Consider the following 72,089-nt stretch of genomic DNA (forward strand, 5'->3'; position numbering starts at 1 on the left):
AAACAGTTCTGAATCAGTATTTTACAACTGAATTTGTTCTGTGCTTCCGGGAAATTTTAAAGTTCTGACTTCTTGTAAAACCCCCATGAAACTTTTCCTTGATGGTAGCAGTTCTCCAAGAACATTAGTAAGCTGACAGTGTATTTGAGCCATATCTGATTTTTCATTCTAATAGTTACTGAGCATCATTTAGGTTTCCCATGTCCTTTCAAATTGGTAATATATTATTTCTCTGTTGCTTGAATTTAATTTGATTTTAGTGATTTGCTTTAGTAGTTATTATATTTTACGATAGGAGTATCTCAGGTGAAAATGAATTACCAATATCTTGTAAATGAAGCTTACTAAGAAGATACAGATGATAGGATGAAATATATATATAAATGGTAAAGGTCAAAATACAATTATTGTTAAATTTGGTCTCAGTGCTGAGACCACAGCTAAGGAAAAAGGTTTTTGTGGTAAACAAATCCTTGAACTAGAAGACACAACATTTGACTTCAGACTCAATTCTGCCAGAAATTTGTTGTATGATTTTGACTAATTAAACTATCTGGGCTTAGTTTCCTCATCTATTTTGAGTGTGTGCTCTCTAAGCTATTTTTCCTGCTTTAACATTAAGATTCGGCTGGTAAGGAGGCCAGAAGCATCCAAGAGTACAAAAGATTTTGTTTGAAATGCCATTAGAAGCTAGGATGGAAAACAAGGGTGAGGGTGGACTTAAGTATGGATGTCAGGTGTCTGGTCGGACTCAAGAGGAAACATATGGCCTAGGTTAGAGGATTTGAAGTCTCATCAGTCTGGACTTAGGGAACTGACAAGAGCCATAAGGGTAGACAAATGAATAGAAAGACAGATTTAAAGCACTCGTTCCAACACTTTACTCACTCACTCCCTCATATGCTTCTTGTTCAGGTAATAACAAGCCCCAATTATATCTGGCTTAGGAAATGGAAGAAGAGAGAAGAAGCAAGAATATATTGCTGATGTAAACTGAATCTAGGTAAAAAAGAACACAGACTAATCCTTGCCTATGTACATCAAGCCATTTTTCTTTTCCATTTACGATTTTTAATGAAAATTACTTTCTTATACAGAATTCAGACATGGCTTTTATATCTAAGATGACATACTGTGAACCATTCCTTGAAATTCATAATTTTCCTGGTATTGATGATTTTATTTTCAAAAAGCAATGTCAAGTTAATCACATAAATATTTTGCCCCTCCGTGTCTCTGATGTTGGGCCTATAAACCAGAAATCTGATATTTCCACAGAAGCAGGAGGGATCATTTTACTGAGCTTTCTCTAGATCAAAAGGTATGTAAGTGATAACAGACAATTTAAATATGACTTTTATAAGTGAAAAATGAATGGGAAGGATCCAGTTCCTAGGAAAAAATTAAAGTGCCTATTTGATGTGTCCCTTTGAAGATCATGCCATCAACTCATCTTCTAAACTCTCCTCCTACTTTCTCTTAATCCCTTTTATGTTTCTTATTGTCAGGCATCTAAGCCTAAAACTCAAAATTGTCCTTCATGTTCTTCTGTCTCTGGCCTTTTGTAACCAGGTAAGTTCTAAGGCCTGTTGATTCTTCATTCGACTTATTTCTTTTCATGCATGTTTCCCAAACTACCATTGCCTTCTTAATTTTTCTCGATATGTTCTAATATGTTCTAATTCAGAGGTTACTTCTGTACAACATTTCATTGATCTTCTCATTCTGAATTTTGTAGTTTGAAAAATTCAAAACACAAGTTTTGAAAGTTCATGAAATAAACGGAATCTATAAATTGACATGGTACTTTGTTAATTTGGGGTTTCCCTTGTGGCTCAGATGGTAAAGAATCTGTCTGCAATGTGGGAGATCCAGGTTTGATCCTTGGGTCGGGAAGATCTCCTGGAGGAGGGGATGGCAACTTACTCCAGTATTCTTGCCTGGAGCATTCCATGGACAGAGGAGCCTGGTGGGCTAGAGTCCATGGGGTTCCAAAGAGTTGGACACGACTGAGAGACTAACACACTTTGGTTAATTTATCTATATTTTACAAATCCAAGACATGGAATATGTGACTACAATAAAATTTTGATCTGCATGTAACAATCAGCATAACCGCACCAAGAAAATATACTCTTTTAGCATTCTGTACAGTCCTCCACTTGTGAACCACACGTTTTGGGCCTAGACACCGTATACCACTATTCTAATCCCTTTGAGTGAAATACTAATTTCATTATGTCTAGGGAAACTATGTAATTTACTGTTCAAACTGGATCACTTTGAACAATGAAAGGGAGGATATGAATAATTATAATAATTACATCTAGTCAGTGGTGTAAACTAGGACTGTCCCTGGCAACATGGGGAGATTATTCTAGTCACGTCACTCTGAGCTATAACCTCAGTGCCTTCCATAACCAATGAATAGAATTAATTTTTTTTAACTTGGCATTCAGTAACTTGATATTAACTTTTTGTATCTCTCTGATGGGTATACTCACTGATCTCCCCAAATCTTTTGCTTTTTATCCTCAAATCTTTTCCACCCTTGCACCTTTGCTAACACTGTTTTCTCTCCTTTGAATGTTATCCTCACACCACTTCACCAATCTAATTCCTATACAAATTTTAAAGCAGAGTTTATCCCTCCTATTTCTGATAAAGCCCCCTAATTTAGTCTGTTGGGATTACTTTCCTTTCTCTAATCACTGGTTGATCACATGTAAGCTTTCTCTGATGCCAAATTTTTTAGGTTTAATTATCTGATTAACTCTTAAATGGATTTCAGATTCTCCAAAGGCGTCTTTCTTAACTTATCCTTCCTTTTGGTACATCAGGGTCTTCTCTTATTCTTTCTCTTCACTCTTGTTATCTGGACAAGAAGCTCTGGAGGTGATGTCAAAGTGAAGGAACAGAATCTAAAGGCAAGAGACTCTAAGAGATAAGATGAAATGTTTCCTCCACTAAGAAGAAATACGTGGAGCTGGAGAGATAGAGTGACAACCTGAACGGCTGCACCAATAGCTAATAAAAGGGGTGTTGGGATGTGGTGTCGTAAAAGTGGGTCATGGAGAAGAGAATAAGTAGGCTGGGAAGAGATCATGGGAAAATTTGGGAGAAATGCAGCAGTAGAATTCTGAACATTGTCTAGCCCAGGAAATTTGTTATGCAAAATGTGCCACATTCCAGAAGCACTGGTATCAGTTGAGAGCTTATTAGAAATGTATATCTTCAAGCCCTGTTTTAGACCTGCTGAGTCAGAGTCATTTTATTAATAAGATTACTAAGCGATTCCTTTGAGAAGCCCTGGCTTAAAATATCCATTTGTCTTTGCATATAGATTTTACAATCAAGCTGGGTCCTGTCACATGGGTGGACCTCTCTGAGTTAAATATTCATGGATGACCTTCAGGATATCCAGTAATAAAGGTAGGTTGATTAAATGCTGAGTTGAAAACTAGTTTTAATTCCTCACTGATTCTTGAGTGCTTCAAATGATGGTGTAGGTCTTGTACAGACTTCACAAAGGTGGAGACGGAGGAGATTTGAGCTCTATGTGTGTTAGAATAATATTTTTCAGATAACAAACTGTGATTTAATAAGAGCTGGGTGGAGAATAATGGAAATAATCTAATTATGGATGAAACAGAGTTTTCAAGTGTCTGTTCATGTCATTATGATCTGTAAGGTTTTTGACCTCAAATGTCTTCTTGCCAGTTTTAAGTGCTTCGGGACAGGAAAACAGTTGGCCATCTGGTTTTACTAAACACTTTCTCATGTACAAAGGACAAGATGTATTACTTGGAGCAGCTAGAACTGCACTGTTGGAAGAATTTGGGACACTTCTCTGTACAAACTATTTCTCAAAGATGAAGAGCTTGACCTGTATCAAAAATTAAAGAAATTCATTGTTGAGAGTACTTCTGATTCTTTCTTCATATGCGTCAGTTTTCTGTAGCTATGTATAAATAAGCATTTATTTATCTAGAGAAGGTGTTTCACAGTTCGAGTTACACGTAGCCACTTACCTTTCTTAGCTTTCCCTTCATGGAAAAGAAAACTTTGCAATCCAAATCTTTAGGTGAGTTTGGTTATGCTTTTCTGGTTGCTTTCACGATTAAATTGGAAATGACACTTAACTAGTTAAAATTTTGTTACTTAACAAGAAAAAATGAAGTCACAGGTTGAAAAAGACCAATGATAAATTTTTTGTTTTAAATGAAAAAAAAAAAAGAAAAAAGAACAGATAAAATATTAATTGTATTGCCCTATAGAAAAAAAGGCAACATGAGATCATAGAAAGTAACAAAATTCAATACGTGGTGTTAAACATGTTGTTTTCACTACAGATGTAATAAACTCGGAAAACACGAAACCTTTCAACATTATTAATTTTATGCTTAAAATAAATAAATCTTTCTCCCCTTGAATTGATCTAACTAGTTTTCAGCAGACTTTCTTTTTTCCAGTGATCCATGTACAATTTGTCATAAGATGCTTTGATCACAGTTAATAGCACAAAAATATCAGGTCAAAAGTACCAGTTTTTATCTAGGAGGACAGAATGAAACATGTCAGCTGGCGTATATATCTGTTCAACCTCAGGCAAAATTGTTTAGCAAATACTTAGTTGATTGTGTTTCTTGACTGCTGTATTTGATCTAATTGCTTGTTTAACTAATAATTTGCTCTTGAGGCAGTAACATACAGGCACTTGTCAAAATACTGCCTATTTTAAAATACTGGTTGAAATGTAATTTAACAGGAGGAGCAGGATATTTAAACTAGGGCTCAAGAGATCTGGAGGAAAACAGTGTCAATGTCTTCAATTTAGTTAGATTGGAGTCAGAATTATTTATAGAGAATTTGTGACCTCGTGGGCTCCTCACTCACGTACAGACACACCTCAGAGATATTGTGGGTTCAGTTTCAGACCATTGCAATAAAGTGAATCATTAATATTTTGGTTTCCCAGTGCATATAAAAGTTATGTTTGCATTATATTGTAGTCTATTAACTGTGCAATAGTATTATGTCTAAAAAAAGTACATACCTTAAGTGAAAATACATTATTGCTAAAAAATGGTAACTGTCATCTGACACTCCCACCCCCATCTCTGGGCAGCTAAAGATTGTTCACATAAGAGGCCCAATTCCTGATGCTTTCAATTTCTATACTTGTACTGGTTCTTTTCAACCAAAATTCTAACTAGCTTAGAATCATGGAAAACTTATTATGCTGATATTTAAACTAATTTGGTGGTAAATGCAGCAAATGTCTCTAAATTCCATGAAGAAGAATACTAACAAAAATCATTTTATGGGTTTTCAAATTTTTTTTTTTAAACCAGTAATGGTGACACATTTTGAACACTAAAAAACAATGAAATGTTATATTTAAAGTCAGAGTCAAGGCAATTAGTATGAGTAGTAAATTTTACTCTAAAACCAGCAAAACAATTGGGCTAAAAAAAATCCAGATGCTGAGTTAGTACAATAAAGTATACTGTATTGTTATATGCAGGAATCATTGACTTCTATAGAGAGAACTCTGCAGTGAACATGTAACTCATAGCTTACAATGAAGTAGCAATTGAGGGAAAAAGTGTCACTCAAGTATTTTCTACTTGTTTTTAAAAGAGAGAGCGAGCCATGATATTATAACAGATCATTAGAGTTGACTCTTTAGTTACTCAGTGAAAAACATCATGAGACATGTATATTGGTTTTTCTATTGCTTCTGTAACAAATAATCACAAATTTAGGGGCTTACAACAGCATAAAATTTATTACCTTACAATTCTGTAGGGTAGAAGTCTGACACCAGTTGCTGGGCTAAAATCCAGGTATTAGCTGGGCTATGTTCCTTTTTGGAAGCTCTAGGGAAAAATCTGCTTCCTTGCCTTTTTTAGCTTCTAGAGATTGTTCACATTCCTTGGCTCCTGGCCCCCTTTCTCCATTTTCAAAGGCAGCAATGCTGTATCACCATGACAGTTTTTCAAGACTCAGGTCTCTCTTCCTCTGACTTACTCTTCCATTTTTAAGGACTTTGCAATTACATTGGATCTACCAGGATAACCTCCTTATTTTAAGATCAGCTGATTAGCAACATTAATTTCATTTGCAGACTTAATTCCCCTTTGCCCTGTAAACCTAACATATTCACAAGTTCTAAATATTAGGACATGTCATTGGTGGGAGCATAGTTGTGCCTACCATACACAGTGGGAGTTATGAGAAAACAGGTGGAAATACTAGAGCTACATGAAGTATAATTCTTTGGAGGAAACTTGGGAATACTGTGAAGATGGCCCAGGGTCTTGCTCTATGGGTCAGAACATAGGCATCACCTTGGACTTTGTTAGAAAACAGTATCTTGGACCCCCACCACTGACATACTGATTTGGGAACTGCAGTTTAGGAAAATTCTCAAGTGAGATTCATATGCATATGAAAGTATGAGAGACAAGGTTCTGGAAGAGGGGTTCTGTTCCTTCAATCAGAGAAACTTCAGTTGTATGTGCTTTGGTTATTGGGCTACTAAGTTTTCTCTTAAAGAAGCTGGGACCCGAAAGAAAAGCTGGACAATCTCGGCTGTGCAGGCTGCGGAGGTGTCCTCTTCTCAGACATTTCTGTTCCCACCACAAGTCCATGTCTTCTCCTGGTGTTACTGACCTTCTGCAAGTACACAGTTTTCTTATGGGGGGTCGTGGCTGGGAAGGGGTGGGAGATGAAAAGTGACAGAAAACTGTAGACAGCTCATTGTTAAATTTCCAGAAGATAAAAAGAGATGTTTAAATCCAGTATAAGGATTTAGAATCCAGCTCTGTCTAGTGACACCCTGAGCAAATTCAACTTTATTATCTATCTCTTTCTAATATATTGGTTTCTGTCAGACTCTTTTTTTGGCACAATGTATCCATTTGAAAGTATCTTTTTCAGTCTCAATTTAATATGCTATTCTTATATATAACTTTAATAATGTTTACTAAGTTTTAATGTTTTCCATGTGACTCAACTATATGTATTATTGTGAATTATTTTTGTTATATCTTTATGCTTTAATAAATATGTCAGCATATATACTTAAAAAATGGAAGTTTCCTAAATCTTGAGAATAAAATTTAAGAACATAGTCTCTAGCAAAAGTTTAGAATGCAGAAACAAAAAAAAAAACTGTGAGCACTTTGGAGAATTTTAGAGAATTGTGACATCATAAGGCTTCAAAATAAGTTCATTGGAAACAAGGCATAATTTATTTTATATCCTTCTGTATTAGAGTTGCTAATATGATAAATCAGGAAAGCATGGGCACAGCATAACTTGAGGAGAGCACTTGATATGCTTGATGACAGAACTGATACATTCTGATCTGTTAAAAACATTGTACCCAAGGTGTGTTGCCTGGTGATTTACATAGAGCAGAGAGGTAGAAATAGGCGTCTGTCCTTGACTCCAAGCTACTCATTTTTATAAAAGCCACTTAAGAAGGGGAAAGAGTGATTTTTTCCCTAATAGTTGATTTAAAAGTTTAAAGGAATAATAAATAGAATATACAGAGAAGGGAATCAGAATTAAAAATTATCATTCTTAAAGGGAATGCTGTGATTGAAGTCAGAGCTTCATCAGTGCTGGAGAAAAATTTCTTTACTTTATTAATAGACAAAGATGGTGATTTGCTTGTAGAAATACCAATGAAAAAGAAGTAGGGTTCTAACTGATCATAAAGTTCCCATGTGCTTATAGTATAATGCAGTTATCTGAGGGCAGAGACTATTTGATTTTGAATCCCCAAGGCCTAGCCTAAAGCATGGCACTTAGCTACTTGGTAAACGTTTGCTGAGTGAATAATTACTGAATTACTAAAAGCTAGTATTAGGTTTGGTTGTAATAATACAAGTCTAGAGTCTGTGGTGTAAGATAATTTACACCCAAAATAGTATATCTGCTCTGGGTATCATATTTTTAGAGTTACATTGAAAAAATGCTATGCAGGAGAACAAAATGAGAACTTTGTTGAAAAAAACATTCCTAAGGGGAATGTTACAGTGGAAGGAAAGCGAGAAAGAGGGCATTTTAAATAGTCATTAATTTGAAACCTTTATTGAAACATGAGGACAGGTTTGTTATTATAATAGGTTGGTAAAAAGCAAAAGTAGGAAAATTATAAAGCTATAAATTACAATTTAATGTGGGAATTTTCTAACAAGGCTGTCCAGTGATGGAATGGGCCCCCTTAATGGTGATGCTAATGGTGATGCTTTGCCTGTCACTGGAGGCTGTATGACCATTGGTCAGAGATTCTGGGTGTGGAAGGATGCCTTAAAACAAGACTTCTGATTCTCAAACACATTATGGCACGGGGTGCAGACTTTTATTTTTAATCTACTATACTGTTCAGGAAGTATTTATTGATTTGGCACTTGTTAACGTTTATGGGGTTAGTATCTCTTTAATTTGCATCTGTAAATTTCTACTGTGCATAAGAAATAAGAAGGAATGGAACTCTTCAAGACATTTAGGAGATTCAGAAATTTCTAACCCTTGGTTTCTTAATTTCCATGCAATCCTCTTATTGATTTCTCTCCTACAGCGAGTGAGTAAAAAATTTAGAGATGCAAATGAAGCAAACTTTCCTGGGTTTCTTCTAATTCCTAGTCATTGTAGTGGATTTGTATTGCTTGAAAAACTTTTGTTCAGTCATTCAGTCATATCTTTTACTTTCAAGAATAAAAAATTAAGACACAATACCCCAAAACATGGGGAAACAAAACTTATTCTTGTAATAGAAAAGTGGATATTTAAAATTCCTAGATATAACAATCATTTCCATTAGAAGTGTTGTGTTGTTATTCAAGGGTATGCTTTACTTTTGATGTGACCTTATAGTGCAAACATTATTTCTGGACTAGAACAATTTCCTAAGGGAGAGGGAAAAAAAGACTGGCAGGTATGATGGTAGTATGCTAGAACAGCTAAGGAGATGAAGGAATAGTGAAAAAATCTCTTGGTAGAAAACAGGAAAGAATAGGCTCAAGATTTTCAAGGTACACTGCAGTTTCTAATAAACTTCATATTAAATCAGAATGTAAAGATTTTGTATCACAATCAGACAACATAAAGTTCTGGAAAAGCTCTTTGTAACAAAGTTGCTGCAAAAATGCATAGAAAAACTGAACAAAATTACTTGAACTGATGTTTGTCATAACTTTTCCCCTCCTCCTTTTTCCTGATAGATTCGAGGAAAAGCCAGTGTTCTTCTTGAACAAAGAGATTGTTCTGGGCATGACAATGTGAATAAAAGATTTTTCCATCTAATTCTTCCCATATGTTGGAAAAACTAAGTTTATTGTTTAGAGTACTTTGATGGAGCAAATAAGTTAATGAAGTAAAAACAAGTTATGAAGCCAGTAAATTCATTATAATCCCAAGTCTCACACTGTCAGATGTTGCTGTTGGTTGTTATTACATTGCCATTTCACTAGGGTAGGCCCTTCAAATTATGTTCATGTTTAACTGTAACAAGTTTTTTCCTAAAAACAAAATCTTTTTAGGATGCCATTTTTGAACATTTTTTATCAGTTAAAAAATATGGTACTTGCTACATAACAAGAATAGATATAACTTACATGTGAATTCTAAAGTATAATTATACAATGGACACCAAAGAACTCATCATTGAATTTTAAAAAATGCTACCAATGTTTTACAACTGAACCAGCTGCTTCCGTCCTCTTCGCTCTACCCTGAGACTCAACAGAGATATGTCATTCTGTCTGAAATTTTAAAAAGTGTACTATGCCTAGATGAAATAGTATTATTTTTGCTTGTTTTGAGCTATAACATCATACTGTAATTATTGTATGTAATAGGCCATCTATATTGTTGCAAATTGTAGTTTATGTATCTATATATTATTTTATTTTTCCTTGTGTGAGCACACTACAGTTTATCTAGCTTCTTTTAGATGACCATTGGATTTTTCTAATTCTATTTTATTACTGTAAACATTGCCACTGTGAGCTTTTTGGAAGACATGTGTGAGAGCTTCTCTCGTGTTTATGTAAAAATTTCTCTAAGAGTGGAAATTCTAGGTTATGGGCTATACACGTTCTGTCTTTATAAAATTATGCCCAACTGTTTCCCATGGTGGTTGTTTCAACTTACCCTAGCCCTAATACAAGTGTTGTGTTTGACCATCTCTAGTGCTTGATATTATCAGGCATCTCAACTTTTTCCATTCAAATTGTCACAAATAAAATATTTTATTATAAATGTGAACATTCATATATATTTTTTAGACAAAACGAAATAGTAATAAAGTGGCAATCAAGGAAAAATTGATGTTCATTCATTCAGCAAGTGTTGTTGAATGCCTACAGCTATGAAAAACGTGTAAGTATATAAAGAAAAAATATAAAAAAATATTTTCACTCTAAGGAGATTTTAAACTGAAGTCTTCAAACAACAGTACAAGACAGTGTTATTTTCATTTTTCAGATTTCCTTATCCTCTCCCTTCGTATTCTTTGCCTTTGTAACTTAGGACTTTGCAAGAAAGAAATTTAAGTGGTTTCTACCTTCAAACAACTTCTGAGTGTCTATTCTGTCTCATTCCTTTTATTTATTCTATCACCTTACACTTGGACCATCACCACAATCTTCTACTGAAGGATGATACAGATCTGAATATGAACAAAATGGAGAGTTGAATGAGTGAGGCTTTTCTACCTGAGTGAAAAGATACGCAGGAAAGTAAAAGAAAACAAGGTCCATGACTTTAAATGGAAGAAAGAAAGAATTTGAACATTATCCTATAGACAATGGGGAGCAGCTAAAGGAATTAAATATTTTATTCTTGATCCCTGATTTACTCAGAAGGGATAAGAGACTATATTTAGAAGAGCTGTGATGAAGCTCAATGTACAAAGGAAAAAAAGGCCATATATGCAAGTCCCTAGAAAATGTTTTTCATGAAAAAAGAGAGTAAAATAACATATGATACAAAAAGCAGTATCTAAGACAATCTCTAAACTAGCATTTTCAGTACATACAGTAAATGGTACAGACCACATAATCTTGGAAAAAATAAAATAAAACCAACATTCTTGACTTCTTACCTGGTTTAAATTATTCTGGATGTACTTAATACCTACCATAAAGCAGTAGTATTCTGTTCACAAATAGTTTATTCCTTTATTTTTAAACTTTTATATTGTTTTAATGTCAAATATGATAAGCTACTTTCCTAATTTGTATATAACAAAAATTCTTACCAAACCTGTGGCTCAGTATTCACTGATTTGGATTTTTAGTTTACATATCAGACATGTTTTTGGAAAGAATATGCACAAAGATACAGAGTTCGAATGAAATGTTGAATGAATGACAATCACGCAGTTGTCTGAATGACATTCAAAATGTCCTGTTTCTCTTAGTACTTCTTTAGAGCATAGTTATTGTGAGACTGTTTTCTTTTGAGAATCTTTTCTAGTGAGCTGTTATGTCTTTTAGGAAGAAAAATATTATTAGTTCAGATAAAGTTCTATAAGTAGATCCACCGCTTTTCAAGGCTAAAAATGAAAGGAAGACACACAAAAATTTCATGGCAGAAACCACTTTGGAAACTCTTTTATGCTGTAGATGAAATATGGCATTGTTTTTATACTTCATTGTATAAAGTTTACAAATCTAACTTTACAAGGTAGATATTAACCCTTGGAAAGTAAATAATGAAACCTAAACATACACACAATCTTAAAATTGCAATTTAGTTTACACAGTCAAGTCTGGGACATATTTGCTAATGATTGAAAGAAGCTGTTTTATGTCTTCATTAGAATAGTTTATTTTTATATTTTATTCATTCCCTTTTATTCCTACTCTTGCTCTTTTATTAGCCAATAACTAATGTGTTTGATGTGTATGTTTTACACTGTATGTCTGAAATAGTCTTTACAGCTTTCACTATTAAAGCAGACTTCTAAGACCAATCTAAGCTAAAATTTGTACCTTACTCATTTTTTCTCAAATACATTATTATTGACCTAAAAAACATAGCAAAATTTTTTCCTTATTTGGCATGTGGCTATATCCTGGCTTTTTTTTTTTGTGGAAAAATGTGGAAAGTACTAATCAGGATAAAGAATTGGAAAAATAAATCACACATAATTCCATTGCCCAGAGATGGCCAGTTAACATGTTGGTTTACTTCCTTTTAACTTTTAAAAATAGTTCTTTAAAAATAGAGTTGAGTTCATATTTTACAAGCAATTTTGTGATTTTTCTACATCACCATCATAATATAAGCATTTCATTTAAGTCTTCTAGACATAGTTGTATTGGCTATGTAATATTCCATTATAGATGTATCATAATTTGTTTAATTTTCCTCTATTGTTAGACTTTTTAGTTGTTTTCAAATTTTGTTCGATCATAGGAAAAGCAAGGGAATTCTAGAAAAACATCTACTTCTGCTTCATTGACTATGCAAAAGCCTTTGGCTGTGTGAATGTGAGTGAGTGAAAGTTGCTCAGTTGTGTCTGACTCTTTGTGACCCTATGGACTGTAGCCCACCAGGCTCCTCTGTCCATGGGATTTCCCAGGCAAGAATACTGGAGTGGGTTGCCATTCCCTTCTCCAGGGGATCTTCCCAACCCAGGGATCGAACCCAGGTCTCCCTCATTACAGGCAGATTCTTTACTGCCTGAAACAACAAACTGTGAAATACCAGACCACCTTACCTGCCTCCTGAGAAACCTGTATGCAGGTCAAGATACAACAGTTAGAACCAGACATGGAACAACAGACTTGTTCAAAATTGGGGAAGGAGTACGTCAAGACTGTATATTGTCACCCTGCTTATGTAACTTCTATGTAGAGTACATCATGTGAAATGCTGGACTGAATGAATCACAATCTGGCATCAAGACTGTTGGGAGAAATATCAACAACCTCAAATATGCAGATGATGCCACTCTAATGGCAGAAAGTGAAAAGGAACTAAATAGCCTTTTGATGAGGCTAAATGAGAAGAATGAAAAAGCCGGCTTAAAACTCAAAGTTCAAAAAACTAAGATCATGGCATCTGGTCCCCTCACTTCATGGCAAATAGATGTGGAAAAAAGGGAAACAGTGACAGACCTTATTTTCTTGGGCTCCAAAATCACTGCAGATGGTGACTGCAGCCATGAAATTAAAAGATGCTCACTCCTTGGAAGAAAAGCAATGACAAGCCTAGGAAGCACATTAAAAAGCAGAGACTTCACTTTGCTGACAAAGGTCCATGTAGTCAAAGCTATGATTTTCCACTGGTCATGTATGGATGTGACAGTTGGATCATGAAGAAGGCTGAGCACTGAAGAACTGATGTTTTTGAACTGTGGTGTTGGAAAAGACTCTTGAGAGTCCTTTGGACTGCAAGATCACACCAGGCAATCCTAAAGAATCAAGTCTAAATATTCGCTGGCAGGACTGATGCTGAAGCTGAAAACTTCAATACTTTGGCCACCTAATGTGAAGAGCCGACTTATTGGAAAAGACCCTAATGTTGGGAAAGATTGAGGGCAGGAGAAGAGAGCAAGGATGAGATGATTGGATGGTATCATCGACTCACTGGACATGAGTTTGAGCAAGCTCTGGGAGATGGTGAAGGATAGAGAAACCTGGTGTGCTGCAGTTTATGGGGTTGCAAAGAGTCAGATGTAACTTAGCGACTGAACAGCAACAGTAATTTTTGTTATAAATAATATTAGATCCTTTTGTACATAAACATTTGTCTTGTACTTTATTTCTTATGATAAACTATTAGTCATGGAACTACGTTGCCAAGTTATTTTCAGAAAGGCTCTACTAGTTGTCATTTTTATCAGCACTTATGAGCATGCTCACATTATTAAGCTCTTAAAAATATACAAGCTCTTGAGTATAATCTTTTTCCTTATTTGGTGGGTTAAAATAAGGTAGTATTACATTTTAATTGTTTTTTTTTTTTCATTTTTTGAATATTCATTATTCATTTGTAATTTTCTTTATACATTGTCCATCCATTCAGTTCAGTTCAATTCAGTTGCTCAGTTGTGTCCGACTCTTTGTGACCCTCTTCATTGGTCTTCATGAGTCAGCTCTTCATCCAGTCCATCCATTACCTTTGTTCATTTATTGGGCTTTCCAGGTGGTGCTAGAGTAAAGAACCTGCCTGGAAATGCAGGAGACTAAGAGACATGCATTCCGTCCCTTGGTCAGGAAGATCCCCTGGAGGAAGGCATGGCAATCCATTCCAGTATTCTTGCCTGAAGAATCCCATGGACAGAGGAGCCTGGTGGTCTACAGTTCTTAGGGGTGCAAAAGAGTTGGACACAACTAAAGTGACTTAGCACACACCTTTGTTCATTTATCAATGAGGGCTCAGTTTTTTTTTTTCTTATTTGTAATCATGGACTTTTTGTTGTCTTGGCAAAGTATTTTATTTATTATTTAATGTTGCAAAGTTTTAAATTTTGGGTTATTCAAAAACCTTAAACTTTTGAATTATTTTCATTGCTTTTACTTTATAAAACCTTTTCCTTTCCATAGATTAAAATATATGTTTAATGACTAAATATAATCTTGAATCCATGTGTAATTTATACTCAATGAGTATCTCAATTGTATATTTGGAGAAGGAAATGGCAACCCACTCCAGTATTCTTGCCTGGAGAATCCCATGGACAGAGGAGGCTGGTGGGCTACAGTCTATAAGGTCACAAAATGTCAGACACAACTGAGTGACTAAACAACAAATTGTATATTTCCCCAAACTCAAGTACCTCAGCCTTGTCTCCTCTTCATCTCTGATTTATGATGTCTCCTCTGTGGTATCTGAGCTTTGTTCGGCAGATTTTTTATTTTTTTGATCTGTCTGTCCTTACTCTGATGATTTAATTTAATTTCTGTAGTATTTAGCAGCCATGTTGCATATATCTGATGCCCGGAAAGCTTGCATTTGAGGAGTTTTGGCCGGTGGTTGCCTTAAGTTTTAGGACTATTCAGCCTCAGACACTTCTTCACTCCTTTTCCCTCAGCACATGGATGCACCTTAATTGTGTCTCATCCCATGACAATGGACTAATAACACTTTGGTCAAATCCTGGGAGCTAAAGGATTCAAAGAAATGAATCAGCAAAGCAGCTGGTAGTGACTACAGCACAGAGAAGCAGGTAAAAGTTACTTGCAGCTTCTGAAGCATCTTGAAGAAGTGATGGGGGAAAAAAAACAACTCTTAGAACCACATGTGGCCTGTGATCTAACTAGGAAGGAAAGGGCCAGCGGGGAAATAGCCACATAAACCTTTGGAGAATTTTTGTGAGTGTGAAACTGTTGAGAAAGTTCAAGAGAATGAATATAAACTGTCTCCACTGATTAAGCGGAGAAGGCAACAGCACCCCAGTCCAGTACTCTTGCCTGGAAAATCCCATGGACGGAGGAGCATGGTGGACTGCAGTCCATGGGGTCACTAAGAATTGGACACGACTGAGCAACTTCACTTTCACTTCTCATTTTCATGCATTGGAGAAGGACATGGCAACCCACTCCAGTGTTCTTGCCTGCAGAATCCCAGGGATGGAGCAGCCTGGTCTATGGGGTCGCACAGAGTTGGACATGACTGAAGCGACTTAGCAGCAGCAGCAGCAGCCACTGATTAAGGGGGCTTCAGATAAGCTGGGGTACTCTCAACCTTCAATAGAGTATAAACTCTCTGAGAGTAATTTAGTAAGTTCTGTGATTATCGTAGTCAATTAGATGTGAGATGAAATTACAATGATTTAAATTCCAGGTAGAATTTTAAATTTAAATTTTGTATCATTAATTTGAAAGAGACTTGCATAAATGATCCTCTCGTACACATTGTGCTAGTGAAAATGAGGTAAGGAGAAAGAGCTCAATGTCTTCTTCACTACGTGTGCAAGTAAGGAAGAGGGGACTTTTAACTGGACCAGAAAAACATCTAAAGGCGATAACTCCTTTGGAGGGAGTAGCACCAATTATTGTCGGCTGCCTAATGTACAGACTTTAAGAGGAAGACCAAGACTGTGATTTCTCCAGAAGAGGGGTCAAGGGAGCCTCATGTTGTTATTGAGTAATTCCTGCTTATATTTGGGCTGCTTCTTACTCAGAGGCCATAATCTTGAATATGAAGCCTCCTTTAGCCCTCTTTATCATCTGCTGTATTCATCCTAAAGCAGAAAAGAGGCAGTGGAAGAAATATATAGATAGATAGATAGATAGATAGATATAGATAGATAGGGAGAGAGAGAGAGAGAGAGAGTTAGTCACTCAGTCATGTCTGACTCTTTGCAACCCCCATGGACCGTAGCCCACCAGTCTCCTCTGTCTGTTGAATTCTCCAGGCAAGAATACTGGAGTGGGTAGCCATTCCCTTCTCCAAGGGGATCTTCCCAATCCAGGGATTGAGCCCAGGTCTCTTTTGAGGGAATATCCCATATATATATATATTTATTATTATATTTATAAATTACATTGCAGGTGGATTCCTTACTGTCTGAGCCACCAGGGAATATCCCATATATATATTTATTATTATATTTATAAAATAAATATACACTTATAGTTATAATAGAAAATATTATATATTTATAATAATATATATTACTTTATTTATGTGCCAATTTCCCATCTTTCATGAAACCTAGCCAGCAGGACACTGAGTGGATAAACCGAGCTGAAACTTTAAGAGTTCATTTGGTTTGATTTTTCTACCATTCCAAATTACCTAGAAAAGATTTTATCATTATCTTGATGATCAACTTAGTACCTCCTGATTTCCATAAAGCAGAATGTTAAAGAGAAACAGCAGTATAGCCCCCAATACCACAAAGATAAAACTCTCGTTTTTCCTTTAATAAGAAGCATACTTTAAAATACTGTCTTTTATAGTCATCATCTCTCCCATTACTTTAAGCCAAAGGCTTTTGCTGGCTATGTAATTTTATTTATGTACATAATTAATTATGTCTTTAGTAGATGGTTACTTCAGTTAATGGGTTAAAGTAAATGTTCTTAACTATCAATTTATTATCAGACTATGGAAGACCACAGGATATTGTTAGCAGTTAGTAGTACGCAACCATTAGCTAGAATAGGACATCTTGAACAAGAGGTTTTTAAAAATCTGTGGGTGTGTGTTCAGTTGCTAAGTGGTGTCTGACTCTTTGTGGCCCCATGTACAGAGGAGAGAGGAGTAGCCCGCCAGACTCCTTTGTCTATGCAATTTTCCAAGCAAGAATACTGGAGTGGGTTGCCATTTCCTTCTCCAGGGGATCTTCCTGACCCAGGGATTGAACCCACCTTACCTGTGTTTCCTGCATTGGCAATTAGATTCTTTACCACTGAGCCACCTGGGAAGCCCTTTTAAAAATCTAGGCTTACATAATTTTAAATCTTGAACAATCTTGTGATATTCTCTCCGCTTTCCGATGATCTCCCAGTAACAGAAGCCTTTGCAAGGCCTTACTGTGGTGTGAGTCAAATGAGGGTGGTGCTCACTAAACTGGCACAATACCAGTGCTAGGAGTACCCAACTGAAATGTAAAAGTACTAATCTCTCTTAGTACTTTTATAGAACCTTTTCCTAAAGAGCCAAAGATGCTGAATCAATGCCAATATACTTTACTTATGGTAGGCACAATGGATTTCAGTTCATCATCACTTACTCTCTATTAGCCAGATACTGTGCTTGGTGATGGAGATACAGACAGGAGCATGTAAAATGTGGGCTCGCAGTTCAGTGACTCTCAAAGGTATGTGCCTACGAATCATTCTGGAGGCTGTTAAAAATGTATATTGCTCATTCATTCCCTCAGAGATACTAATTCAAAAGATCTGGGCTGGGCCCAGGAGCCTGAATTTTGTCAGGAATAGCTTGATGAAGCTTTAAGGCAGGGCACAGACTGTGGGATCAGACTGATTATACACTGGTTCCCCAGTTACTTGTAGAAGGAAATGGCAACCCTGTCCAGTATTCTTGCCTGGAAAATCCCATTGGCAGAGAAACCTGGCAGGCAACAGTTCATGGGGTCGCAAAGAGACATGACTGAGTGACTAACACACACCCCAGATACTATCTGTGCATGAAATGAAAATTTCTAGTTCTTGAAATCACAGAGTCTAAGTTGAATTATTTGTAAATTCCTACCTTATAGAATTATTGGGAAGACTGGATGAGAAGATGTATAAAAAGTACTCAGCAAAGAGCCTCATCTGGGGTGGAAACTCAGAGTGCCTTTGTTAGTATTAAAAAGCAAATCTGGACCAACTGTACTACTTTTGTGCAATCCAATTGGAAAATGTTCAAAGTAGGAGTCTGGGGATAATTGAAGAGTCTAGGAGGAATTGACTTATGGTGAAAGGCAAGAATAATTCAGCACTTACAACTGTAAAAAGTTAAAAGGTTTAGAGTGGTTGTGGGAAAAGACATAGCTGAAGGGCGTAAAGAAGACACTACTGACCAAAATGCAGAATAAGATGATCAGAGTATTTGATGCAATTAAAGAAAGGAAATGGAAATTGCAACAGTCTTCCTAACAAATGGTAGAAAGGATTATGGTTATCCTGACATGTGAAAAGGAACACTAATTTAAAAAAATTGCTAAAATACATTTTCAACAAAAGCCAAAAAAAAAAAATGCTGTTCTTTGTTGATAAATTAAGGAAAACAAACAAAAGAAAACAACCACCCAGGAACTTTGGCTGTAAAAACCAAAGAAACAACAAATTGAGGACTTGGTAAGAAATGGAGTTCATCAGAGATCCATGTTTCGAGATTATTATTATTTTTCAAATGCCATGCAGTAGGAGTCAAAATAATGAACTGTATCTGTTTTTCCTAATATTTTAGTGGTCTTATTAATCCATAATATGATTAAACCAAAACTATTGTTTTATTTCATTTTTCCAAAAATTAGCATTTTCAGTTCAGCTCAGTTCAGTTCAGTCGCTCAGTCGTGTCTGACTCTTTGCGACCCCATGAACTGCAGCACGCCAGGCCTCCCTGTCCATCAATAACTCCTGAAGTTTACCCAAACTCATGTCCATTGTGTCAGTGATGCCATCCAACCATCTCATCCTCTGTCGTCCCCTCCTCCTCCTGCCCTCAATCTTTCCCAGCATCAGGGTCTTTTCAAATGAGCTCTTTGCATCAGGTGGCCAAAGTATTGGAGTTTCAGCTTCAACCTCAGTCCTTCCACTGAACACTCAGGACTGATCTCCTTTAGGATGGACTAGTTGGATCTCCTTACAGCCCAAGGGACTCTCAAGAGTCTTCTCCAACACCATAGTTCAAAAACATCAATTCTTTGGCACTCAGCTTTCTTTATAGTCCAACTCTCACACCCATACATGACTACTGGAAATACCATAGCCTTGACTATATGGACCTCTGTTGGCAAAGTAATGTCTCTGTTTTTTAATATGCTGTCTAGGTCAGTCATAACTTTTCTGCCAAGGAGTAATAGTCTTTTAATTTCACGGCTGCAATCACCATCTGCAGTGATTTTGGAGCCCCCCAAAATAAAGTCTGACACTGTTTCCTCATCTATTTCCCATGAAGTGATGGGACCAGATGTCATGATCTTAAGTTTTCTGAATGTTGAGATTTAAGCCAACTTTTTCACCCTCTTCTTTCACTTTCATCAAGTTGCTCTTTAGTTCTTCTTCACTTTCTGCCATAAGGGTGGTGTCATCTGCATGTCTGAGGTTATTGATATTTCTCCCGGCAATCTTGATTCCAGCTTGTGCTTCCTCCAGTCCAGCGTTTCTCATGATGTACTCTGCATATAAGTTAAATAAGCAGGGTGACAATATACAGCCTTGACATACTCCTTTCCTGATTTGGAACCAGTCTTTTGTTCCCTGTCCAGTTCTAACTGTTGCTTGTTGACCTGCATACAGGTTTCTCAAGAGGCAGGTCAGGTGGTCTGGTATTCCCATCTCTTTCAGAATTTTCCACAGTTTGTGGTGATCTACACAGCCAAAGGCTTTGGCATAATCAATAAAACAGAAATAGATGTTTTTCTGGTACTCTCTTGCTTTTTTGATGATCCAGCAGATGTAGGCAATTTGATCTCTATCGTTCAGATTATGAATTCCTTATTGCCAAATTCAGACTTAAATTGAAGAAAATGGGGAAAACCACTAGACCATTCAGGTATGACCTAAATCAAATCCCTTATGATTATACAGTGGAAGTGACAAATAGATTCAAGGGACTAGATCTGATAGGGTGCCTGAAGAACTATGGATGGAGGTTTGTGACACCGTACAGGAGACAGGGATCAAGACCATCCCCAGGAAGAAGAAATGCAAAAAAGCAAAATGGCTGTCTGAGGAGGCCTTACAAATAGCTGAGAAAAGAAGAGACACAAAAAGCAAAGGAAAAAAGGAGCGATATACCTACCTGACTGCAAAGTTCCAAAGGATAGCAAGGAGAGATAAGAAAGCCTTCCTCAGTGATCAGTGCAAAGAAATAGAGGGAAACAATAGAATGGGAAAAACTAGATATCTCTTAAAGAAAATTAGAGATACCAAGGGAATGTTTTATGCAAAGATGGGCTCAATAAAGGACAGAAATGGTACGGACCTAACGGAAGCATTTTATTGCACTATTTTTAATGGCATTTTGTTCAGAAACTTTCTATATAGTGCTTGAGTAAGGAGTTCTGAGCAATGGAAAGAACCACTATTTTTGTAAAAGCTTATAGATACGAAGTGTATGTGGCAATAAAAGTAATAGAAATCATTAAAAGTGAACTGGGAGATTGGGACTGACATATATGCACTACTATGTATCAGATAGATAACTAATGAGAACCTAACGTATATCACAGGGAACTCAGTGCTCTGTGGTGACCTAAATGGGGAAGAAATCTAAAAAAGAACGGATATATGTTTATGCGTGACTGATCCACTTTGCTGTACAGTAAGAGAGAAGAAACTAGCACAACATGATAAAGCAACTATACTTCCATAAAAATTAGTTTAAATAAAAAGAAATTTAAGACTTGTGGACAATAGAGGCAATATGAGAGAGATTCAATGGGCCGTGGCTTTAAAGAAGAAGAAGGGGCCAGAGCCAAGGAATGCAGGCAACTTCTAAAACCTGCAAAAGGCAAGAAAGCAGATTCTCTTCTATAACCTCTGATAGTCCTGCAGGCTTCTGGCATCTTGATGTTAGTCCAGAAAAGCATGTGTAGGACTTCTCACCCACAGAGCCATAGACCATAAATTTGTGTTAAGCCACTAAGATTGTGGCAATTTGTTACAGCACCACCAAAAACCAACACAGGATGTTTGATCTAAAAATCTGTGAAAATCACATTGGAAATAAACATATTTTTCTTAAAAAATCATTAAAAGTGAGTTTACTAGAAAAATAATTTGCCTTTGTGAATTGCTTGACCTCTAAACATCAGACAGTCTTTTATTGAAAGAGGAAAACTCGTATGGCCTTTACCAACCTGGAAAGCTCTAAGTTATGAGCCAGTGTAGGGAACCAATCTAAGGCTGCCAAAAGGGAATCGGAAAGTCTCCTCATCTTACTTCGCCAAATCCCACCCAATAGAAAATCCCACCTTAATAGAACACTGACCAACCAAAGATTTCTTAAGATAGCCTCCTTTTGCTCTATAAAATTTACTCTCCTTTCAAGTCCCTTCCAGCCTACCAGAACAACATAGTAGCTGACTTTTCCACTAGAGTAAGGTCCAAATAAACAGCATTTGCTTAATTCTGTATGAGGTTTTCATCCTTTTGACAATTTTAATACAGATAAATTTTTAGTTTTATTTAATCATGGCCATATACTATGATAGTGTATCACTCGAGATCACAGAACCTTGTCACATCATTGTCCTCATACGTGTAGAGACACATCACTAAACACATACACAGATTCTTTCAGCAAGTAGCTTCCCCCATGGAAGAAGAATAAAAAACCCTCCAATGATTTAGCAAAACTAACTTCAGAGAAAGTACCTTTATGTTGGGGCATTTGGTTCATTTTGGATAAATATATCATAACTTCACTCAATCCTTGGTTGTTTTCCAGCACACTGCTATTGCCGATCTCTACCCAAGGCGATGGACACCATCCATCCTCATATCTTACTGTCTGTCAGTTTTGAGGAAGGGAGGAAAGACCAGGAGATGGCATAGGAGCAAGTGTCAGCTGTGAGAATAGAAGGAAGTTAAAAATAGAGTAAAATGAAAATCAAATCATGACTTGTGACTAAGCAGATTAATACTTGCCTGATACATTATAATGCTTTGTAAATTTTTGAAAATAAATCAGTTGGTCATCACTAAGAATATACATTCTTAGTCACCAAATTAATTTCTTTTGCAGCATTAATTTAACATGAAACAGGTGGGAGGTGGGTAGGAGGGTACCTGCAGAGCCAGTCTTACCTCTAAATGAGTCAGATAGCTAATGCAGTTTGGTAGATTCCTAAAAGTCTGTTCCTCCAGAATTTTTCCCTTACCCAATGGCTATGGTGAATAAAACTTTTAACACTGGAGGTACTGACTTTTAGAGAATCCTGGTGAATGGATTATATCTATTTTGGAGCCATTTAGAAATCTCAATATGTTATCTGGAAAGTACAACACATTGTTATGTTAGTACCCATTAATCTTAAACATTGACTTGTTTACAGGTTTGAGAGTTTCAAAGAACATGATTCTGAGGGGATGAGAGTAATTATTCAAACAGGGACAAGAGTCATAAAAAAGCTATAGGTAAGAGTGGAATACAAAATTTACTCATGTTGAAATTTTGGATAGAATTGCCAAGACTATTTCTCTATGTTATTAATTACATGCTGTTGGAAGTTCTTCTTTCAATTTCCTTTCCCTTCTCTCCTCTCCCCTTCATTCCTCCTTTCCTTTCTTCTCTCTCTCATTTTACATTTATTTAAAGTAGAATCTTACATTTGAAGACTCCATTAAGGGGTAAAATTGAAATACCTATTGGCATGATTTAGCATTCATTAATCTCATAGATCAAAATAGTTTGAAGAACTTTGGCAGACCTCACTGGGGAGAATGTAAAATGGGATAGTTGCCCAGCTCACCTCTGGAGAAAAGGTTTAGCATAAACATGATGTGAGAGGATGAGCGAGTCCCACCCAGATCACAGCAGGCCTAGCTGCAGTCTTATTACATGGCCAGCCGACTTGTCTGGGACCCAGGGACCTACCCATTAAATCAGGCCAGCAGTTGTGAAGAGAAAAAGCTTACAAAGGAAAATACCTCAAGGAATGAGCATAGGGCAATAGATGCTAGGAATCAAAATAATGTCAGGGGATTTATTAACAACAGCTGATGCTTATCATGGGGCTTCCCTTGGAGCTCAAGCAGTAAAAGAATCTGCCTGCAATGCGGGAGACCCAGGTTTGAGCCTTGGGTTGGGAAGATCCCCTGGAGAAGGAAATGGCAACCCGCTTCAGTATTCTGGCTTGGGGATTTCCATGAACAGAGGAGCCTTGCAGGCTACAGTCCATAGGGTTGCAAAGAGTCAGATAAGACTGAGAGACGAATACTTTCACTTCTTTTCAAAGCTTATCACACACTTGCATGATTTCAGGTACTGTTAGGATTTAAATATTCTAACTCACCGATTCCTTTCGACAACCCTATGAAGTAAGTATGAATTTTATCCCCATGTTATGGATGAGAGTCTCATCAATATTAACAGTAGAGCAATGACCCTTCTTGTGTGTTTCTCATGGTGATTCATGTGAGTCTCTAGAGTATCTACCTAGGAGTGGAGCTGCCGGATCAGAGAGAATGCCCCTATCTTCTCCTCACTGGATAAGACCAAATTGTTCTCCAAAGATAGGGCACCACTTACCCTCCCAGTTACACATGAAATCTTCCAGCTTTTTCATATGGTCAAGTTTTCAAACTTCTGACATTTTGAGGACTGTGAGATTGTATCTTATTTAGCTTTGAATTTCCCTGATTGCTAATACTTAATCATATTTTCAAATGTTTATTGGCCATTCTGGTTTCCTTTCCTAGGAATTTGCTCTTTTGTATTCTTTTCTCATTTTTCTCATTATACTTTTATATTGATACCTTTGGCTAGTGATTTTCTGCTGATTATATGTAGTGCAAATATCCTTTCCAAGACTTCCTCTCTCACTTCCTTCGTTTTTCCTTCCCTCTTACTCTTTTTCTCATAGTGTTTTTGATGTATTATACATTAGTTTTATATTTTAATATAGTCAGTTTATCAATTTTTTCTTAATGGCTTATTTGTCTCATCCTGAAGGCCTAACAATGTTTTCCTCATCTTCAGCATGTCTTAAATTCCCATATATTCTCTCCTTTTGGACCTTCTTTCTGATCTATTTTCCTTAAATCCCTGAGCCAATATCACACTGTCTCAGTCACTTTATAGTAAGCCAAGAGATCAGTAGGGTGATACTCCATACCTTATTATTCTTCTTCAGTATTGTATTTCTTTATCTTGAATCTTACTATTTTTCTTCAATATTATATTTAGTATTCTTGGGTCTTTGTTCACTCTTACACATTTGATAAAAAGTTTTGTAACTTCAATAAACTGATCTTTTGTGAGTTTGGATGTAACTAAATAATTTAATAGATTAATTTGGGGGTGTAGACTTCCATTTATTTAGATCTTCTTCAGTGTTTTCAAATAGTACTTTATCATTTACTCATGACATCTTTTCCTTGATCTATCTGTGATCTCTTATTGCTGTTATAAATAAAAACTAAAAAATTTCATTTTCTAGCTGTTATTGGTGTATGGGAATATGATTGATTGTCTGTTACATTGACCATGCATCTAGCAACACTACTAAAGTCTCTGATTGATTGTAGTTATTCGGCTGTCAGTTCTTTTGTAGAACTAGCACTTTTGCTTTGCGTTTCATACATCTGTGAAAGTGAAAGTCGCTCAGCCGTGTCTGACTCTTTGCGACCCCAAGTACTGTACAGCCCATGAATTCTCCAGGCCAAAATACTGGAGTGGGTAGCCTTTCCCTTCACTAGGGGATCTTTCAAACCCAGAGATCGAACCAAGGTCTCCCACATTGCAGGTGGATTCTTTCCCAGCAGAGCCACTAGAGAAGGAAGCCCCTCATACATGTGTACATAATAACAAAAATCACATATTTACAGCATATATATAGATATCATAATATAAATAAACACCTACATTATCTATGTATTTATATATACACACATGTGCACCTCTATTATCTATTATCCATCTTCTTATTCTTGTCTTACAGAGCTAGCTAGGTCTTCCAATAACATATATATATATATAGCATTGTTGATAGGGAGCATACTTCCAATGTTTCCCTCTTTAGGGTCCTCTTTCTTTTAGGCAAATAGGAAATTTCCTCCTATTTTTGGATAGGCTAGGTTAGGCTGTAATAACAAATAACTTTAACGTTTCGGTGGCTTTCAAAGAAAAGCTTACATCTGCCTCACAGTTTTTCTCCATTATAGGTCAGCTGTGGCTCTGCTCCCATCACTTTGTGCCAGGTTAAATGATATGGAGCTGTTTCTGTTTGTAACATTACCAGCTACATGGTGAACAGTGTTTTGGCTCCTGAAGTTTCTGCCTGGAAGGGGCAGGACACATCTCTTATGCTTATATTTCTTTGACCAAAGTATGTCTAATGGCCATGCATGACTTAAACAGGCTGGGAATATACAACCTCCTTTAGGGGGAGGGTATAAAGAGAGAGGCTGCAAGTATTTTGAACACTAGTGTAATTGCCCACAGTGGGTAAAGTCGACCACTTAATACCTATGCCTATTTAAGTTTTATAAAGACTTCTACCCACAATTTAAAATTCATGGAGTTATTTTATTCTCCCCTTTCTCTTTTTCTAAATCCAAGAAAAAATTTATGAAGAAACAAGTAAACTTTCCCAAGTCTAAAAAATCTTGTTTAAATAATCAGCATCTTTCTTCACTTAGTTAAAAGGGTGAGAATATTTATCCTTTGAAGATAACTTGTTGGCATTCTCCTTTGTCTTGGGTCTGGTTATAACTGTTGTGATAGATATAGGAAAACTAAAAAAAATACATAGTGTTTTTTTCTGGAGGTAAAACCCTTGCCCCTGAAAATACTGTCTTCCATGATTGACATTGTCATAGGGGAGGGCATTTGGAAACCATAACAGTTTGAGATTGTGATTGATTGTATTTTAGGATATATATATGTATATATATATATATTTAAACTTTTTATTTTGTATTGGTGTATAGCTAATAACAAACAATGTTGTGATAGTTTCTGGTGAACAGCAAAGGGACTCAGCCATACATACACATTCATCCATTCTCTCCTAAGCTGCCCTCCCATCCAGGCTGCCATGTAACATTGAGCAGAGTTCCATGTGCTATATAGCAGGTCCTTATTGACTATCCATTCTAAATATAGCAATGTGTACCAGCCCATCACAAATTCCTTAACGATGCTTTCCCACCATCCTTCCCCTGCAACCATAAGCTCATTCTTGAAGTCTGTGAGTCTGTTTCTGTTTTATAAGTAAGACCATTTGTATCATTTCTTTTTAGATTCCACATATATGGCATGTCATGTGATACCTCTCCTGCTCTGCCTGACTTACTTCACTCAATGTCACACTCTCTAGGCCCATCCATGTTGCCACAAATGGCATTATTTCATTCTTTTTTATGCTTGAGTAATATTCCATTGTATATTTATACCACATCTTTTTTTATCCATTTCTCTGTTGATGGATGTTAGGTTGCTTCCATGTCTTGGCTATTGTAAACAGTGCTGCAATGAACAGTAGGGTGCGTGTTTCTTTTCAGATGACGTTTGTCTCTGGATATGTGCCCAGGAGTGGGATTGCAGGGTCCTATGATAGCTCTGTTTTTAGTTTTTTAGAACCTCCATACTGTTCTCCATAGTGGTTATACCAATTTACATTCCCACCAACAGTGCAGGAGGTTTCCCTTCTCCACATCCTCTCCAGCATTTGTTATTTGTGGATTTTTTTTTTGATGATAGCCATTCTGACTAGTGTGAGGTGATATCTCATTGTAGTTTTGATTTGATTTCTCTAATAACTGGCAATGTTGAACATCCAAATTGAAGAAGTTAAATTGTCACTGTTTGCAGGTGACATGACACTATGCGTAGAAGATCCTAATAATGCTATCAGAAAGCTAGTAGAACTCATCAGTGAATCTGGTAAAGTTGTGGGTTACAAAATTAATACACAGAAAGAAACAACTCACTCATAAATGGGCAGAAACCTAAATTAGAAATAACATATTTTTTAAAAGATAGGAAAATAAAAAGGGAACTATTGTAAGACTCATTTGTCAAATAGCATAGATCATCACTATTAAATATGAATTACTATAGTGATGGGAAGGTGTATATGTGTGTGTGTGTATGTGTGTGTGTGTGTGTGTATATAGAGAAGAAAGTTGAGGAGAAATTGTAATAGCTCCCAGGCAATCTTTTGTAAAAATCTGGATGCAAGTTTTCTGCTGTGTCAGACTTAGGAAGAGCTCAATCTGTTTCCACAGTGTTCCTGGACATGATGTTCTTAAATTCCCTAAGATTTTGTGAAGAAGGTACATGTCTGTTGTCTTTGTACAACCCAGGACTCTAAGGTACTCTGACTGAGTAGAGAACCTCAGAATGCTTGCAACTCAAAGACTGAGATCAGTTTTTCACTCTCTTCTTTCTCATCTGTTTTACTTTTTCCTTCTTTTAAGTAAGTAATTCTAGGACCAAATCATTTAGTTGTATGTATTAGATTTCTAAAACTGTATACTCATTTTGAGCACTTACCTTAAAAATTTTACCTATTTTTATAAATACTTAAAATATTTTACAAATAAAATATAAAAACTTAATTGTCAAACATCATTATGTGAAAACTACAAAAGTATCTTAAGAAATAGTCCGAATGCTTGAACCCAGACTCTGGATAAGCATCCTTCTAGTTATAGGACTTAGGTAAAGAGTGTAACCTCTCTGTGTAAAACTTTTAAGGTAACTGCTCAAAATGAGTATACAGTTTTAGAAATCTAATACATACAACTAAATGATTTGGTCCTAGAATTACTTACTTAAAAGAAGGAAAAAATAATACAGATGAGAAAGAAGAGAGTGAAAAACTGATCTCAGTCTTTGAGATGCAAGCATTCTGAGTTTCACGAGTGGTTTTTCACTGGGGTTTCTAAAATAACTTATCTTCTGGTTGTCTGTATTCTCTCCAAGGTAGGTCAACCTCTTTCAACACAGGAATGAGGAAGTAGGTGGCAAAGAGTAAAAGATCTATTTTTGGAACAGTTAGCAAAAGTTTGTAATTTCTTAGCTAAGCATAGAAGTTCTTCCATTGCTGCCTATATCTTCAATGTTACCATCTTTTCTCATGCCAAGCTAGTGTACCTATAACTTTTACAAATAAACCTCACCATTTCATGCTCTCAAGACTTAATACACACTGTTTTCTTTGCTTTGAATGCTCCTCTTTATCCTATCTGTCTTATGAGTCCTTAATCTTCAGTTTAACAGCTCAAACCTCCTTTACGAGCCATGAGTTTCTTTTGTACTGTAAGTGTTGCCTAGTATATTCATCTATGGTATCATGAACTCATCTGTTTGTTGAAAAGAATAGGTAAAATCCTAGCATACCACATGGCATATAAATTGTATCCAATAAATGTTGGTCATTATTATGGGATTATTGTTCATCTGTCTTCTGAGCTTCTTGAAGACAGCAACTATACATGGTTTATTTTTCCATTACTAATAATACCTAAAGAGTCTGCTACATGGTAGGTGCTCAAAAATATTTGTTAATTAACTAGAGAATGTTTAGGAATAAAAACTTTTGCTCTACTTCACTGACCCATTTATTTATTTGAATTCTCATTTTTATACTTAAAATTTCAAATTGAAAAGGAAATTTTGAAGATTCATATTTTGCTTCTATATTCATATACAAATGATTTTCACAGTCTGAATCAAAGAAAATATATCTGCTTTTTGGTTAAAATGAACAGCATTCCCATAGCAAGATGATTTCTGATGCCAAAAAGTCTTTACAAAGGCTTTTTGTTTTTGTTTTCAAAATGATATTAGTTTTCTACTGCTGTTCAACAATTTACCACAAACTTAGTGGCTTAAAACAACAGTCATATATTATTTGATTACAAAACTTATTGTTATATGAGTCAAAAAACCAGGAGGGCTCAGCTGATTATTCTAGTTTCACAAGGTTGAAATTAAAGGGGCAACTACCATAGGTTTTTATATGGTGGTTTTGTTGGGGAGATGATCTGTTTCCAGGTTTATTCAGATTGTTAACAGTGAGGGCTGCTGGCTGGAGGCGGTTCTCAGCTTCTAGAGGTTATCTGCCTGCGTTGGATCATGCCCATTTCACCTTTAAAGTGATCAAAAGCATGTTGAATCATTCTCCTGACTTTCCCTTTGGTGTGAGTGCTAAGTCGTTTCAGTCTTGTCCGACTCTGCTACACTATGGATTGTAGCCCATCAGGCTCCTCTGTCCCTGGGATTCTCCAGGCAAGGATACTGGAGTGGGTTGCTATGCTCTCCTCCAGGGGATCTTCTCAATCCAGGGGTCGAACCTGTGTCTCTTATGTCTCCTGCATTGGCAGGCAAGTTCTTTACCACTAGCACCACCTGGGAAGCTCTCTACTTGGCCACCAGCTAGACAATCTTTCTTTTATGCTTAGATTAGATTACATTAGGGCTTTGTGTAATCTCTCCATTTTTAAAAATGCATTTAAATTTAGTATTTTTTCTCTTTATTACTTTCAGCCTTTGAGTCATAGTTAGGCTTTCTTCACTGCATATTATAAAGGAATTTCTTTTTGGTAATGTTCTGGTTTTATTTTTTATTGATACATTTAGATCTTGGGTCCATTTAGCATTTATTCTCATCTCCCTATTTTAAGGTCAACCATGCTACACAACATGGTGTAATCATAGGAGTTCTATAATAGCATATTCATTGGTCCTGGTTTTTAGGACAGGACATCTTGAATGACCATAGTTTAATCTACTCCAGTCTACTGGTGACCACAAAGATTCATGTCCATTTTGCATGTAAGATATATTCATCTCATCTCAAGATTCCCTAAAGTCTCATTCCAACACAACATCATCTCAAAATTCAAAATCTCATTATTTAAAGCATCTGAATCAGTGCAGATGAGGCTCCTGGGCACAGTTCTTATCATCTATTTATCTGTGATACTAAATAAACATCTCCTTCTCCAGGGGATCTTCACAACCCAGGAACTGAACACGGGTCTCCCACATTGCAGGCAGATTCTTTACATTTGAACTACCAAGGAAGCCCAAATAAACACCTAATCTGCTTCAAACATGAAATGGTGGGGCATCAAGAAGACAATAGCTACAGACATTATGGCTCAAAATTGGGGGTAGGGAAGGAAAATAAAAGGGAGTTTTTAATTCAAAGAAGTTTTGAAATCCATCTGGGCAGACTTATTTAGGTTTCAAAGCCTGGGAACAAATCTCTGTGGCTCTCAGCTCTCCCCACTGAGCTGTCAGTTCTCTCTCTGGGCTCTTGGCCCATTCCTGTCAATAGAATTTCAGGGGGTCCAATAACCTCCTTTCATTTTGTAATTTTTTTTTTTTTTGGTCTATGCTAGCAGTATTTCTGTTGACATAGATTTCTCAAGAATCTTGTGGGTCTTCCTTGGCACAGGGATTCATCCTGTGGACAAATCTCAAGTTCACAGCACATTTTGAGATAATCTCTTCTCCATCTTTGGCTTTTGTTGAAATTGTTGATGGATAGTACCCTTAAGCTTTCTGAAAATCCCCCATTTTAAGAAGATCTATGAAGCAAATCCTTACTGTCTTATGACTTAATATTCTGACCTTTTTGATATTTCCAAGATTTGAGCAAATGGGTGCCCAGCCACACAAGCTTTTTTTCTCTGTTACACTTTCAGAAGTAATTTATTAATTTTAGCAGGTTTTTGTCATACGATAGGCTGAGGATTTCTCAGATCAAGTCCTAGTTTCTTTTTGTTTACTGTTCTTTCTTCAATTTGTCTCTTTCTTCTCACTTTTTACTATAAACAGGAAGTAAAAATCCAGGCAGCATCTCCAACACTTTGCTTGGAAATCTATGCATATAAATAGCTAAGTTTATTATTTAGAAATTTTGCTTTCCAGGGACTTTCCTAGTGGTCCAGTGGCTAGAACTGTGTGCTCCCAATTCAGGAGACACAGGTTCATTCCCTAGTCAGGGAACTAGATCTCACATGCTGCAACTAACACCCAGTGCAGCCAAATAAATTAAAAGAAAGAAAGAAAGAAAGTTTGCCTTCCACATAAATTCAGGACAAAATTCTGTTTATATTTCTGCCACAATATGATAATGATCCTTTTTCTGTAGTTTTCAATAATCTGTTTCATGCTTCATTCTGAACCCTCCCCAGTCATGTATTGACATCTATGGTTCAACTAACAGTTTGTTCATGGCAACTCAGGCTTCCTCTGTAGTGCTCCTTAAAATTCTCTTCAAACTCCTCTTGGCCTCCACTCATTGCCTAATCCCAGAGCTACTGCCATTTTCTGTGTATTTGTCCTGGGAGCACCCCATACCAAAGTCTATATTAGCTTTCTATTACTTTGTAACAAATTGCCACATATAAAACAGTTTCAGTTCAGTTCAGTTCAGTCACTCAGTCCTGTCTGATTCTTTGTGACCCCATGAATCACAGCACGCCAGGCCTCCCTGTCCATCACCAACTCCCGGAGTTTTACTCAAACTCATGCCCATCGAGTCGGTGATGCCATCCAGCCATGTCATCCTCTGTCGTCCCCTTCTCCTCCTGTCCTCAATCCCTCCCAGCATCAGGGTCTTTTCCAATGAGTCAACTCTTCACATCAGGTGGCCAAAGTATTGGAGTTTCAGCTTCAACATCAGTCCTCCTCTCAATGAACACCTAGGGCTGATCTCTTTTAGGATGGACTGGTTGGATCTCCTTGCAGTCCAAGGGACTCTCAAGAGTCTTCTCCAACCACAGTTCAAAAGCATCAATTTTTCGGCGCTCAGCTTTCTTCACAGTCCAACTCTCACATCCATACATGACCACTGGAAAAAACCATAGCCTTGACCAGACAGACCTTTGTTGGCAAAGTAATGTCTCTGCTTTTTAATATGCTATCTAGGTTGGTCATCACTTTCCTTCCAAGGAGTGTCTTTTAATTTCATGGCTGCAGTCACCATCCGCAGTGATTTTGGAGCCCCAAAAAAGGAAGTCTGACACTGTTTCCACTGTCTCCCCATCTATTTCCCACGAGGTGATGGGACCAGATGCCATGATCTTAGTTAGAGCAACACAAATTTATTAGTTTATGGTTCTGTGTATAAGAAAGCCAACATGCTGAATTTTCTTCTTAGGGTCTCCCAAGATGTCATGATGTTGTCATGATGGGCTGTATTTGGGGGATCTGCAGAAAAATCTGCTTCCAAGTTATTCCTCTTGTTGGCAGAATCAGTTCCTTGAAGCTGTAGGACTGAAGTTTATGTTTCCTTGCTGGTTGCTAGCTGTGGGTAGCTTTCTGCTCCTAAATGCCACTTGCGTTCCTTCTCATATGTCCCCACCCGTCTTCAAACTAGCAGTGGTGTATTGAATATTTCTTAGGCTTTGCGTTTATCTGACTACTTTTTCTGCCTTTCTCTTCTGCTTGTAAAGGGCTTATGCAATTACATCATCTTTCTCAACCAAATAATTTTTGCATATTCAGATCAACTGACTTGAGACTTTAACTACATATTCAAAATTCCTTCTGAACAGAACCTAGTTTGGTATTTTATTGAATATAGAGGAGCTGAGAACTTTGGGTGGGCAATTTTAGACTTCTTCCAGATATAACCATTACTAGAGAATTGATTTAAATAAATCAATTTAAAATCAAGATACATGACTTCTGTTTTGTGTATTTGTGTATTTCAACACTATTTTATACTTCTACCACTTCTTTAATAATGATAAGCATGTCCATACTAGTCTTTGGACATGTATTAACACTTCTAATTAAAGAAAAATTGCTACCTTATTAATAGGTTTCCATGAATTTGACTCATAATGTCTTCAGTGATTTCAAAGTTTTGGCCTAATTGTAGATTTCTGTGGTCCTCTAATGTCTATGTGTTTAAGAGAACACAGACAATCAGATTTTTAAATCAGACCAACAAGTTAAATATCTTACCTGATATTAAGCTTTACTAATAATTTCAGGTACCCTTAATCTGTGTGTCAGAGTCTATCATTTGCAGCTTTCAAGATTAGTTTGGATAATCTTTCTTTAACAAGCAAAGGAAGAGAATGGATTGATCATTTACTTCTTACATTGCATACAAATTTAAGGGATAAAATATCATTGGTGTACATTCTTGTGAAGAAAAAGATTTCTCCCAGATTTATTTATTTTTCATTGTATTATGAACTTTGTGTTACTGTGGTCCAGAAAGTAATTCATTCATTCACATGCACCCATAGCTGTACTATACACACCCCACATGGCATACTCTTCTCACTCTCACACATCCACACACACACCACACACACATATTTCTCAAGCATGTTGATGTTAGTAGAGAATCATGAAGCCAAGGGGAAGGCTCAGTAGAAGCAGCATGTAAGGGGGACTCATTTTAGGGAAAGAGTGAAAAATATAGATACGATATGTCCTATCCAAGTCATTTTCTTTTTCATACTCAAAGAATTCAGATAGTTTGGGCAGAGCAGCAGTATATTCAATTCAAAAAACAATCCTCATAGCCTTTGAAGACAACAATAGTCACACAGCTCAATTGTAGCCACTGATTTGAAAGTGGAAGTGAGACTTCTGGGAAAGTTCTTTACAAAGGAGCCAGATTTTCTGGGTATATGTCTTTTTGCCCTTCTTCCTAAATGTACTGTGGATGCGTTCTAAATATGGAGCGTGTATCTTATGACCACAAAACTATCACGAGGGAAGGACCCAGAAAAATGCAGAGACTTGAGAGCTGACATTCTTGAAGTGTTGAACTAATATCACCACCAACTTATCTCTGAACATCTCAGGATGCGAGTGAACACAACACATGATTTACTTACACCAGCTTTTGGGGTGGGTTTCGTATTACTGTTGTTTAGTCACTAAGTCATGTCTGACTCTTTTTGACCCCATGGACTGTGGCCGCCAGGCTCCTCTGTCCATGGGATTTCCCAGGCAAGAATACTGGAGTGGGTTGCCATTTCTCTAGGGGATCTTTCGGAACCAAAGACTAAACCCACATCTCCTGCATTGGCAGGAGGATTGTTTACCACTAAACCACCTGGGAAGCCCGAGGTTTGTGTTCCTTGGCAGCAATTTTTAACTGACATAGTAGTTCAGAGTAGTGACTAGAGAAGACGTTCGTAGCAGTGGAGGAGGAAGGTACAAGTATCCTTTGATTTGTCAAGGTATTTGATTTATTTCTCTCATGACATTTCCATGCAGCTGCTGTATAATTGAAAATCTAATCTCCTGTCCTTGCCTAAAAGCTCATAAAGGGATATTTACTCTTTGTCTCTACCATATGTTAATTTAGTTAAGTTCATCCAAAAATATTTATTGAATGACATCAATAAGGGTAATGATGCCTCCAATTTAGACTCTTGCAGCTTGATATGTAAAGAATATTTTTACTATTGGAAGAGAATAGGGGATAAAAAATAATCTCTGATATAGAAAAAATAGGAAAATCTTCTAACAATTCCTAATGTGAATTTGCAGAGAGTATTCCAGAAAATTAACAGTCATCATTCTCATCATCATCACCAAAGAGTGTAGTCAGGTAAGAGAAGCCATAACCAAGGAAAACAGAAAAGATTGGAATGGACTTATATGAAATATGTCAAAAATTTTGAATAAAATATTCATGACACTCAAAATAAGGAGTCCTTTTAAGTTATATTCTGGGTTATACCCACTTGACCTGTGTTGTGTGATTTTCACAGATGACTATAAGAAGAGAAAATTCTTATTTTTATTTTGTGCTGAGAAGCACAATCTTCAAATTGGAAAAACACAGCATGATTTTTCCTTTCTGGTTGCTTTTTTCCTACTTCTAACATTTATCAGAGAGATCTATAATTAAAAATGGGTAGATTTATAAAAGAGTTTCTAACTCTTTTTTAATAAAAGAGCTCCTATAAATTATTGTCTCCAGACTGAGAGAAATTTTATTATAACTTTAGTGACTAAAATACACATTTGGAGATCACTCATTGTTAGTTGATTCTTTTATTCTTACAACAAATTTACTGAGATCCTACCTGAGAATATAACAATAAACAGCAAGATCTGTTTTTCCCTTTCCTGAAATTAACATTTCCTGGGGAAGACAGTTACCAAAGGGATAATTGTTATGTGGTATGAGTCTCAGGATGGAGAAGTATGGAGGTGACAGAAACTTTGAGCAGGGAAGAACTTATCTGAGCCCTGATATTGTAAAATGGTGGGAAGATAGAAAAAGCACCAGGGAATTTTTGATTTAAATCTGGTGGAATAGTACCTGTGCATTCAAAAAGTGTCTATTGGTTTTAAAAACTGTTATCAAGATTATAAAATTTCCCTACTTGGCGAATTTTTATATTCCATGTTGTAAGCTAAAACACTAAAAATTTAAAGATTTAAGATACTTTCATCTAGTATTCGTGGACTCATGAAATTATCAGATTTAAATACCATATTTTAAGCCAGATGAATGGTAATTATAGAGAATATATTTTTGTGTTTCCTTAATTTCTCTTTCTTTTCTAAGCTATCCCTTTTATAAAAATAAAGAAAAAACAAACAAAAAAAGCCAGAAAAAACCAACCCAATTTCATGTAAAATAATTTATTATGATGTTTTCCCTTGCTGTTCAGTTCAGTTCAGTCACTCTGTCTCGTCTGACTCTTTGCGACCCCATGGACTGCAGCATGCCAGGCTTCCCTGTCCATCACCAACTCCAGAGCTTGCTCAAACTCATGTCCATCGAGTTAGTGATGCCATCCAACCATCTCATTCTCTGTCATTCTCTTCTCCTCCTGCCTTCAATCTTTCCCAGCATCACGATCTTTTTCCCTTGCTGTGGAACACTGTAAATATAACTACTTTCAAATTTCAGAAGGGCTTGTTACTTCATTTTGTAAAAATCTCAAATGATCATATTATTGTCAATTTAATAAAGTCAGAATGTTGCATATGAGTTTTTTCCATTTCAAAATTAAAAATCCTTTATATGCAAAATGTACTTCATCAATAATGTTTTCCTCACATGTCAGTACTGTGGTTATCATTAACTTATGCTTCATAGTGCACTCGATATCTTGAGCCACAGTCAGTTTAGTCATGAAATGGTTAATTTCCAGAGAAAGGTGGACTTTTAAAACAAATCCCAGGCATATACATTATTAACCTGAAGAGAAACGTTTGCTCAGGATGCTTCAAACAACACTGGAAGGGGTGGGAGAGGATGGAGGAGGAAGGAAGAAGGGAAAGGAATGAAAAGACAGGTGAAAGAACAATTTTTATTGATCAGTACTGATTACGGAGTCTTATTGAGTGGCCCAAATGATGTGAAAATAGTCTAGGCTAATGCTTCTCAAAATTTGGTGTTTGCACAGTTCATTTGGGACCTTTCAAAGATGTAGATACTGATTTAGTAGTACAGAAGTGATACCTGAGATGGTGTATTTAAAACATATTTTTAGACCAGACCACATGTCTAATCTGTGGATTAGCCAGGGTCTAGATCTGTGGTTCTGCTCATGGGCTCACATGAGAAACATCTGGTAAAATAGAGAAATCCTAGTGCTCAGGCCACACTCCTGAACCATCAAGTTAGAATCTTCAGTAATGAGACCCAGGTTTCAGTGTTTTTAAAAAATCTCCTGATGGATATAGCAATGTACAGCCAGGCTTGAGAACCCACTGGTCAGAAGATTATTGTCCCTCATCATTGGCAAGAGCTAGTGGATTCACTCCAGTGGTACTTTAGAATCACTCATAAACTGAAAGTCAAATTACTCCAGTACAACAGACTGCAGCTGAGAAAACAAAACGTGCACCGCACTATTTAAATAAAAACCCAGCACACATAGGATATGTTTGGCCACATAGACCCTCAGAAATGTTATTGTTTCTGTCCTTGCTCAATTTTTGCTATTGAGTTCCTGCATATAAGCATGTCTTGGGAATAGTGGTTGAAATAAGAAAAATAAGCCATTTAGTTTCTCCCTGCATGAGACTGGAGTGTTTGGAAGGCTGATTTCTTCACATCAACTTGCCTGATCTCAGGAATGGCAGGATTTCAGGGAATGGATCTTTGAGTGTTGGTTGTAACTTATCCTAGTCCATTTCCTACCATGTAAATTTCTTTCCAATGTAGTCCTTCCCATAACTAGAATTACCCCTACTTCCCACATATACAGAAAAATATCAATCTTAATTTATAATGTATCAGTGATTCTTAGAATTGCATCAGCTAATGCTCTTAACTGAAAACAACTGAAAAGGAGTCTGGGTGAATTAAACTGAAAAGGAGTTCATTTAAAAGGATAATGAGAAGCTCACAGGGCTAGTGGAGATTTGAAGAGCAAGACTCAAGGCTAAATGGCCAGGAACAATGCCCAAACCACACTGGAGAATTGTCTGAAGGGAAACTGCCGCCGCCGCTGCTGCTAGATGTTACAATTTTCCCCGCTGCCATTTTGCACCAGGAACACACTGCAGTCGCTTTGTGGCTGAAGCTGGACAGCTGCTGCTTCCACCCTCACTAGAAAGCCACGCTCTGTAGTTCCTCACATTGCTCACTAAGGTTTCCTACTGGAATGTCTGATTGAGTTTTGGGACTGCTTCCAACTGCACGGGTATTTTCTATCAATACCTTGGTAAGGCAGGAGTTAAAAAGTGGGAACTTCCTTATACAGAGGAAGGATATTCAAAACGTGCGGGGGCATGAGGAAACACTACTGTCTATCATCCTTTCTGGTGTCCTTTTGTAATTCAAGTCAGTAGAGTCAGCATCAATTTTATTGCACTGCAATAAGTATTTATTCAGTTCTACTGCATACTCAATATGTAAACAAGGCAGAAATAAAGTGGTGTAGAGTGCTTACAGTTCATTAGGAAAAGTTTTATTTGGATTATTTTAATATAATGTAAACTGTAATAGATTGACATATATTCAGAAGAGGAGACCTTAGTGCTACAAAATGAGTGCAAAGTGAGAGAAAATAAAATACCATTTCAAAGCTCATTTTCCTTGACTTGTCAGGTATAGTGAAATAGCTAATATAGTATTGTATTATATTTGTGTTTTTTTGTAACATCCTTGTGAAATGTTATATTAGCTCTTCAAGGGCAAATATCTTTTAAATATACTTTTTACAGTTTCTAGCACAAAACTAAATGCATAGTAAGTATCCAGTTATTTTTTATTGATTTGAATTATTACGTGAAATGCATAGTCTGAGAACTCCAAAACATATACAACCATATGATGTAAATAATATGATGGAAGAAAATACTATTTTTAAAATCAACTTTCTGCTAGACCATCAGAATTATAAGTAATAGCAGATGGATTGGCAACTTAAAATTTTAAGCCTGTTAAGAGTTTTCAGGACATCAACCCTTTCCAGCTCAAGCTATAGCTGAGACAAGATTCATGTGAAAATAGATTTTTTAAAAATTGGCATTAATAGTTGATATGAATATGAATCATGATACAATATTGCCCTGCACTAATTATTATTACCGTTGTTGTTATTATTATTCCACATTTAAAGGAAACTTCTTCAGTACTAGGTTTGAGTGTGTGACCTATTCATGATTTGGAGGATGGAAATGTGTCAGAAGTTTCTTGTACACTCTTGAGATGCCCATACATTAGAAAGATGCTTACATAACTGAGTAGGCAAAATCACAACGCTCAGGAGAAAAACCAAAATATTCCTATATACTAAATATATACTAAAATATATTCAGCTATTCCTCTATTCCAGGTGACTTCTAATGTTTTTACAATTAAAAAAAATGTTGCAACCTCTATGCACACATGATAATATATTATGGCTTTTTTTTGCAGATTGCCCTTCATAATGTGGATGGACCTCATTCAATCAGTTGTAAGTGTCAATGGAACTGACGGTTGAGAAAGAGGGAATCCTGCTAGTAGACCCCCTTTAGACTTACACTGTAGTGTGAGCTTATTTCTGAGTTTTCAGCCTGATGGCCTTCAGACTTAAACTTACCATCAGCTCTTCCTTGTCTCCAGCCTGCTGGCTCACCCTTCAGATTTTGGATGTGCCAATCTCCATAATCACAAAAGCCAATTACTTAAAACAAATCTCTGTTTACAAACATAGGCACATGTCCTACTGGTTCTATTTCTCTGGAGTAACTGACCTGTCTTTTAATTCTGAATCAAACCCCACCCACTGTATGGAGAAGAACTACAGAGGCAGACAGAAATAATATTTATGCTTCAGGCTGCTGTATAGCATAGGGAACTCAGGCAATGATCTGTGATGACCTACAGGGGTCGGATAGGGGTAGATGGGAGGGAGGCTTAAGAGGGAGGAATTATGTGTATACATGTTTCTGAGTCATGTTGTTGTATAGCAGCAGCTAACACTACATTGTAAAGCAATTATACCCCAATGAAAAATAAATTAATTAGAAAAAGAAATAATATTCATGCTTTGGAATGGCAAGCCTTTTTTTCTGTCAGTTCATTACTGTGGACGTTTAGTCTAATATAATTAGTAGTTGAGCTGCACGTAGTGTTTTTTCTTGTTATTGTTCTCATGACACATTGGGCCACAAATTTCTCCAGTGGTGGCCTAAGGAGGCAACCAACTGAACTGAATTCCAAAGTATGATCAGTCCCTCTGATGAGAGATTGAACACATGAATTCTGTGCTTACTACAGAGGCTGGGGTAGCAGATAGTTTATCTTTATGCTCTTTCCTCAATCCTGATATTTAAACAGTACTTGATATTCTTGTCCATCCTTAGTCTTAGGTAGAGCTATATGCTTGGACCTTAGGAGTAAGGCCTTCTCAGCATTCCTGGTCTCCCTTCCCGTGACAGAAAAACCTATGTATTATGTCTTTGGAGAGGCAGGATAGAATTTTCTTCCTCTTTCCCACAAGAACCCTGGAGAAGGGAATGGCAACCCACTCCAGTATTCTTGCCTGGAGAATTCTATGCACAGAGGAGCCTGGAGGGCTACAGTCTATGGGGTTGCAAACAGCTGGATATGACTGAGCAGCTAACACTTTCCCATTGGAAGCAGATCTCTGCTTTGTATCAGCATAGAATTGTGGGCTAGAAGATTTCCGTGCTTTTCCACAGAAACAGATAGCTTTTGCTTCTTCACTTCTTCAAGAAGCAATCAATTTTTCTCTGATTCGTTGAAGTGGAAGATAAGAATTCCTTATATTGCTCAGAAGCAGTCGAGGCTGTGGTGGCAAGAATATATGATGCCTCTGGGCCACACATTTTGCTTCAGGCAGGGAACAGACGCAGCATTGCTTTGTGCCTCTGCCTCCTGGGTGGCTGGTCATCATCCACCTGATGTCCCCGTTGAGGGAAATGGTTCTCTCTGGTATCCTGTCCTACACGGAATCTTTCTTAAGCATACCTACTACTAGCAGAGATCCATGGAAAAGAGTTTGTGAGTGAGTGTGCACAACCTTTCTTTTTGATAATTTAGGTTATTCTCAACTACTACAAGCCCACGCTTGGCCCTTAGGAAGTTCTTAGTGTTCTTGCCTATTCTATTTTATTTTTGGGGCAGCTACTTCTTCCTCCTGTGCTCTGCCATAGAGTTCGTGGGTCCAGTCTCTTTTCAGAGGAACTTGTCATACTTTGATATTCAGTTCAGTTGGTTGTCTTGTTCTCAACTGTCTTCATGGGTTCAAAAAAAGGTTTTTTAGATCATCTGTATTTTTCTTATTGTCAGAGTGGAAATGATATTCTCTTGCAGGTTTCTACACGCTAAGAATTTTTTTCTTTAAACAGTATATTGTCTTTTAAAGAAATAAAAAAAAGAAACATTTGTATTTTGTGTTTACTTGCATATTTACCATTTTCAGTTCTTGTCCTTTCTTTCTGTTTGAATTTCTACCTATCATCATTTCTGTTCAGCCTGAGGAACTTCTTTGAGCATTTCTTAGATCTTCCAGCAGCAAATCTTATATAGATTTCACGTATGTGAAGATGGCTTTATTTTGTGAAAGATATTTCACCAGATACAGAAAGAATTCTATACTGACAAAAAATTTTTTTTCCATTTTAAACCATTAAAGCTATTGTACCATTGTCTTCTGGATTCAATTCTTTTTTTCTTTTTACTTGAAGTCATCTGTTATTCTCATCAATGTTTCTCTGTACAAAATGTATTTTTCCCCCTTTGGTTTCTTTTAAGGTTGTTCTTTTTATCTTCAGCTTGCAGCAGTTTGAATTATCATGTAAGGATATGTTCCTTTTCTCCTCTTACCAGGTAGAGTGGTTTTCTTTTTATTTACTTTGCTTATCGAGTCTGTGGGTTCCTTTATTCTTAACTTGAAAAACTTGGCCATTATTTCTTCAAATATTATTTTTCCATTTTCTCCCTCCCTCTGGGACTTCAGTGGTACTTACACAGCTTCATATTATCTTGTAGATGATGAAAGATGATCCTGTGAAAGTTCTGCACTCAATATGCCAGCAAATTTGGAAAACTCAGCAGGGGCCACAGGACTGGAAAAGGTCAGTTTTCATTCCAATCCCAAAGAAAGGCAATGCCAAAGAATGCTCAAACTATCACACAATTGTACTCATCTCACACACTAGCAAAGTACTGCTGAAATTCTCCAAGCCAAGCTGCAACAGGATGTGAAACATTAACTTCCAGATGTTCAAGCTGGTTTTAGAAAAGGCAGAGGAACAAGAGATCAAATTGCCAACATCTGTTGGATGATCGAAAAAGCAAGAGAGTTCTAGAAAAACATCTACTTCTGCTTTACTGACTATGCTGAAGCCTTTGATTGTGTGTATCACAACAAACTGTGGAAAATTCTTTAAGAGATGGGACTGCCAGACCACTTGGCCTGCCTCTTGAGAAATCTGTATGCAGGTCGGGAAGCAACAGTTAGAACTGGACATGGAACAACAGACTGGTTCCAAATAGGGAAAGGAATATATCAAGGCTGTATATTGTCACTCTGCTTATTTAACTTATGTGCAGAGTTCAGTACAGTTCAGCCACTCAGTTGTGACTGACACTTTGCAACTCCATGGACTGCAGCATGCCAGGCTTCCCTGTCCATCACTAACTCCCAAAGCCTACTCAAACTTGTGTCCATTGCATCGGTGATGCCATCCAACCATCTCATCCTCTGTTGTCCCATTCTCCTCCCACCTTCAATCTTGCCCAGCATCAGGGTCCTTTCCAATGAGTCGGTTCTTTGCATCAGATGGCCAAAGTATTGGAGTTTCACCTTCATTATCAGTCCTTCTAATGAATATTCAGGACTGATTTCCTTTAGGATGGACTGGTTGGATCTCCTTGCAGTCCAAAGGACTCTCAAGAGTCTTCTCCAACACCACAGTTCAAAAGCATCAATTCTTCAGCGCTCAGCTTTCTTTATAGTCCAACTCTCACACCCATACATGACTACTGGAAAAACCATAGCTTTGACTATGTGGACCTTTGTTGGCAAAGTAATGTCTCTGCTTTTTAATATGCTGTCCAGGTTGGTATAGCTTTTCTTCCAAGGAGCAAGCATCTTTTAATTTCATGGTTGCAGTCACCATCTGCAGTGATTTTGGAGCCCACAAAATAAAGTTTGTCACTGTTTCCACTGTTTCCCCATCTATCTGCCATGAAGTGATGGGACTAGATGCCATCACTTATGCCATCACTGGATGTCAAAACTAAGATGCCAGATCTTAATTTTCGGAATGTTGAGCTTTAAGCCATCCTTTTCACTCTCCTCTTTCACATTCATCAAGAGGCTCTTTAGTTCTTTCTTGCTTTCTGCCATAAGGGTGGTGTCATCTGCATCTGAGTTTATTGATATTTCTCCTGGCAATCTTGATTCCAGCTTGTGCTTCATCCATCTTGGCATTTTGCATGATGTACCCTGCATATAAGTTAAATAAGCAGGGTGACAAAATACAGCGTTGATGTACTCCTTTCCCAATTTGGAACCAGTCTGTTGTTCCATGTCCAGTGTTAACTGTTGTTTCTTGACCTGCATAAAGATTTCTCAGGAGACAGATCAGGTGGTCTGGTACTCTCATCTTTTGAAGAATTTTCCACACACTGTGTGTTGTGATCCACATAGTCAAAGGTTTTGGTGTAGTCAATAAAGCAGAAGTAGAGTTTTTCTGAAACTCTTTTGCTTTTTCGATGATCCAGTGGATGTTGGCAATCTGATCTCTGTTTCCTCTGCCTTTTCTGAATCCAGCTTGAACATCTGGAAGTTCATGGTTCACGTACTGTTGAAGCCTGGCTTGGAGAATTTTGAGCATTACTTTGCTAGCCTGTGAGAGGAGTGGAATTGTGTGGTAGTTTGAACATTTTTTGGCATTGCCTTTCTTTGAGATTGGAATGAAAACTGACCTTTTCCAGTCCTGTGGCCACTGCTGAGTTTTCCAGATTTGTTGGCATATTGAGTGTAGCACTTTCACAGCATCAGCTTTTAGGATGTGAAATAGCTCAACTGGAATGCCATCACCTCCACTAGCTTTGTTCCTAGTGATGCTTCCTAAGGCCCACTTGACTTTGCATTTCATGATGTCAGGCTCTAGGTGAGTGATCACACCATCGTGGTTATCTGAGTCATGAAGATCTTTTTTACACAGATATTCTGAGTATTCCTGCCACCTCTTCTTAATATCTTCTGTTTCTGTTAGGTCCATACTATTACTTTATTTTATTGTGCTCATCTTTGCATGAAATGTTCCCTTGGTATCTCTAATTTTCTTGAAGAGATCTCTAGTCTTTCCCATTCTGTTGTTTTCCTCTCTTTCTTTGCATTGATTGCTGAGGATGGCTTTCTTATCTCTCCTTGCTATTCTTTGGAACTCTGCCTTCAAATATTTGTATATTTCTTTTTCTCCTTTGCCTTTCACTTCTCTTCTTTTCACAGCAATTTGTAAGGCCTCCTCAGACAGCCATTTTGCCTTTCTTTTTCTTGGGGATGGTCTTGATCCCTGTCTCCTGTACAATGTCATAAACCTCTGTCCATAGTTGTTCAGGCACTCTATCTATCAGATCTAATCCCTTGACTCTATCTCTCACTTCCACTGTATAACCATAGGGGATTTGATTTAGGTCATACCTGAATGGTCTAGTGGTTTCCCCTACTTTCTTCAATTTAAGTCTGAATTTGACAATAAGGGGTTCATGATCTGAGCCACAGTCTGCTACCTGTCTTGTTTTGAATGCTGATCAACTTCCACAAAACAACTTCTGAACACGGGTGGAGGACACCAAGTGCCCAGAAAGGCAGCCCATTCTCTTTGAAAGGAAGTAGGACAAAATATAAAAGACAAAAGGTGAGACAGAAGAGTTAGGGACGGAGACCTGTCCTGGGGAGGGAGTCGTGAAGGAAGAGAAGCTTCCACACAGTAGAAAACCCTCTCACAGGCGGGTCTGTGGGGAGTTTTGGAACCTCAGAGGGCAGCATAACCAGGAGAAAAAAAAAGAAACCCCACAGAATACACACCTAACAGCAACTGTGGAAATAGAACTTTCCTGCGAAAGGCTCTATCCTAATAATCTAACACGCAGCCTGGCCTGCTCACAGAACGAAGGATTAAGAGAATACCAAAGGAGAGCAGCAGGCCGTGTACTGGCCCCTCCCCGGCCAGGGGCAGAGAGGCCGAGGTGCGACAGCCAGAGCCAGAAGGCAAGGGGCTGCTGCAAGCTCAGCCCCAGAGACGGCATCTTCCAGCAAACTGTGAGCAGTCTCCCAGCTGCTAACCAAGTCTTCCTGAGATCTCGGATGGTTGATATCCATCAGGAAGGTCGCAACCTGAGATCAGCGGTTCAGAGGAGACATACGGCACGCCTGAGACAGTGCTCTCATGGAGCACCCGGGAAACCGAGCAGCCAGGACCGGGGAGGTGATTAAGATGCATGGCCCACCTGGGACAGTGCGCTCGCCAAGAACCTGGTCACCTGGGCTGCTCAGACCTGGGAAGGGCACAAAATGCATGCCCAACCCACAGAGACTGAACCACAACTGTGTCTGAGTGTCCCTTGTGGAGGTTCGGGTCAGCAGTGGTCTGCTGCAGGGGCAGAGGCTCTGGGTGCAGCAGATCTGGGTATGGCATAAGCCCTCTTGGAGGAGGTTGCCATCAACTCCCGCATAAAACCACCAGAACTTACACAGGACTTGGGATATGGACTCTTGGAGGGCACAAACAAAACCCTGTGTGCACCAGGACCCAGGAGAAAGGAGTAGTGACCCAACAAGAGGCTGACCTGGACTTGCCTGTGAGAGTCCAGGAGTCTCCAGCGGAGGCATGGGTTGACGGTGGCCTGCTGCAGGATCAGGGGTGCTGAGTGCAGAGTGTGTGTGTGTGGGACCTTTTGAAGGAGGTTGCCATTATCTTCATTACCTCCACCATAGTTTGGCCTCAGGTCAAGCAATGGGGGCGGGGAACACAGCCCTGCCCATCAACAGAAAATTGGATTAAAGATATGCAGAGTACATCATGCAAAATGTCGGGCTGGATGAAGCACAAGCTGGAATCTAGATTGCCAGGAGAAGCGTCAATAACCTCAGATATGCAGATGACACCACCCTTATGGCAGAAAGCGAAGAGGAACTAAAGAGCCTCTTGATGAAAGTGACAGAGGAGAGTGAAAAAGCTGGCTTAAAGCTCAACATTCAGAAAACTAAGATCATGGCATCTGGCCCCATCACTTCATAGCAAATAGATGCGGAAACGATGGAAAGAGTGACAGACTTTATTTTTTTTGGCTCCAAAATCACTGCAGATGGTGACTGTAGCCATGAAATTAAAATACACTTGCTCCTTGGAAGAAAAGTTATGACCAACCTAGACAGCATATTAAAAAACAGAGACATTACTTTGCCAACAAAGGTCCATCTAGTCAAACCATGGTTTTTCCAGTAGTCATGTATGGGTGTGGGAGTTGGACTATAAAGAAAGCTGAGCACTGAAAAATTGATGCTTTTGAACTGTGGTGTTGGAGAAGACTCTTGAGGGTCCCTTGGACTGCAAGGAGATCCAACCAGTCCATCCTAAAGGAAATCAGTCCCGAATATTCATTGGAAGGACTGATGCTGAAGTTGAAACTCCAAAACTTTGGCCACCTAATATGAAGAACTGACTCATTGGAAAAGACCCCGATGCTGGGAAAGATTGAAGGTGGAAGGAGAAGGGAATGACAGAGGATGAGATGGTTGGATGGCATCACCAACTCGATGGACATGAGTTTGAGCAGGCTTTAGAAGTTGGTGATGGACAGGGAAGCCTGGCGTGCTGCAGTCCATGAGGTCACAAAGAGTCAGACACGACTGAGTGCCTGAAGTGAAATGAACTGATTATCTTGTAGTTTCAATTCAGCATTTGTTTTTACCGTTTTCCTCTGTGTTATCAATCATCTTCACAGTCACTGTTCATTTCTTTTGCAGAGTCCAATCTGCCATTAATCCTATAAATTTTATAATTTATATGTTATATTTTCTAGTTCTAGAATTACCATCTAGTTACTAGTTCCATCTAGTAATCAGAATTTTAAAATCTCTCTTGATATTCCTCATCACTTTAGTCATTGCATCCATCTTCTACAGTTTCCTTAATCATGTTTATATTATATAGTTCTTATATACTAATTCTAACATCTTGGTTGTTTGTGGCTATACTTCTATTGATGCCTTTTTTGGATTTTGGGTCAATTTTGTCTGCCTCTGTATTCTTGCCTGGAGAATCCCATGGACAGAGGAGCGTGGTATGGTAGGCTACAGTCCATGGGGTTGCAAAGAGTCGGACACAACTGAGTGACTTCACTTCACTTCACTTTGCATGTCTAACATTAAACATCATTGGTAATACATTGTGGACAATTGATTCTGTTCTCTTGCTCTTAGGAGTGTCGAATTTCAAGCACTTAAATCACAGGCAAATCACATTGGTCCTGTAGAGGATTTATTTAAACTCCATTAGGATGGTTTGTTTTCATTTTACCTTTAATCCAAGAGTGTAGTGCTTGGTCTTGGGATATAGTCATAATTTGTAAGGCTGACACTTATTGAGTTTTGATGGAAAGTGAATCCTATTTAATTTGGTTGAACTTGAACTCAAATCTTGTCTTTCCAGAAACAGTCAACTACTGATACCTTTGCTAAGCAATTTTTAGTCTTCCAGCAAGATCCCTGAAATCTCAACTTACATTCTAAAATTTAGAACTCATTCAAAGATTTAGCAGATATTTGTATACAGTTTAGGACTGACCCCTCTGGAACTCCCTCATGTCTACAATTTCTCTTTTCAATTTTCATCTGCTTGATCAACCTTGCACTTTGACCTATCACTCCCACTTTGCAGCAAAATTAGGCTGTCACGTCCTGCTTGAACTCTGTCATTTATGCACAGTACAAACTGGGAATGTGTTTCAGAGAAACTCCAGGGAGATATGGATTTCTCTTTTTTTGCTGCTCTTCTAAAAAGAGTCTTCATCCACTCTCCAATTTCTGCTTGCTTTGTAGGATTGACATCTTTTAAGCACGATTTTGAGCAAAGATAGCAGTTTTTATATAATTGCAAAACATGATTTCTTTCCAAATATGTAAAATAAGGACACAACATTGAACTAAGAGGTTTTCTCCTATACATACCATGCTATGAAATCAATTTTTTTTAATGAAACCAACTTTTTGTTCTTTTCACCTCAAAGCTTCTATGAATAAGGAATTTTACTAAGCCTGACTTTTCAAAGCTTAAAATGATCCTCTTTTACTTGATTTTTGACACTATGCTTATGCATGTGTGCTAAGTTGCTTCAGTTGTATCCAACTCTTTGCAACCCTATGAACTGTAGCCTGCCAAGCCCCTCTGTTTATGGGATTCTTCGGGTAAGAATCTTGGAGTGGGTTGCCATGACTTCTTCCAGGGACTCTTCTGCATAGTGTACATTATAAGAATAGTAATAGATAATCACTTTTTGGGCATGTACTGTTCCAAGCACCTTGATGAGTACTTAAAAGTCTATAACTTCCTTTAAATTTCTTAACTACCTTGTGAATTAGGGATTATTATTTCTACTGTACATATGAGGAACTAAGGTTTAATGAGTGCAATACATTGTCCGGGGTCATAAAAATGTGTTAGAACTAGGATGCAAATCCAGGTCCATATGATTTCAAAGGACTTCAAAGCACTTACCAGTGCCCATTCAGGATGTTTGACAAATTGAATGTTTTGCTTATGATTTTATTACACAATTTCTTGTAGAATGAAGATTTTTTCAAACTTTAGAAGACTGTTTTTACCTTGGAATTTGCAAAATTACAGAAAAATAATGTTAACTATAATGAAATACTATATTTTATTGGATTAAGCAGAAATATCTCACCTTACTTGTAGTTGCATTGTACAATTTTTAATTAGAATTTTTTTTCAGTGTCAAGATTTTAAAGGTAAAACTATTGATATTAAGTGCAGAGTAATGCAGGAAATGGAGTATCATTTGCATAGTATCTGCCCAGAGGATGACTGGTCAGCTGGAAGCAATTCAGATTACAAGCTGTCTTTTTCTTTTAATAGCTACCTTTACTTCACTAAATGACAGCAAGAGCCACATTTTACTTGCCTCACTAAATGATATGTTGCAACAAAATTATTTACAACAGGCAGAAAAATCCTCTATTTTCAGTAGAGAAAGTACTTTAAAGTTTTCATGTAACTTCCAGAAGCCATGACTTCCCTGATATCTCAGTTGGTAAAGAATCTGCCTGTGATGCAGGAGACCCCGGTTTGATTCCTGGGTCAGGAAGATCCGCTGGAGAAGGGATAGGCTACCACTCCAGTATTCTTGGGCTTCCCATGTGGCTCAGGTGGTAAAGAATCTGCCTGCAATGAGGGAGACCTGAGTTCCATCCCTGGGTTGGGAAGATCCCCTGGAGAAGGGAAAGGCTACCCACTCTGGTATTTTGGCCTAGAGAATTCCATGGACTGTATAGTCCATGGGGTCCCAAAGAGTTGGGCATGACTGAGAAACTTTCACTTTCACTTCACTTTCCAGAAGCAATATTTAATGAGAAATTCAAAGGACCCTTGCAGGAGAAGATACTCATGAAGTAGTCATGCTTATCATTGGTTTCTCAATGTTTTTGTGTCGGGAAACTGAATTACTGCTTCAACTAGCTATACTTTTTTTTCTTCACCTTTTCTTCGCTATTTATCAAGGAATAAAATAGTTCTCCTTACTGATACAAATTTTACTGTTAATATTTACCAGGGACCCATTCTTTGTGCTGTTGTTTAGATGCTAGGCAGTATTCAACTCTCTGCGACCCCATAGACTGCAGCGTGCCAGGCTTCCCTGTTCTTCACCATCTCCTGAAGCTTTTTCAAACTCAAATCCCACTGAGTCGGTGATGCCATCCAACCATCTCATCCTGTCATCCCTTCTCCTCCTGCCCTCCACCTTTCCTAGCATCAGGGTCTTTTCCAATGAGTCAGCTCTTTACTTCAGGTGGCCGAAGTGTTGGAGCTTTAGCATCATCAGTCCTTCTATTGAATATTCAGGGTCGATCTCCTTTAGGATTGACTGGTATGATCTCTTTGCAGTCTAAGAGACACAAGTGTCTTCTCCAGCACCACAATTTGGAAGCATCAGTTTTTCAGTGCTCAGCCTTCTTTATGGTCCAACTCTCATATCTGTACATGACTGCTGGAAAGCTTTGACTATATGGACCTTTGTTGGCAAAGTGATGTCTCAGCTTTTTTTTTTTTTGTAGGTAGAATTCATTTTAATGGTGTTATTTCATTTAACTCTATATATACAAATATTATAATTTCAACATGTAATCAATACAAAATTATTGAAGTACGTGCATCCTTTTTTGAGGGTCTTTAAATTCTGATGTGTTCAGTTCAGTAGCTCAGTCATGCCTGACTCTTTGTGACCGCATGGACCGCAGCATGCTAGGCTTCCTTGTCTATCACCAACTCCCGGAGCTTACTCAAACAGATGTCCATAGTGTTGGTGATGCCATGCAACCATCTCATCCTCTGTTGTCCCCTTCTCCTCCCACTTTCAATCTTTCCCAGCATCAGGGTCTTTTCCAAGAAGTCAGTTCTTCACATCTGCTTTTTAATATGCTGTCTAGGTTTGCCATAGTTTCCCTTCCAAGGAGCAAGTGTCTTAATTTCATGGCTGCAGTCACTGTCCATAGTGATTTTGGAGCCCAGAAATACAAAATCTGTCACTGTTTCCACTTTGCCCCATCTATTTTCATAAAGTGATGGGATCAGATGCCATGTTCTTAGTTTTTTTAATGTTCCATTTTAAGCCAGCTTTTAATTCTCCTCTTTCACCCTCATCAAGAGATTTTTTAAGTTCCTCTTCACTTTCTGCCATTAGAGTGCTGTCATCTGCATATCTTAGATTATTGATATTTCTCTCGGCAAAGTTGATTCCAGCTTGTGGTTCATTCAGCCCAGCATTTCGCATGATGTACTCTGTATTAAATAAGCAGGGTGATGATATATAGCTTTGACATATTCCTTTCCCAATTTTGAACCAGTCTTATTGTTCCATATTCATTTTAACTGTTGCTTCTTGACCTGCATACAGGTTTCTTAGGATACAGGTAAGGTGATCTATACTCCCATCTCTTTACCAAGGTTCCATTCTCAGTTCAGCACTAATTTTGTTTATGCCTCAAATACTTATAATGTTTGCTCATTAGAATGCCTATTGCTTCATTGCTGAGTCGCTCAGTCGTGTCCAGCTCTTTGTTGACCCCACGGACTGCAGCCTATCAGGCTCCTCTGTCCGTGGGATTCCCCAGGCAAGAATGCTGGAGTGGATTGCCATGCCTTCTGCCAGGGGATCTTCCCGACCCAGGGATTGAACTTGGGTGTTCCGCACTGCAGGCGGTTTCTTTTACCGACTGAGCCACCAGGGAAGCCCACCAGTAGGAATAATCAAAATGCTTTAAAACTGGTAAAAATATAAAACACCTGAGAATAAGATCAACAATTGTAGACAGTTAACAAAATATTTAAATTTTTTGAGCTCCTAGTTCAGCCATGAATTAATTATGACATTAGGTGAAGTGAAAGTCACTCAGTTGTGTCTGACTCTTCACGACCCCATGGACTATACAGTCCATGGAATTCTCCAGGCCAGAATACTGGAGTGGATAGCCTTTCCCTTCTCCAGGGGATCTTCCCAACCCAGGGATTGAACCCAGGTCTCCCACATTGCAGGCAGATTCTTTACCAGCTGAGCCATAAGGGAAGCCGGTAGATATAAAGATAAAAGAAAACCACTATAAATTTAAATAGGATTAGGAAGTCAGCTTTTAAAACTTAATAATGGTGGCAACTTTCAAAAGGGCCTGCTTAGATCGTTCCATTGGAAGTTTTACTAAACAGAATAGACACAATCAGATCCTTGGGAACATTTTTAATTTATTTTCAAGTATTCAATCTATAATTTAATTTTGGCTACTAAATATTGGCTAACATTATCTTAAATATTTTAATAGATTTCTCAAAATTGTCTTCCTATCTTGGGAGCTGTACAACCATATTGTCATTTGTAGTTTAAGCAAGTATGCATTGTTGGTTTATTAAAACTACATTAAAGGGACATTTGACAATAAGATTCATTCATAATCCCTAGAAGTTAGCATGTTTTAGTTTTGCTTTTTCTTTCCTGTTATAATTTACATGTATACACATATTTCAAAATAATTGCATATGACTCTAACAAATATGGATCTGTTTACAAACCCAGTTTGTTATTGTTAATTTTCTGTGAAATAACTCCACTTGCATTTTGAATTTTCATTCATTTCTGCTGTTGCAGTGGGTTGGGGCTGGAAGTTAGGTAATTTCCATGCCTTCTAGTGTTTCCTCCAGCTCTCTGTGGTTTATGCCAAAGTTTTGGGGTCTTCTCCAGGTATGCATGTGGGTGTGGCATCAGTGACTATTTTATCATTGTTCTAGCAATGACATGTGTTCCCAGATGTATGACTCTTTCAGTTCTGGAAGCTTACTGCTGCTTCATTGCTATACTTGGAGCATAGGGATCATTTGAAGGACTATGTATCTATCTGGATATACCATGAAGCTATTTGTTCCTTAGGTCTTATTTCTTCTTGGAACTGTTAGAAAGCAGGAAACATTCTCTCTCTTCTCTTAAGATCCCTTAGCTTCTATTTCTTGTCTTTCCTTCCTTTGTTGACTGGTAGGTAAGAATATGGGAAGGAAGCTGAGCATTGGGATGGAAGACTTAGTGATAGTAGTGGGCAACTGAGTGTTGAGTGGTAGTTAATGATTTCCATCTTTCTCCTTTTCTAAGTCACCTGCATTTTAAGTAGTTCTACTATGGTGGATACACCTTGAATCAGCCCTCTGGTTAAATAAGAAGTGGGCAAGTTGGAGGTGGGGTGCTGTTCCTAGGCAACAAGTGATGGAAGAGAGAAAGATAAAGAGATGGAAGAGGACAAGAAGCTTCCAATTAATGGAATGGCAAGGGAAGACAAGAATTTGTAGGAGAGTTTTAGTGTTCAGTCAAATGCATGTGATTCAGTGATTTCCTGCATATCTAAACATGCACACATATGTACTCAATAGAAACCTATTAGAATGTAAATAGTTAGATAAACTAACTTTGGTATACTAACCCACTGATTCTTGAGGATTTATTTACTATTGTAACATAGACTACCCAAGTCTAACTAATACAGTTTGGAAGGTAAAATGAGTAGTCTTTTGAGTTGCCATTCTGTTACATGAGACTATAACCATAAAAATATTCACTACAAAGCCTTTTTTTCTTAAAAGTAATATCTATTGGTTCTTTTGTTTTAAAAATTAGAATTTATTTACCACAGAACAAGTGCTTTACAAAGAAACTAAAAACCAAGTTGTCAGGCATTTCTGACAATTGAAGAATTACTTGGGACAAAGATAAAGCAAGTTAGAAATTATCATTTAGTGGGGAAACATTATCTCAGAAAAAATTAAAGGTTTATGAACAACATTTTGGTAGCATGTCTATTCCATAAAATGAGATTTTCTCAGGATTTGGAGGCCATTCAGAGAGAAGCAGGTTTTTTTTTGTCTTTAAAAATTGGTTTAAATGTTCTCTATTATCTCATTGAAGTTCAACATCAATTATAGAGAAGTCTTATATGAATGGCCACATATTTTGTTATTATTACTATTATTATTGCCCCAACCTGAAAACTGTTAAATTTAGAGATCTAAATGTTTGGGGATATAGAAAGACTTAGTAGTTTCTTTAATCAGTTAATAAGTGACAGTAATTCAGTTTAGAAAGTTAATGTTTTTCTCTGTGTAAGAATTTAGATTCTCTGATTCCCTCTTTCCTTCCATCCTTTTCTCTCTCTTCCTTCCTTCCTTCCTTTTTTATGTTCCTCTGATTTTAGAATAGTTTATTCTCTATTTTTATAATCACTTGAAAGTCCTATAAAATACTTTTCAAGTATTTGGAATTATCTTTGTAAATTAGTTTAATTATTGCCATCTTTTTCAAAATCCTTTCACAAAATTAAAACACTAGAAGTATATTTCAGATCTCTTCCAGCCTGTCACACTGTTAAGGTAAACCATTCAATATCACGGTAATCCAAGCCTATGCCCCAACCAGTAACACTGAAGAAGCTGAAGTTGAACGGTTCTATGAAGACCTACAAGACCTTTTAGAACTAACACCCAAAAAAGATGTCCTTTTCATTATAGGGAACTGGAATGCAAAAGTAGGAAGCCAACACACCTGGAGTAACAGGCAAATTTGGCCTTGGAGTACAGAATGAAGCAGGGCAAAGACTAATAGAGTTTTGCCAAGAGAACACACTGGTCATAGCAAACACCCTCTTCCAACAACACAAGAGAAGACTCTACACATGGACATCACCAGATGGTCAACACTGAAATCAGACTGATTATATTCTTTGCAGCCAAAGATGGAGAAGCTGTATACAGTCAGCAAAAACAAGACCGGGAGCTGACTGTGGCTCAGATCATGAACTCCTTATTGCCAAATTCAGACTTAAACTGAAGAAAGTAGGGAAAACCACTAGACCATTCAGGTATGACCTAAATCAAATCCCTTATGACTATACAGTGGAAGTGAGAAATAGATTTAAGGGACTAGATCTGGTAGACAGAGTGCCTGATGAACTATGCATAGAGGTTTGTGACATTGTACAGGAGACAGGGATCAATACCATCCCCATGGAAAAGAAATGCAAAAGGCAAAATGGCTGTCTGAGGAGGCCTTACAAATAGCTGTGAAAAGAAGAGAAGAGAAAAGCATAGGAGAAAAGGGAAGATATTCCCATTTGAATGCAGAGTTCCAAAGAATAGCAAGGAGAGATAAGGAAGCCTTCCTCAGAGATCAATGCAAAGAAACAGAGGAAAACAACAGAATTGGAAAGACTAGAGATCTCTTCGAGAAAATTAGAGATACCAAGGGATGTTTCATGCAAAGATGGGCTCGATAAAGGACAGAAATGGTATGGACCTAACAGAAGCAGAAGATATTAAGAAGAGGTGGCAAGAATACTCAGAGAACTGTACAAAAAAGATCTTCATGACCCAGATAATCATGATGGTGTGATCACTCACCTAGAGCCAGACATCCTGGAATGTGAAGTCAAGTGGGCTTTAGAAAGCATCACTACGAACAAAGCCGGTGGAAGTGACAGAATTCCAGTTGAGCTATTTCAAATCCTCAAAGATGAAACTGTAAAAGTGCTGCACTCAATATGCCAGCAAATTTGGAAAACTCAGCAGTGGCCACAGGACTGGAAAAGGTCAGTTTTCATTCCAATCCCAAAGAAAGGCAATGCCAAAGAATGCTCAAACTGCCACACAACTCACACGCTAGTAAAGTAATGCTCAAAATTCTTCAAGCCAGGCTTCAGCAGTACACGAACAGTGAACTTCCAGATGTTCAAGCTCGTTTTAGAAAAGGCAGAGGAACCAGAGATCAAACTGCCAACATCCGCTGGATCATCTAAAAAGCAAGAGAATTCCAGGAAAACATCTATTTCTGCTTTATTGACTATACCAAAACTTTGGACTGTGTGGATCACAACAAACTGTGGAAAATTCTTAAAGAGATGGGAATACCAGACCACCTGACCTGCCTCTTGAGAAACCTATACACAGGTCAGGAAGCAACAGAACTGGAGATGGAATAACAGCCTGGTTCTAAATAGGAAAAGGAGGATGTCAAGGCTGTATATTGTCACCCTGATTATTTAACTTATATGCAGAGTACATCATGAGAAACGCTGGGCTGGAAGAAGCACAAGCTGGAATCTAGATTGCTGGGAGAAATATAAGTAACCTCAGATATGCAGATGGCACCACCCTTATGGCAGAAAGTGAAGAGGAACTAAAAAGCTTCTTGATGAAAGTGAAAGAGGAGAGTGAAAAAGTTGGCTTAAAGCTCCACATTCAGAAAACTAAGATCATGGCATCTGGTCTCATCACTTCATGGGAAATAGATGGGGAAACAATGGAAACAGTGTCAGACTTTATTTTGGGGGGCTCCAAAATCACTGCAGATGGTGATTGCAGCCATGAAATTAAAAGACGCTTACTCCTTGGAAAGAAAGTTATGACCAACCTAGAGAACATATTAAAAAGCAGAGACATTACTTTGCCAACAAAGGTCCATCTAGTCAAGGCTATGGTTTTTCCAGTGGTCATGTATGGATGTGAGAGTTAGACTGTGAAGAAAGCTGAGCACCGAAGAATTGATGCTTTGGAACTGTGGTGTTGGAGAAGACCCTTGAGAGTCCCTTGGACTGCAAGGAGATCCAACCAGTCCATCCTAAAGGAGATCAGTCCTGGGTGTTCATTGGAAGGACTGATGCTGAAGCTGAAACTCTGATACTTTGGCCACCTCATGCGAAGAGTTGACTCACTGGAAAAGACCCTGATGCTGGGAGGGGTTGGGGGCAGGAGGAGAAGGGGACGACAGAGGATGAGATGGCTGGATGGCATCACCGACTCGATGGACATGAGTTTGATAAGCTCTGGGAGTTGGTGATGGACAGGGAGGCCTGGCGTGCTGCGATTCATGGGGTCGCAAAGAGTCGGACAGGACTGGACTCAACTGAACTGAAACTTACCTTATAACTTTATCAGGTGTCTTGCCTTCATGTACCTCTAGATTACACACCTAATGGCAGACATATTAATGGGAAGAGGTAGTGGTGGTGATGAGAGACGATATTAGTTCTAAAGTTAACCCTCAAGGTGAAATCATATATAGTCACAATTACCTTTTAAAAAATTCCTAAATAGTCAAAAAGTCATCAAGATAATTTTTTGTTTGTTTTTCTTTGCATTTGACATGACTCTCCTTGGGACTGTGGAGGGCAAGGAATTTTTGTCCCCTTTTCATTCAACTGTCTTCCTATTGTTCTAAGACAGTGACCAAAATCATTAACATAGTGTATAAAGCCCTGCCAATTCTGGCTCCAACTTCTACCCCAATCTCATCTTGCTCCAAACTCCACACTGTCTTCCTTTTAATTTCTTGAATGTTCTTTCCTTTTTTCATATAGTTACAACTACCTGCATCTTCTTCTCTGGTAACTTCCTTATTTTTTTAGTGAAGTGAAGTGAAAGTCGCTCAGTTGTGTCCGACTCTTTAAAACCAAATGGACTATACAGTCCATGGAACTCTCCAGGCCAGAATACGGGAGTGGGTAGCTTTTCCCTTCTCCAGGGGATCTTCCCAACCCAGGTCTCCTGCATTGCAGGCGGATTCTTTACCAGCTGAGCCACAAGGGAAGCCCAAGAATACTGTAGTGGGTAGCCTATCCCTTCTGCAGAGGATCTTCCTGGCCCAGGAATTGAACCCGGGATCTCCTGCATTGCAGGCAGATTCTTTACTGACTGAGCTATCAGGGAAGCCCTAATCTTTTAGTACACAACTTAAACATTTCTTCCTCAGAGAAGGTCCCCCTGATATCATAGACTATATCATATCCTCCTGTTTTGTTCTATTGTAACAATCTAACTTTTCATCATAAAACTTACCATAGCTGTGATTTAGCATTTATTCATGGTGCTCTGACCGCACCCCCCTGCCCCGCCCCAGTCCCACCCATGGATTGAGAGCTCCATGATGACAGGATCTGTGTTTTGACCTCCTGGTTCATAGATGGTCACCTTCTTCTGTACTCACACGGTAGAAGGCTCAGTGGAGCTCACTGTGGTCTTTTTATAAGGACATTAATCCAATCTGAGAGGGCTCTGCCCTCATGACCTCATCATCTCCCAAAGACCTCACCTCTTGATTAGATTTCATCATAAGAATTTCAGGGGCCACAAACATGCAGTCTATGGCAAGAATTAAGATCTGAAAGGGCAACCCATTCTAGTATTCTTTCGTTGGAAATCCCATGGACAGTGGAGCCTGGAGGGCTATAGTCCATGGGGTCACAAAAGAGTCGGACATGACTGAGTGACTAACTCACCCACAAGATCTGATTGTAAATCTGAATTATCTGTATTTAAATACCTATTTCAATGGGTCTCGATTTGAATTCCATTAAATTTAGTGCTGAACACTAAATTTGCTGCTTGCTTGGAACATATTACATGGTTTTGATGATACAGTTTTAGTGAAAGAATTTTTATATTCCTAAAGAGTGGCCCAAATGTCAATAGCATATTCACAGATAGGTTTTGCTGTTCTTTCCAGAACTGACTGCTGGTCTAAAAATCAAATCTCAAATTAGTGGTATTTACTCATGGCCAACTATATATATTATACTTGACAAAAATGATATGCTTTAGAAAAAGGACTGAAATTTCTGGGTAGTCTTTAAACAAAACTACAACTTGTTTTTTTTTTTGAGAACTCTCATTCAGAGGTCAAAAAACATGTAATCAGGAGACAGTCTTCAGTTTCCAGAAATAATCTTTAGTAGCTGTTTCATTAAAGAATGTCTATTGAAGAAAATATAATAATTTCAAATTATAATTTGCTCAATATTGGCTCCTTTGAACAAGAAGCCAATTATCAACTTAAGTTCCAAATCCTACACAGCTGTTCCCTCACTTTGAGCTAGCTGACCTCATTGTTAACTTGAAAAATTTGATGTGTTCGTGTCTGTGTCTGCACAGCTAAAATTTACATTTCCAATTAAAACAATGCCCAGACACCCATAAAATTTAGGTAAAAGAAAAGGTAATTATGTAAAGTATCCTTCCCAGTAGGAAAAAAAAAAATCACAACCCCTTGGCAATAATGTAATATAAAAGTACATGTGCTAGAGAGTCTTAGTACCTGAGTTGCCTTCAAAATTACTAAATTGTTTACTCTTTCCCCATGGGAGGCAGGATTTAGAGTAAGGAAAATCTGGGGTTGTAGAATTAAGCCAACCTTGGTTAAAAATCTCAACTCTCACTTTCTACTCATGTGACCTTGGGCAATTTAGTTAATATCACCGACTCACCTTTCTTCCCTGAAAATGAGGATGTTTTAGGACCACCCTCACAGAAATACAGTAGAGCTTAGTGGGACAATGTGTGCAAAAAGCTCAGTGCCTGGAACATAGTGTGTTTGCAATTAAAGTTATTGTCATTATTTTGATTACTCTTCAGGAAAGAGATTTTCAGTGTTTTCTTAGAGTAATGATTAGATTTATCAATGTGAGGCTTCAAGGTTCCTCTATTTTTGCTTTATATTCCCTTTTCCCCTTCTAGTTATTTGTGAAATAGTGTAAGTATACAGAAGGTGGATCAAGTGTCTTACACAAAATAGAAGCTGTTTCTGACATGTGGTAATCCAGAGGTGGATGGGTGATAATTCAAGGCGGTGATTAGCCCTGTTCAATGATGTCATCCAGGAACCTGATTTCCTTTCCTTTCCTTGTCCACCAGATGAAGTCTTCTCTTGAATGGCTGGAGCTGCTGCACCAGCACCTTGCCCATGTTCTAGCCTTTAGGATACGGGAAGGAGAAAAATAGAGATCAAACATCTTCCATTTAGAAGACTGGCCCAGAAGTAGCATATTTCAATTCTCTCCGTATCCCACTGCTGAGGATAGAGACATATGGAGACACCTATTTGAAAGGAAGAATGTAAAAAATAGTCTGTTGTGTGATCCTGTGCCAGGAGGAAGTGCAGAAATTCTATTCCTAAAGCAAAGAGGACAGTTAGCAGTCTCTGCCAGAAATAATGAATTATACTGTGAAAGTATTATACTATATTATGATGTATTGTACTGTTGTACTGGGGGCCAACATAACTTTGAACGTGACTTGGATCAGCTCAAATAGTCCTGTGACCTTTCGATCACTGAGCTTCTACCAGTCTCAGCTTTCTCTAGGTGTCACTGCCTTTCTTCTTCACTGTGAGGGTACTCCTTAACCCTTCATCACATGGCATAATAACAAAAATCTTCATTGAGTGCTTGCTATGTACTGGACACTAATCCACATATGTCACATGTATTTGTTATTATTCATTCACTAAGTCATGTCTGACTCTCTGCGACCCCGTAGACTGGAGCAGGCCAGGCTTCCCTGTCCTTTACTGTCTCCTGGGGTTTGCTCAAACTCATGTCCATTGAGTCAGTGATGCCATCCAATCATCTCATTCTCTGTCATAATAATAACAAACTTTATTGAATGCTTACTATGTACTCAGCACTAACCCACATGTATAATTTCATTTAATATTCTCAACAATTCTGTCAGGTCGGCACTATCATTATCCTCACTTTATAGACAAGGAAACTGAAGCATGGAAAAGTTAAGCAACTTGAACTGTTGAGGTCTGATTTCAGGTTTCTTAACTCCAGAGCCTAAGTGTTTATGAGAAGAGTGGCAACTAGTTTTTTTTTTTTTAACTAACTTCAAAAAAATTTTTTTAATAGAAGTATCATTGATTTCCAGTGTTGTGTCAGTTTCCTGTGTGCAGCAAAGTGAATCTGTTAAACAGAGACATCTATCTACTCTTTTTTAGGTTCTTTTCCCATATAGGCCATTTCAGAGTATTCAGTAATAAATTCAGACAAAATATAATTATGCCATGCTTTACCCCAAACAATCTAAAGGTTGTGTGTATCTGAGAAGTCTACTTCCCTCCCTCAGCTGTTCAATTTTCTACTTTGAGTGAAATATTTTCCTTTTTATAATTTTAATGCCTGAATTACATGTCAACTACACAGACCATATGAAGATGCATACTCCAGGAAGAAGCGGAAAAGCATCTGTTTACACTCTAAGAAGTAACTCAGTACTTGTTAGGTAAGCATTGCTAGGAAAACAGTATATCATTTGTGAAAAATTTTCATTTTAAGGTGAAGGTTGCTATTGAAAGATTGTAATTTGGTACTATGTGTTCATATTCATACTGGAATTGAGAGTATCATTTTAATTATGCTGAAATTGTTAGGACTAACTCAGATATGCAGTTAGAATCATAAAAACTTTACATCTGAATGTACATCTGAATCCAGATATGACCCAGGCTCTGTAAATATTAAGTTGTGGTTTAAAAATTCAGACTGTACTTGCAGAATGTAAAATGCTAGCCTCTATAGACTATAATGACTTTTCCTTTTTCCTTTTCTTGTCTCATTTGTTTTCAGATTACAAATATGGAATTAGACTTTAGCCTTTACTCCAATTTTGCTAGGGTAACTTGCTAAAGAATCAGGCTTGTAGGAATCCCCCCAAGTTTTAAACTACAAATTAACAAGCTAAAATACTTCAACCAAATAAGCAGGTATGCTTTAGTGATAGAATCCTCACTAGTGGTGTTGCTGATAGGTAAAAACAAATATGATTTTTTTCCAATCCATTGTCAAAATGTGCTAACAACTAGGAAAATGGTTTATTTTATAAATGTTTTCAACAGAGACATAATTGAAAAACAGTATATATGACATCATAAAATTAGCTACACAGTGATGAATATCATAAGTTTTTGACACGTGCATATTTGAAAGAATCTATGATTTAATTTTTTTATATAATAAAATTGTAAAACTGAATGTATATATAATACTGGTTCTCAACTTTGGCCATACGTTAGAATCACTTGGGATGCTTTGAAAAAAATGGCCTATGAACAATCAGAATCTTGGAGTGAAGCTGGGCATCCGCAGTTTTTAAGATTTCCCAAAGATATTACAATGCTCAACCAGGTTTGAGAACCCCTGGAATAAATACTTTGGCTTTACCTACTATGTTGACATGTGGGAATGTAGGTAACACCTCCATATATATGTGTGTGTGTGTGTGTGTGTGTGTTTGTGTGCATGTATATTCGTGTGTGAATACATAAATTTACATATACACATAGAGATAATAAGATAACAAAATCCCATTCCTTACCTTTTAATATGTAACTTTTATTCTGATAACAATAGCATTTATTATGATGAGGTTAACATTTAAAGAGCTAAATGTCAGTGACTGTTATTAGTGTCCTTAACAAATCTTTAAATTTAAATCTCACAATGCCTTATGGAACTGATACCTTTTCCACTTTCATAATTAAGACACTGAGACTTACTTGTCAGTGTCATTCCACTGGTAAGCTGTAGAGCCAGAGTTGGAAGATGAGTCTTCTCAATTCAGATTCTCAGCAGTCAATCATTTTACCTCATGGCATTTAATAGTAATTTATATGTTACTAACTAAGAGGTTATAAGAGGGGAAAATTAGTTGGATGATGATGAGGACCACTGTGAAAACATAGATAAGGTCATAAGATAATGATTACTGTTTATGTATTACTTGGTACAAGAAAGCTAATTTACTAAAATCATTCTAGGTTTTTTTTTTTTTAATTATTTTTATTAGTTGGAGGCTAATTACTTCGCAACATTGCAGTGGGTTTTGTCATACACTGACATGAATCAGCCATGGAGTTACATGTATTCCCCATCCCGATCCCCCTTCCCACCGCCCCCCCCCCACCACCCGATTCCCCTGGGTCCTCCCAGTGCACCTGGCCTGAGCACCTGTCTCATGCATCCCACCTGGGCCGGTGGTCTGTTTCACCACAGATAATATACATGTTGTTCTCTCGAAACATCCCACCCTCGCCTTCTCCCACAGACTTCAAAAGTCTGTTCTGTACATCCGTGTCTCTTTTTCTGTTTTGCATATAGGGTTATCATTACCATCTTTCTAAATTCCATATATATGTGTTAGTATGCTGTAATGATCTTTATCTTTCTGGCTTACTTCACTCTGTATAATGGGCTCCAGTTTCATCCATCTCATTAGAACTGATTCAAATGAATTCTTTTTAATGGCTGAGTAATATTCCATGGTGTATATGTACCACAACTTCCTTATCCATTCGTCTGCTGATGGGCATCTAGGTTGCTTCCATGTCCTGGCTATTATAAACAGTGCTGCGATGAACATTGGGGTGCACGTGTCTCTTTCAGATCTGGTTTCCTCAGTGTGTATGCCCAAGACTGGTATTGCTGGGTCATATGGCAGTTCTATTTCCAGCTTTTTAAGGAATCTCCACACTGTTCTCCATAGTGGCTGTACTAGTTTGCATTCCCACCAACAGTGTAAGAGGGTTCCCTTTTCTCCACACCCTCTCCAGCATTTATTGCTTGTAGACTTTTGGATAGCAGCCATCCTGACTGGCGTGTAATGGTACCTCATTGTGGTTTTGATTTGCATTTCTCTGATAATGAGTGATATTGAGCATCTTTTCATGTGTTTGTTAGCCATCTGTATGTCTTCTTTGGAGAAATGTCTGTTTAGTTCTTTGGCCCATTTTTTGATTGGGTCATTTATTTTTCTGGAATTGAGCTTCAGGAGTTGCTTGTATATTTTTGAGATTAATCCTTTGTCTGATGCTTCATTTGCTATTATTTTCTCCCAATCTGAGGGCTGTCTTTTCACCCTACTTATAGTTTCCTTTGTCGTGCAAAAGCTTTTACGTTTCATTAGGTCCCATTTGTTTAGTTTTGCTTTTATTTCCAATATTCTGGGAGGTGGGTCATAGAGGATCCTGCTGTGATTCATGTCGGAGAGTGTTTTGCCTATGTTCTCCTCTAGGAGTTTTATAGTTTCTGGTCTTACATTTAGATCTTTAATCCATTTTGAGTTTATTTTTGTGTATGGTGTTAGAAAGTGTTCTAGTTTCATTCTTTTACAAGTGGTTGACCAGTTTTCCCAGCACCACTTGTTGAAGAGGTTGTCTTTTTTCCATTGTATATCCTTGCCTCCTTTGTCAAAGATAAGGTGACCATTAAAATCATTCTAGGTTTTAAAATATTTGTTTTTAAATATATTTCATACCCAGAATCTGGGTATGAAAGATCAAGTCCAACTAACAGGAAGAAATCTCAGAGATCATTTGGAAGATTTTAATAAACAGGGTGCTTTCTTATGTATTCTTTTTTGGGAATGCAGGCTGATACATTGAATCCGTTTAAAATAGGGACTTTTTGTCCTTAATTTCAGAAAAAATTTTAAATATTTAGGATAAAGTTTCATGAAGCCTGTAGATGGCAGCAATCCTCTGTTATTGAGTATTTGCTGTTTGGCTGGAGAGCTGGCTAAAATTAGACGTAGGACTACCATCTGTGGTGGCTATGTACTGAAGCACTCAAGTGAAGGTGTATTCTCTATTTAGCTTTCCAAAAGCAATTTTCTGTTATTGGTTTTGAAAAACTATCTCATACTCTTTATTTGAATAAATATTTGAAACATATTTGTCTGGATCTGTAGGAAAAGCCAAACCAAAGGCAGGTCATTCTCAACTAAAGTAGTATCAGGGAGCATTCGGTTATCATTTTTGGACATTGTATTTAGGCAGTATGTACTTTTCCTAAATACAGTGACCTGCATGATTTATGTGGAATTCCAAAAGCAATGATCCAGTAAATTTACTAACAGTTTCAGTAAATTTGCTTCACGGATTCCGCATCTGATGATTGCCTTCTGCTCTTGGCATTTTCTGCCTAATATGCCATGTAATATGGTTCAAACCGAGTCTTATTTTGTCAAATCATTCACAGGAGAGGCTAGTGAAGGCTTTAACTATATATTAAACAAAACGAAGCAACTGATGGTTTGGGTTGCATTGCTTTTGAAGGCTTTATTAGAGTTGTCAAGGAAAAAAAAATCGTCCGTGCTCCCATTGCCCTTCAAGCAAATCTACTTAAATATCTTCTGCTCAGTCGCTCAGTTGTGTCCGACTCCCCATGGATTGTAGCCCTCCAGGCTCCTCTGTCTGTGGAATTTTCCAGGGAAGAATACTGAAGTGGGGTGCCATTTCCTTCTCCAACTTAAATATCTTGGATGACCCTTATTTTTGTTTTAAATTATGCAGGAATATTAAGATTGCTTTAACTGAGGTAACTGCTTGTGATCAATACCTCTCTTTGCCTTGATTAACTGGTATTGATGAGAAAGGACAGTCCTGTTAATACGATTTAATAAAATTAGAACATTAAGCTCTTCAGACCCCAAAATATTTGGAATTATTCCAGCACCATTTGAGCTTAAAGAAACAGAGAAATGTTTTGTGGATCTGACCCTCCGTGGGCTGCCTTCTGACAGTCAGATAAGTTTTGGCATAGCTGTACTATCTAGCTTGGTTTCTGACATCTTTTCTGTTTTTGTCAGTGGGCCAGAATCCAAATAAATATTTTTGGAAGCAGGACACCTTGTTCAAAAGTTGACAAGTCCAAGTAAATACTCATGTTTACCAAGACAAAAAGAGAGATGAGATGAGCCCAAAACACTTACTTATAAGCACTTATTTTCTTTATGTAATTGATCCTAAAGGGAAGATGAAAGCTAATGGGCTCCAGGGACTTGCCCCTTAATTAGTTTTACACTGTTATGGATACAGTGAACATAAAGTGATGCAATTGTTTGCTTTGTTTTTTAGATTCCACATATAAGTGAAAACATACAGTATTTAGCTTTCTTTGTATGACATTTCACTATGCATAATAACCTCAAGGTCCATCCATGTTGTCACAACTGGCAAAATATTGTTCTTTTTGATGGTTGAGTAATATTCCACTGAATATATATATAAACCACTTCTTCATCCATTCACCAACTGATGAGCAGTTAGGTTGCTTCCATATCTTGACTACTGTAAATAATACTGCTATGAACATAGGGATACATATATCTTTTCTAATTAGTGTTTTTGCTTTCTTTGAATAAATGCTCAGGAGTGGAGGTGCTGATTCATATGATAGTTCTAGTGCTAGTTTTTTAAGGAAGCTCCATACAGTTTTCCCTAGTGGCTGTAGCAACTCACAATCCCATGAACAGTGCTTGAGTTCCTTCTTTTTTCTTTTTTGCTGTTCTTATTGGAAGGTTTCCACTCTTCTACTCTCCAGGTTTTTTATGCATTCTTTTGTACCACCTAGTCTGCTGTTAATTTCTTCTACTGCATATTTTATTTCAGTTGTTGTATTATTCAGCTCTGATTGGTTCTTTTTATATTTTCTAATTCTTCACTGAAGCTCTTACCAATGATCGTCTATTCTTTTCCCAAGCTCAGTGAGCATTTTTATGACAATTGTTTTGAACTCTTTTTTGGGTAACTTACTTATTTTAATTTCATTAGGATTTTTTCCTGGGTTTTATCTTGTTCTTTAGTTTGAAATATATTCCTCTGTATTCTCATTTTGTTTTATGTGCCCTGTTAATAGGAAATTAGGTGAAATAGTTACCTACCCCAGTCTTGAAGGTGTATTTCTGTGTGGGAGCATTCCTATTTAGTCAGAATGTGAGCATTGACTTTGGGGAGCTGGGTCTTAGGTCAGCTGGGCCAGAGCTTCTCCTTAAGTGCACTGGTGGTCGTGGCTTTGGTGGGGGATGAGGCTGGAGCCACAGTCCAATACAAGCTTTTCCCATAGCGCAATAGTAGTCACTGCTTTGGCTGTGGTGGGGTTGGACCTGGAGGGACTGGAGCTTCAGCCCTGTGTGGGCTAGGCGGTGTGCTGGGGAGGACATAGCTGGTCAGCCAGAGCACCAGGCACTTTTCATTCAATCTTCTGCCTCTGTGCTGGGACCAGGAGTGAGCAACTCTACATTCATGCCTATAACAGCAGAGTTTCAGTTTCCTTTAGTCCTCTGCTAAGTCTCACTGGTTTTTAAAACCAGGCCAGTGCCCTCATGTTCCTGAGTCCAGACCCTAGGCCACAGTGCCCAGTGTGGGGCTAGAACCCCTTGTTCCTTGGGTGGTCGCCAAGTCTGTGACATGTCCCTCCTCCTCTGGGTTTCCTGCAGGGTGGTGGTGGTTCCTGTGGGTCCCAACTGGATTGCTTCTCTTCTCCTTCTATCAGTCTCAGTTGCATTCTTGGATGTAGAAAAGGCTTTCTGTCAGTCCTCAGGCCATTCCCAGAGAGTTGTTCTATGTGTAGTTGTAGTTCTGGTGTGTTTGTGGGAGGAGCTGAGTTCAGGGTCTTCCTACACTGTCATCTTGATCTTGCCTTCCCTAAAGGCCATTTCTTGGAGCCATGAGAGGTTATTTCTAGTTTTAATTAAATATCAGAAACTTGAAATTCATGAACTAATTCTTTCATTCAACAAATATTTCAGTGCCTACTTTATGCAGCAATGTATAAGAGAAACACAGGACTCACCCTTATGAAATCTGGGTTTTTCCAAGTAAGAGGAATTAAATAACTAATTTCACAGAGTACTTTAAAATTATAACTGTGCTTTTATGTTGAAGGAGAAGTACAATTTATCATTAAAATATATAAAAGAAAGATATAATCTGGGATTTCTAAAAAAGAGTCCCTTAAGAGTTAATTTTTACTTCTTTATCTAAAATAAAATAAGATGTGAACACCTACATAGTTTACCTGTTTCCACTGGTAAATGAAATCTTTGCATTTACATAAAATGCTTATATAGCAACTCAAAGAGAAAAATATATAAGAAAGTAGGAAAAAGAAGTTGGCATATTCTGTTAGCAAAAACATGGATATGTTGGTGTTATGATCCTTAATAAAAAATCTTATGCAGGTGAGATGGATATATATTTAATTAAACAGGAGAAGATACTTTTGTTTTTAAGAAATGAATTCAACTTTCATTAAATCAAATTAAATCAAATTTGATTTTTTGTAAGATGATTCTTATAAGTGGATTAAGCTTTTCCGAAAATGAACAGGTTGAAAATTAAGTGAATATTTCCTTAAAAAAACATGCTGAATTTGAGTGACTATACATTTGTAGAGAAACAAAAACAAATCTGGAAAAAATGTGATGCTCAGCCCTGTGTATAAGTTTGTCCAACGCTTGTGAAAACGAGATCAGACTCATAAAGCATGAACACTTTATTGCCCAAGGGATATGGAAAGCTATTCACACTTTTTAGATTGAATTCTAGTAACTTTTCAAATATAAGGGATTGTTACCAGTAATAGAATTTGATTTTAATAATGGAATAGTTTTTTAAAGCCCCAAAGTTTCTGGAAATGTTTGAAAGCGAGAGAGAGGGAAAGAAAGAAAGAGGCTATCAACAACAAATTTAGTGGAGAAAAATAAAAACATTAAAAGGAGAAACACAAAATGACAAAGCAAAACAACAAAATTCAATTCCTGAAGATATAGATGAATGAATTGTCCTTTTGATGCCAGAAATGGTTTTTTCACTCTTTAAATATTTGTAAAAAATGTCCTGTCTATGTTTTAGATATGCTACTTTTAGTATACATTTCTATTTTCGTCCACTCAGTCCGTGATGTGTTCTCAAGTCTTGTCAGCCAAGTAAGCAGATTTCTGCTTTTCCCATTAGTCTTATCAAAGATTCTTTAATGATGTATGCTGTCTTATCCAGAATGTTGTTGATTTGGCTGCCAGGCTCCTCTGTCCAGGGAATTCTCCAGGGAAGAAAACTGGAATGGGCATCTATTCCCTTCTCCAGGGGATCTTCCTGACCTAGGGATTGAACCTGAGTCTCCTGCATTGCAGCTGGATTCTTTACCATCTGAGCTACCAGGGAAGCCCCCTATTAAATTTAAACTCTATAATTTGTTCTGAAGTTTATATTAGCCTAGGTAAATTAATCTAAAGCTATTCAAATCCCTCTTCAATTGAACATGAGTTTAAAAACATGGTAGAATTGATCCCAATCATCTTCAAATTTTTTGTGCAGAAGTTATCCTAGTATTGGCTTCTTAAGAATTTTCTTACTTTTATTTTGTATTTAGTTCCTAGAAATCTTTTCTTCAAAGAGATCTTCAGAGAAATCACTTGCTATCCTGTTTCTGTATGATGTACACAGATGCTTGCTCAAAATAGCCAGATTTGAGGATGTTTTGTGCACATAAATAGTAATGGATATCTTTTCTTGATATTTAACACTCATCTTTTATATGCAAACAGGTGCTACTGTTGGTGTTTAATTAACTAGACTTATTTGTTTAGTGAAGAAAGTAATCAAGAAAAGATTTACTAAGTCTTTGAACCCACAGAACATTTTTTTACTACTATTATGCAAAAGATAGTGACCATCTGTTCTCTATCTTCACTGAATCCAGAACATAAGGAAATAAACTTAAATTGCACCATGAGGTAGTTAGGTTAGAATCATTGAGAAATTTCCTGACAGGGTTGTTAACACTAAAACGAATCAGGGAGAGAAGTTGTGAAATCCTCTTAGATTCTTTTTCCCCCCTTATTATTATGCTATTTTGGTCTGTAAGTAATAGACTTCTCCAGATTTAGCTGTCTTTACCTGTGATTTCACAAATGTGTTTCAAGTTTAACATCAGAGGGAAGACCGTATAAAAGTAACAATGATTGAACAATAGTAGAGATTTTTTGGTTTTTTACTATGTAGTAAGCTTTGTGCAAAGCACTTTGAATGCTTTTTGCCATTTGACTACAGTAACAAATCAGATAGTTCAGTTCAGTTCAGTCACTCAGTCGTGTCCGACTCTGTGACTCCATGGACTGCAGCACACCAGGCTTCCCTGTGTGTCCAGCTTCCCCAGCTCCATCACCAACTCCTGGAGCTAACTCAAACTCATGTCCGTTGAGTTGGTGATGCCATCCAACCATCTCATCCTCTGTCGTCCCCTTCTCCTTCTGCCTTCAATCTTTCCCAGCCTTAGGCTCTTTTCTAATGAGTCAGCTCTTCGCACCAGGTGGCCAAAATATTGGAGTTTCAGCTTCAACATCAGTCCTTCCAATGAACACCCAGGACTGATTTCCTTTAGGATGGACTGGTTGGATCTCCTTGCTGTCCAAGGGACTCTCAAGAGTCTTCTTCAACACCACAGTTCAAAAGCATCAATTCTTCAGCACTCAGCTTTATAGTCCTACTCTCAAATCCATACATGACTACTGGAAAAACCATAACTTTGACTATGTGAACGTTTGTTGGCAAAGTAATGTCTCTGCTTTTTAATGTGCTGTCTAGGTTGGTCATAGCTTTTCTTCCAAGGAGCAAGCATCTTTTAATTTCATGGCTGCAGTCACCATTTGCAGTGATTTTGGAACCCCCCCAAATAAAGTCTTTCACTGTTTCCATTGTTTCCCCATCTATCTGCCATGAAGTGATGGGACCAGATGTCATGATCTTAGTTTTCTGAATGTTGAGTTTTAAGCCAACTTTTTCACTCTCCTCCTTCACTTTCATTGAGAGGCACTTTAGTTCTTCTTCACTTTCTGCCATAAGTGTAGTGTCATCTGCATATCTGAGATTATTGATATTTCTCCCGGCAATCTTGATTCCAGCTTGTGCTTCATTCAGTCCAGAATTGCTCATGATGTACTCAGATAATTCAGTCTACATGAATTCTGGGATTAGCTCTTAAGTTGGTAATAGCTACCACACACCAAAGAACTCATTGCTGCAGTAGATTTGTCTATCTCTTAAACTTACTATAAGGACTGAAGAGTCCCCTTCTACAACTGTAGTATTCACTTATTTTGAGAGGGACAGAAATGTCACATGGGAGATGACTTGGTCAGGTCACTTTGGATATGTTAGAATGGCATACAGAACCTATTAATCTCATGGAGATATATCAGGGAACTTGTTATTTCCAATGTCGTATGTTGCCTCTGATGATAATATGATAATGGATGCTCCTAAGTTCAGAGTGTGCTGTGAATAATTCGGTGGGCTGGAGATCATCGTTTTTCCTTCCAAATGGCAGACTGCACTTGAAAAAAAGAAACCAAATGGCTCTCAACGTCATAATGTAGAAAAGAAACCCATGCTTTCAATGGGCTCTAGACATTTGAAGCCCAAATACCAATATCCATCTCACTGCCATTTCTTCTTCTTCTGAAGTAAACCCTTCCCATTAGGTTTTCACAATGGGTAAGTCTTAGATCTTTCCTAAGTTTGTCAGTCCTGTGTGATGAAGCTTATTTTTGTATTTTTTCTTTGTTTTCTTTTGATTGTGAAGTTTAGCAACAGGGATGGGTTTTGATTACACAACCTTGTATGCATGCCCAGTGATTTCATTGATGGGAGATGTAGTAAGACCAACTGAAAGAAATAATTATGATGGAAATATGTAAGTCGGCAGACAGTTTTTTTGAATCCCCTGAGCTGATGAAAAGAAAGAACATTTTCCTTTTTTTCGCTAAGGCTTCCGAAATGCACTCGTTTTCTTCAGCTATGCTGGCACTGCTGTTGCTGTTTCCATGAGTGCTAGTCTAAGTTTCATGAATATTAGTTCCCAGAGTAGTGAACAAGAAGTCCAGAACTCTGAGTTCTAATCAAGGCTTAGCATTTGAGTCACCAAGATAAAACTGATACAGTTCTCAAAATTGAAACACATTTTCTTTGTGGCTTCTAGGTAATTATAAAAAACTTAAATTTTTTTTCAGAAGAGCAACAATAAAAAACTGTACAGAGATATCTATAAGGCCAGAGAGTTCTTACATAATTCTTAGAATGTAAATTAAGCACCTTTAAGTGAGTAAATAATTTACTAGGTTTTGTCATTGATCTTTTGCCTTTGTGTAAATTTTTCTTTTCTTTTTTTCTTCTTTTTAGAATTGTTGATAGAACACTAATTCTCATCCACATGGACATGTGGACTTAAAACTTTTTGGCTTACAAGAGGGCAGTATAATATAGTGCACATTTGTTTGGGCTCTACAGTTAAATACTCCTGGCTATCAGCAGTGTGAATTTGGGCAAAATACCACGCTCCTTTCGCTTGACTGGGAAATGGGAATAATAAGGATATTTAGGAAATTGTGAGGATTCAGTGAGATAATTCAGATAAGACCATTAACACAGTTCCATCCCACAAGTTTTCACTCCATGAATACTGTTTCTCTTCCTCATCTTACTCCTAATCTTTCTCCTCCTCCCAAGGGTACTTTAAGTCATAGAACTCTTAGAAGCTGAGAGCTCTGACTCCAGCAAATGAACATGTGACTACATATCTTAGATAACTGAAGAAAAATTATTCAAATGATTGATTCATAATGTAGATGATACGGTAGAAAATTTTATACTTTATATGTTGTTTAGTTGCCTCAGTCGTGTCCGACCCTCGCAATCCCATGGACTGTAGCCCACCAGGTTCCTCTGCCCATGGGATTTCCCAGGCAAGAATACTGGAGTGGGTTGCCATTTCCTTCTTCAATACTTTATATATTTAAAGTCTTTTATTTTGGTTAAAATGATGGTAAAATGAAGACAGTGACTTTAGCTGCATCTATAGCTATGCTTTGTGGTTATTTTAAAAATTAATTTTGTACTAAACTTT

At 37.6% G+C, this 72,089-nt stretch overlaps 1 long non-coding RNA gene across 2 annotated transcripts; it reads left to right on the forward strand.

The window, feature by feature from the left end:
* Window positions 1-1,518: 1,518 nt before the first annotated feature.
* LOC122685268 lies at window positions 1,519-22,793 on the forward strand. Of its 2 annotated transcripts, none has more exons than XR_006338320.1 (3): window positions 1,519-1,572; window positions 3,344-3,432; window positions 22,712-22,793. It is a non-coding gene; the product is annotated as an uncharacterized LOC122685268 (long non-coding RNA). The 2 variants fall into 2 exon arrangements; XR_006338321.1 differs by lacking the exon at window positions 22,712-22,793 and adding an exon at window positions 3,721-3,943.
* The last annotated feature ends 49,296 nt before the right edge of the window (window positions 22,794-72,089 follow it).

The sequence above is a fragment of the Cervus elaphus genome, chromosome 28 (assembly GCF_910594005.1).
Source record: "Cervus elaphus chromosome 28, mCerEla1.1, whole genome shotgun sequence".
NCBI lineage: Eukaryota > Metazoa > Chordata > Mammalia > Artiodactyla > Cervidae > Cervus > Cervus elaphus.